The 72089-nt window shown below is 44.6% G+C and overlaps 1 protein-coding gene across 3 annotated transcripts; it reads right to left on the minus strand.

The window, feature by feature from the left end:
• Window positions 1–11125: 11125 nt before the first annotated feature.
• Window positions 11126–27370, minus strand: C1H19orf25 (chromosome 1 C19orf25 homolog). 3 transcript variants are annotated; one of them, XM_077270876.1, is made up of 3 exons: window positions 27253–27370; window positions 12039–12197; window positions 11126–11959 (listed from the first exon to the last, which is right to left on the minus strand). In XM_077270876.1, the coding sequence occupies exons 2-3, from the start codon at window positions 12166–12168 to the stop codon at window positions 11769–11771; spliced, it is 321 nt and encodes a 106-aa protein (XP_077126991.1). In that variant the 5' UTR covers window positions 12169–12197; window positions 27253–27370; the 3' UTR covers window positions 11126–11768. The 3 variants fall into 3 exon arrangements, with proteins under 3 accessions (XP_077126991.1, XP_077127000.1, XP_077126983.1); XM_077270885.1 differs by lacking the exon at window positions 27253–27370 and adding an exon at window positions 26960–27093; XM_077270868.1 differs by lacking the exon at window positions 27253–27370 and adding an exon at window positions 26869–27016.
• Window positions 27371–72089: the final 44719 nt, after the last annotated feature.

The following is a 72089-nucleotide window of genomic DNA, read 5'->3' on the forward strand; positions in this document are numbered from 1 at the left end:
GTGCAGATAAAGTGGCGGATGCCCTGTTGGCCATCTTTTCACGAGTAGGATTTTCCAGGGAGATGCTTACTGACCACAGGACTCAATTCATGTCTCACCTAAAGGAGGCCCTCTGTAAGAAAATGCAGGTGAAGCATCTGGTATCGAGTGCGCATCACCCCCAGACCAATGGTTTGTGTGAGCGCTTCAACGGTACCCTCAAACAGACGCTAAAAATGCTGATTGAAACCCAGGGACGCGACTGGGAGCGGTACATCCCTCACCTATTTGCTTACCGAGAGCTTTCGCAGGCCTTGACTGGGTTTTCCCCCCTTCGAGCTCCTGTACGGCAGGGGAGTCCGGGGACCCCTTGGGTTGGTAAGGGAATCCTGGGAAGAGCCGAGCCCTTCAGAAGTGTCCATCGTGGAGAATGTCATGCACTTCCGTGACAAGGTGCAGACCTTGACACAGTTGGTACATGACAACATGGCGCAGGCCCAGGCTGACCAGAAGCACTGGTACAAGAATGCCTGGGAACCGACCTACCAGGTGGGTCAGAAGGTGTGGGTGCTGGTCCCCGTACCAAAGGATAAGCTTCAGGTGGCCTGGGAAGGCCCATACTTTATACACCAACAGCTCAACCCAGTCACCTATGTGGTCACTCTTGACCACGCTCGGGGTAGGCGCAAGGTCTTCCACGTCAATATGAGGGCTCATTAAGAACGTGGAGCCAGCGTCCTACAGGTCTGCAACCTGCCTGAGGATGGAGAGGACAACCCCATCCTAAACATGCTGGCTCAAGCTAAGGCTGGTGGGTCCATAGAGGATGTGGAGGTAAGTGCCTTGCTATCCACACACCAGCGGTCGCAGTTGCGAGCAATGCTGGAATCCTTCCGGTTTACCAACAGACCTGGAAGGACTGAGGTAGGACACCGGGAATCAAGCCCCAATCCGGCGGACATCCTATCGGATCTTGGATGAGGTGCAGCACGTCATGCGCCAGGAGATCGATGAGATGTTACAGTTGGGGATGATTAAACGGTCCAAGAGCGCATGAGCCTCACCTGTAGTCCTGGTACCAAATAAGAATCGGACCACCCGGTTCTGTGTGGATTACAGGGGGCTCAACGCCATAACAGCCTCAGATGCACACCCAGTGCCACGCATCAAGGAGCTGCTTAAGCGGTTAGCTGGCGCTCATTATCTATCTATTATTTATTTGAGCCGGGGATATTTGCAGATTCCCCTGAGCCCCGAGGCACAGAAGTCTGCCTTTATCACCCTCTTTGGACTGTAATAGTCCATGGTCATGGCATGAAGAATGCCCCTGCCACATTTCAGCGTATGGTCAACCACCTGCTCTAGGGACTGGAGAGGTGCGTGGTGGCATACTTGGATGACATTGCAGTCTTCAGTTCCACCTGGAAGGATCTCCTCGAACATCTCCAGGAGGTGCTCAGGCGCATCCACCAAGCAGGCCTGACCATCAAGTCGAGAAAGTGCCAGATGGACATGAGAGAGGTCCACTGCCTGGGGGGGTTCATAAGGCCAGAACCTGGGAAAGTGGACGCTATCGTGACCTGGCCCACCCCAGGACCAAAAAGCAGGTGATGTCCTTCTTGGGCACTGCACGGTACTATAGGCGCTTTGTACAAAACTATAGCCTTGTGATGCCCTTGATGGACCTCACCAAGGAATAGCTACCCCATACAGTCGATTCAACAAACCACTGTGAGGTGGCCTTTAGGGCTCTGAAAACAGCCCTGAGCTGCTCCCCAGTGCTAAGGGCAGTCGACAGTGGTCAGCTGTTCTTAGTACAGACCGAAGTCAGCGAGTTTGGCCTTGGTGCTGTGCTCAGCTAGGTCAACTGGGAGGACCAAGAGCACCCCGTGTTGTACCTGAGCTGGAAACTCCTGCCGAGGGAAGTGGCCTACTCCACCATAGAGAAGGAGTGCCTGGCCATGGTATGGGCCCTGCAATGTCTGGTACCAACAGAAGGTTGCTACGCTGGAGCCTTGCCCTCCAGCAGTACAACTTTACCATTAAACACAAAAAGGGCAGTGAGCATGGCAATGCAGATGGGTTATCTCAGTGGGGAGAGGCTGCAGAACTGCGCTTGGAGGAGTACCGAGAGGTCCTGCCTCCGAAGGGTAGTCCAAAAGAGGGAGGTGTCAGGAAAGAGTTATTGCCTAAATAACCGAAGCACCCAGCCAGAGCTTCCTGTTGCATTTCCTTGGTTTGTGACTGATATGCTTAACAAACTATCCCCCTCGCAGCTTCCCCCTTCCCTCTCTCTGCTCTATGAGACACTATCCCTCCCCCCTTCCCTTCAACACATGGTCATTTTATGACTCTGACTAGTTAAAAGCAGTTTGGATTTAAACTCTCCTTTGTCTATTCAAACTCAAACTTTATAACACACAATAATCCTAGAGGCAGGAAACCTATATTTTCAGAATCGGTATACTTAAAGCTACGCCCGACAGCCTTTTGCAACCCTTTTTCCAGGGTTACCAGAAACCGAGGAAAGGGTTTCTGCCCTCCAGTACCACACAGACGTCATGTTTGGTTTTAAATGACAGATATTTTCGTAAGAGAAAATATAATCCCCCTGCCGTCACTCTATGAGCTCCCCAGCCAGAGATATGGAAAGTAGAAGGTTTTTAATAACTCTTCAAAAAGGAGTGTACATTTTCTGACTCCGCCCCAAGTGAGGTCAGCAGGAGAAAAGCATAAAGCTGGGACGCTCGATTTGGAGGGTGTAATTTGCCCGGAGAACCAGCTAACACGAGGCTACGCCGATGTTACATTTCCCTTGGGACAATTCTCCCCTTTATCAAAAGTAAGGCTCTTATTTTAATCCCTTATATTTCTAAATGTTTATACATACTGTATTTTGTCTCCTTTTGTAACACCTTTTGTATTTTTCTGAACACTGTCTATATTTTTCTGGAGAAAACTTTGTTCTTTTGGCTCTCTGATCGAACCGACACATCCTCCGCGCCAAATTACGCTACCTATTGGGTTGGTTCCTGACCCGATAGTCTTTAGTATCAAACGAGGAACTGGTGGCAGCAAGCGTCCTGGTGGTATTGGTAAACCCTGGCAGTGACGGATCAGAGGTTTATGGGTGTATTTCTGGCCTGAGACTGGTGATACACACACCGCCCTCACTGCAGAGTACCCGATGGCCAGTACACGACAAGGCAGCCTTTCCGGCGACTATTTATCCTAGGTGCAGTTCCCTGACTGATCTGAGGTTAAGGTGGGCGCCAGAGAGTTGCAAGTTCCAAACCGGAACTGGTAGTGTGGCTAAAAGGTGTTGGGGATTTATATAGCACCCGCCCATAAACATAATATATAAATTCCTGACAACTGGGGAGCAAATTCCCCCCTCCCAATCCCTGACAATAATGCACTCCCATAGTAGGATAATGCACCCCTATAGCAGGATAATGTACCCCATAGTAATAAAATGCACCCTCATAATAGGATAATGCAGCCTCATAGTAGGATAATGTAGCCCCATAGTAAGATAATTCACCCCCATAGTATAATGCACCCTTATAGCAGTATAGTGCACCCCCATAATAGGATAATGCACCCCCATAGTAGGATAATGCAGCCCCATAATAGGATAATGCAGCCCCATAGTAGGATAATTCACCCCATAGCATAATGCACCATTATAGCAGTATAATGCACCCCATAATAGGATAATGCACCCTAATAGTAGGATAATGCAGCCCCATGAAAGTATAATGCTCCCCCATAATAGAATAATGCACCCCCCATAGGATAAAGCAGCCCCATGGTAGTAGGATAACGCAGCCCCATTGTAATAGGATAATGCACCCCCATAGCAGGAATAATGATCCCCCATAGTAGGATAATGCTCCCCCATAGCAGGATAATGCACTCCTATTGTTGGATAATGCACCCCCATAGTAGGATAATCCACCCCCATGGTAGTAGCATAACGCACCCACATAGTAGGGTAATGCAGCCCCATAGTAGGGTAATGAAGCCCCATAGTAGGATAATGCACCTCCCATAGTAGGACAATGCACCTCTATTGTAGGATAATGCACCCCCATAGTAGGATATTGCAGCCCCATAGTAGTATAATGCACCTGGAGAGGTCATAGATCCTGCCAGGGATTCAGCTGCCTCTAGTAACGTCACAACGACTGAGCAGAAGCATCATTCTGCTCCACTCTGTTGACATGGCAGGACTGCCGACGTCATTCTGATTGATAGCCGGATTCCTGCTGCCTAACTGGGGGAGCTGGCTGTGAAACAAAATAAGTTGGAAGGCACACCCCGTCATGTCAGCCTAGCTCCCCGCCAGGAGAGGTCTGTGACTACTCTGTGCCGAGGAACTGGAAGGACAGTGTCGAGCACAACAGGCAGGTAGTTAGAAACTACCTGTATACATGCAAGAATGGAGTAAAATAATCCACCAAAAGAAAATAAAAACGTAAAAAGTAATTTTATTCAACTAACTACACTGCTCAAAAAAATAAAGGGAACACAAACAACAGAATATAACTCCAAGTTAATCAAACTCCTGTGAAATCAAACTGTCCACTTAGGAAGCAACACTGTTTGACAATCCATTTCACATGCTGTTGTGCAAATGGCATAGACAACAGATGGAAATTATTGGCAATTATCAAGACACACTCAATAAAGGAGTGGTTCTGCAGGTGGGGACCACATCTCAGTACCAATGCTTTCTGGCTGATGTTTTGGTCACTTTTGAATGTTGGTCGTGCTTTCACACTCGTGGTAGCATGAGACGGACTCTACAACCCACACAAGTGGCTCAGGTAGTGCAGCTCATCCAGGATGGCACATCAATGCGAGCTGTGGCAAAAAGGTTTGCTGTGTCTGTCAGCGTAGTGTCCAGAGGCTGGAGGCGTTGCGCTACCAGGAGACAGGCCAGTACACCAGGAGACGTGGGGGGTAGCCGTAGGAGGGCAACAACCCAGCAGCAGGACCACTACCACAGCCTTTGTGCAAGGAGGAACAGGAGGAGCACTGCCAGAGCCCTGCAAAATGACCTCCAGCAGGCCACAAATGTGTCTGCACAAACGGTTAGAAACCAACTCCATGAGGATGGTCTGAGTGCCCGACGTCCACAGATGGGGGTTGTGCTCACAGCCCAACACCGTGCAGGACGCTTGGCATTTGCCACAGAACACCAGGATTGGCAAATTTGCCACTAGCGCCCTATGCTCTTCACAGTTGAAACCAGGTTCACACTGAGCACATGTGACAGACGTGACAGAGTGTGGAGACGCCGTGGAGAGTGATCTGCTGCCTGCAACATCCTTCAGCATGACCGGTTTGGCAGTGGGTCAGTAATGGTGTGGGGTGGCATTTCTTTGGAGGGCCGCACAGCACTCCATGTGCTCGCCAGAGGTAGCCTGCCATTAGGTACCGAGATGAGATCCTCAGACCATATGCTGGTGCGGTTGGCCCTGGGTTCCTTCTAATGTAGGACAATGCCAGACCTCATGTGGCTTGAGTGTGTCAGCAGTTCCTGCAAGATGAAGGCATTTAAGCTATGGACTGGCCCACCCGTTTTCCAGTCCTGAATCCGATTGAACACATCTGGGACATCATGTCTCGCACCATTCACCAACGTCACGTTGCACCAGACTGTCCGTCTAGTTGGCGGATGCTTTAGTCCAGGTCTGGGAGGAGATCCCTCAGGAGACCATGCACCGCCTCATCAGGAGCATGCCCAGGTGTTGTAGGGAGGTCATACAGGCACGTGGAGTCCAAACACACTACTGAGCATCATTTCCTTGTCTTGAGGCATTTCCACTGAAGCTGGATCAGCCTGTAACTTCATTTTCCACTTTGAGCATCATTCCAACTCCAGACCTCCGTGGGATATTAGTTGTGATTTATGTTGATCATTTTTAGGTTTTGCTGTTCTCAACACATTCCACTATGTAAAGAATAAAGATTTACAACTGGAATATTTCATTTAGTGATATCTAGGATGTGGGATTTTAGTGTTTCCTTTATTTTTTTGAGCAGTGTATAAAGAAGGCACCAAAAAATACAACATTAAAAGAACCATATCAGTAACAGAGATGTAGAAGACAAGTAATCAAGTGCAGCAAAAATCACGTGCAAGCACACAGGTACAGCATAGTAGAGTCTTGCAGTGAGACATATGGATTCAACATAATTAGTTGAATAAAATTACTTTGTTTTTACTTTCTTTTGGTGGACTATTTTACTCTATTCTTGCATGTATACAGATTGGTGGCAGTAATTTCCATGGCTATTGTCTTTGGTGGTCTGGTTACATAGGCATCGGGTCACCTATTATAGAATGTGTTCTGTCCTAAAGATTTTGTAATAGTTAGAAAATACCTGCCTGTTAGTGCTTAGGCACATTTGTTTGTTTTTCCATAACGTTCCAGATATATCATTTAAGACTGGCATACAAAATTATGTTCTTAATGAATTGGGGCTGTAATCTTGTGTAACGGTTTGTCAAGAAATAATGAAACTCCATACAGCAACACAATTCTCGCTGTCTCACTATAGACATGACTAGATCAGAGATGCTGCACTGAGGTTCATGATATTTAGAAACACAGCACTGTCTATAAGAACGTCTTCTGTACAGCAACTCCATTTTAGCTGTCTCACTACAGAGATTAATAGATCGAAGCTGATGCACTGAAGTCCATGATATTTAGCCACACAGTGCTGTCTATAAGGACGTCCTCTGTACAGCAAATTCATTTTAGCTGTCTCACTAGAGATGACTAAATAGGAGTTACTGCACAGCGGTTCATGATTTATGTGCACACAGTACGGCTTATAAGGATGTCCTCTGTACAGTGTAGTGCAACGGTACCACGCTAGGCAGTGACCCACAAAGTTCAAACACAAAACTCCTTTAATGTGTTTCTTCACAGCATTAAATGTCCCAATTCACACAAGTGCATATAATCTCAGTGCATAGTATTAGGGTATGTTCCCATGTTCAGTAAACGCTGTGGGTTGGACGCGGCGTACATCCGTTGCGTCCCACCCGCAGCGGCCAGATGTTACAGCATAGTGGATGGGATTTCAAGAAATTCCATCTCCACTATGCGTTCACATCAGAGACACCTCCGGCATCCCTGTGTAAACGGACATGCGGCGCGTCTTTCCAGACTGCAGCATGTCAATTTATGCTGCGGAGACGCTCAGTCTCCGCAGCGTAAATTTCCAGACTATCATTACATGCGGTAAAACCACATTAGCTTTACAGTCACATGCGTATTAAGTGTGAAAACGGAGCTTACTATGCATGTGATTAATTTAAATAATGTCTTACCTTGTGCCACAGCCAGAACTTCACGTCAACTGCAGTTCTCACAATGAGCTGAGCTGACCGTGAGAACTGCAGTGCACATGACCTCCGGGGTTATCTCTGGTCACTTGCCAAGTTCTCAAGGTCAACTGATCGTGAGAACTGCAGTGCAGATGACCGCCGAAGACCGAGTTATCTCCGGTGGTCATCTACAAGCTCCACTTTGTCTGGATGTCAGGCTGGATGGTGGAATAATGCCACCGTTCAGCCAAAGGCATCCAGATGTAGCACAGCTGGACTCGTCGTGGGACATTATGGATTACCTTCTCTGCGGACAGGTATGGTATATTGTTTTTTGTTTTTTTTTGTTTTTGTTTTTACAGGAGATCGAGGGCTTTGGGGAATTAGGCAAGGTCGTAAGTATGGTTTAATTTAGAATATTAAGAGAGTTGGTGTCATTATTTCAATTAAAGGACTTTATTTTGGCTGTGTTTTTATTTACCATACAACTATAGAATTAGTAATGGATAGGTGTCTTATAGACACCTCTCCATTACTAAGCCGAGGGCTTGATATTACCGGACAATACAAAGGTGACATCAACCCCACAAATATTACCCCGCTTGCCACTGCCACAGGGCAAGTGGGAAGAGCCAGGTAAAGTGCCACAATTGGCGCATCTTTGTATGTGTCAATTGTGGGACGGCTACAGGCTGCTATTTTTAGGCTGGTGAGGACCAAAATCCATAGGCCTTGCCAGCCTGAGAATACCAGGCCGCAGCAGTCTGCTTTTTCCTTGGCTGGTTAACAAATATAGGGGGACCCCACTCTATTTTTTTGGAGGGGACACTTCCTGTGTCATGTACTTCCGGCTGTGTCACAAGATACACCATTATGTAAATTAGTTCACATGCGTAGAAAGCTGCGTTCCCGCACTTAATACGCATGTGATTAGGAAGATAATGCGTTTTTACCGCATCTAATGAAAGTGTATGGGTAATTTACACAGTGGAGACTGAGCGTCTCTGCTACATAAATTGACATGCTGCGGTCTGGAAAGATGCACCGCATGTCTGTCTCTGCGGTTGAGCTGTGGGCATCGGTGCATGCATAGTGGGCATGAGATTTCTTGAAATCCCATCCACTATGCTGTAACATCTGGACGATACAGGTTGGATGCTGCAGATGTAAGCAGCGTCCAACCCACAGCATTTACTGACCGTGTGCACATACCCCAATATATCTGGAAACAGGAAATCACTTTTTTTTTCCTTCCCAGAAGCCAACTTTCAATTACCGTATATACTCGAGTATAAGCCGACCCGAGTATAAGCCGACCCCCCTAATTTTGCCACAAAAAACTGGAAAAACTTATTGACTCGAGTATAAGCCTAGGGTGGAAAATGCAGCAGGTACCGGTGAATTTCAAAATTAAAAATAGATACTCCATACCGTTCATTATGGCCCCATAGATGCTCCACATAAAGCTGTGCCACATATAATGCTCTGCACCGTTCATTATGGCCCCATAGATGCTCCACATAAAGCTGTGCCATATATACAACGCTCTGCACCATTGCCCCATAGATACTCCACATAAAGCTGTGCCTTATATATAGTGCTCTGCACCGTTGCCCCATAGCTGTGCCATATAGTGCTCTGCACCATTGCCCCATAGCTGTGCCATATAGTGCTCTGCACCGTTGCCCCATAGCTGTGCCATATAGTGCTCTGCATCGTTGCCCCATAGCTGTGCCATATATATAGTGCTCTGCACCATTGCCCCTTAGCTGTGCCATATAGTGCTCTGCACCATTGCCCCATAGCTGTGCCATATAGTGCTCTGCACCGTTATTGTCCCATAGCTGTGCCATATAGTGCTCTGCACCATTGCCCCATAGCTGTGCCATATAGTGCTCTGCACCATTGCCCCATAGCTGTGCCATATAGTGCTCTGCACCGTTGCCCCATAGCTGTGCCATATAGTGCTCTGCACCGTTGCCCCATAGCTGTGCCATATAGTGCTCTGCACCATTGCCCCATAGCTGTGCCATATAGTGCTCTGCACCGTTGCCCCATAGCTGTGCCATATATATAGTGCTCTGCACCGTTGCCCCATAGCTGTGCCATATAGTGCTCTGCACCGTTGCCCCGTAGCTGTGCCATATAGTGCTCTGCACCATTATTGCCCCATAGCTGTGCCATACAGTGCTCTGCACCGTTATTGCCCCATAGCTGTGCCATATAGTGCTCTGCACCATTATTGCCCCATAGCTGTGCTGCTGCTGCAATAAAATAATAAAACACATACTCACCTCTCTTGCTTGCAGCTCCTCGGCGCCATCTTCCCGGCGTCTCTCCGCACTGACTGATCAGGCAGAGGGCGGCGCGCACACTATATGCGTCATCGCGCCCTCTGCCTGAACAGTCAGAGCGGAGATATGCCGGGAAGATGGAGACAGCGCCCGGCGTGTGGAACGAGGACAGGTGACTATGCGATACTTACCTGCTCCCGGCGTCCCGCTCCTTCCCCCTGCCTGTCTTCGGTGCCGCAGCCTCTTCCTCTATCAGCGGTCACCGGCACCGCTGATTAGAGAAATGAATAGGCGGCTCCGCCCCTATGGGAGGTGGAGCAGCCTATTCATTTCTCTAATGAGCGGTCCCACGTGACCGCTCAGGGGAAGAGGCTGCGGCACCGAAGACCGTGTGACAGGCAGGGGGAGCGACAGGAACGCCGGGACTAGGTAAGTATATGACAGTGCTCACCTGCCGACCCCACCACCGATCATGACTCGAGTATAAGCCGAGAGGGGCACTTTCAGCCCAAAAATTTGGGCTGAAAATCTCGGCTTATACTCGAGTATATACGGTAGCTTTATTTCAAGTGACAAAAAAAACACATGCAATGAAATGATCAGCGCTGAACAGCATCTCTCAATGATAAGGCAAAGTTCTTAGTGGTTTGTCTTAGACTAAGAATCTAGCCCCCAACTGTGGGTCGGTTATTCTTTTTACCTTAAGACGCATTATGTCTTCAAGTAGGTGCACACGATCCAGAGTTGCTGCGGGTTTGACGTGTATTTATACAGCGTCAAACCTGTAGCGTCCAGATGTTACAGCAGAGTGGATGGGATTTCAAAACATCCCATATCCACTATGCGTCCAGAGACGCTGCGGCTCACCCGTGAAGACGGACATGCGGTCTGTCTTTCCAGACCGCAGTACGTCTATTTCTCTTGCAAAGGCGTGAGTCTCCGCAAGATAAATGTCACCCGTACAATGTATTGGATGCGGTGAATCTGCACGGTTCAGTGATCACATGCGGATTCACCTGAGTTCAACTGCTGGCAGTGCTTTGGATGCAGCGAACATGCTCCGCATCCAAAGCGCTGCTACTTCTGATCGTGGGCACCCGGCCTTACACTTCACCAACCACACATGATGGGAAAAGCTGCAAGTATATACTTTACAGTTGCCATAGTCCTCACCATTCACCAGAGTACAATTGTATATGACTACACAGAGTTTATCTGTACAGTAAAGCGCAGGTGACTTTGCTTTCCTATACTATGGGTCACTTCAAATAATAAAATGTACTATTTTTTTCTGCAGTGGTGGAAGGATGCCACAGCATCTATTCATCAAGAATGTGGCCAGTGTTGGATGTTTACTGAGTGTATACAAACAGCAGCAACCAAAATGCTGTGTGAACTTAGCCCTGATATAGTATAAAAAAGTCCTAAAAAACATAGGTCTCCTGTACTTAACTATTAATCAACACTTTGTCTTCACTTGGTGACAGCACAGACACGGAAATCTAGACTACATTACCAATTTATTTAGCTACAGAAAGTACAGTTCTGGGGAATTTCAATACCTTTTATTTAAAGAAAAACTAAAGCGTGAACTGTAGAAGTATGGTCAGCCACGGACTGTGGACTTCATAGTATTTAGAATTCGACGTTTAAAAAATCGGCTGTTATACTCCAGGCCTTGTACAAAGTTCAAAATATCTGGTTTCTGGGTATGTTGCAAATCAACATATATTGGCACTATCCTAGCGGTGTTGTTCTCAATAACATTTATCAGGCACCACTCAGATACCCAATTGTACCAAGTTTCCTTCAGAGAATGAGGGGAAAGAATAAGGAAAGATATTCCACTGGATTCAATTACCATTGAAGCTGAAGAAATTGCAAGTTCCCCAGCTGCTTTATCACGGTGCTCCACATAGCCATGGTAGCCATTCTCTTCCAGAATATCTACAATGTTCATGACCAGGTCGGTATCTTCTACGCTGTACCACATGGAGAACTGATAGGCGCACATACCTAATGAAGTGACACCATGCCCAGGTGCTATACATCTCTTGAAGATATTCCATACAAATCATCAGCATACTTCAGATAATTACTCCCAACAATGAAACATACATATTCAATAGCATGCAATGGTTGTATCACATGGCCGCCTCTCTCAGCTCTTCTATAACTTTTCCTAGCGTCTTTCCAGAATTTCTCAAAGACTCATATTTTTCTTTCAGCTCAACCTGGGCTTCTTTCAACTGGTTGTTCAACTGCACATAGGAGCGACTCTGCATGTACTGCCTGTCACCATCGCTGCAGGGGTCCTGGGAGGGGATCAGCGAATCTGACAATAGTACAGAAAGGAGTGTGAGTGAAAGGAAGGACAAATGTTACGTATAGTCAGCACTATGAATATTGCTTACCATCACTAAGGTCGCAAACAAACACGGGATCAGATGGTACTGCACCACAAACATCTTCTAGAATGTTATCTACACTGGGAGGCTCAGGACGAGAGGGAAGAACAATGCGCTTCTTTGCCCTTGATGTCATACTGACATTGGTTCATAGACAAATCTTTTCTGAAACAAAGAAATTTATGTGTTATTTTTTTCATATAGTAGTCCAAAAAAGGAAGCAGCACACCACTGTCTGTGAATAAGGAGCTATTTTATTGAGCCCATGATGGCGACGTTTTGGTTCGGTGTAGCGAAAATATACTGTACATTAAAAAAAAAAAAAAAAGTTTGTGAAGCTGGATTTTCTACCTTTTCCTACTCCAGAAAAAGATAAAGTCATGGATCTATGATAAAACACAGAGCACACATTGCCATCCATGTGCTGGATACTTAACCTGGCACTGGATAGGAGATAGTGATGAGCGAGCGTGCTCGAGTGTTCTCAGACGTTCTCGTATATTATATTTGAGTCTCTGCAGCTGCATGATTAGGCAACTGCAACACATGTGGGGATTGCCAAACAAAGAGCGCCAATCATGCAACTATGGGGACTGGAACATAATATACGAGCACGCCCGAGATACTCGGATAACACCAGAGCACGCTCGCTCATCACTAGGAGAAGCTTAGCAATTCAATTGTCATTTTCATATGAGGAAATCATGGATAGTAAAGTTTCAAACACTGGAGGAAAATCAAATCTAAAATACTAATTAATATTGGACTCTTTAAAATAAAAAAAACACACTACAATAAAAATCAAGACTTCCTAATGAGGCTGTGGGTTAGGCCTCTTTCACACTTCCGTCGGTATGGGTCCGTTGCAATGCGTACCGATGGACGTTGTGAAAGTTTTGCACGACGTGGGCAGCGGATGCAGTTTTTTGACGCATCCGTTGCCCATTCTGCAGTGCGGAGAGGAGGGGGCGGAGTTTCGGCCGAAACTGGCGGATGCGACGGACAAAAAAACGTTACATTGAACTTTTTTTGTGACGACGGTCCGCCAAAACACAACGGATCCGTCGCACAACGGACGCGACGTGTGGCCATCCGTCGCTAATACAAGTCTATGGGCAAAAAACGCATCCTGCGAGCACATTTGCAGGATCCGTTTTTTGCCCACAACGACGGATTGTGACGGATGCCAAACGACGGAAGTGTGAAAGTAGCTTTAGGAGGTCACATTCTCTGTAGGGCTATACTGACATGATGCAAAGGCGCTGTATTTTTTGCTGCGATTTTTGGAAAGTGCTGAAAAAAAAAATGCAGATGGATAGACACGTGTAAAGGTATAAAGTTCACATTTTCCACTTTCCTAGGTTAGGCAGTAAAGGTAAAAAATAACAGTAACCAGCTTTCCGGACATGCAGAACCAGAACAACTTTTCCCCCTGCTTCCCAATGAAATAGGGGAGCCTGGCATGATTTCATTCTGGGCTTTAACCTCTTAAAGACCAGGCAATTTTCTGTTTTTTCCTCCCTTTACTCCAAGAGCTATTCATTTTTTATTTTTCTGTCGATATATAGCTACATGAGGGCTTATTTTTTCAAGACGAGTTCTAGTTTCAAAAGACACCATTTATTTTATCATATAATGTATTGGAAAGCGGAAAAAAAAATCAAAGTGTGGCAAAATAGTACAATTCTACAATTTATGTTTTTTAATCTTTATTTATTTGCAGCGTTTAACAATAAAATTGGCCTGGAAATAGGAGTACGCAGACGCCAAACATGGATAGTTTTTGTTTTATTTAAGTGGTGAAAAAAAATGCAGCAATTTGTAAAAAAAAAAGTTTTACTTGTGTCGTCATTTTCCAAAAGCAGTAACATTTTCAGTTTTCGTGGTATTTGTTCTGTGAGGACCTGTGTTTTGCGCCCCGAGCCGATGTTTTTATTGATATAATTTGGGGGTAGATATGATTTTTTTAACTGCCCGTCATTAAATTTTTTTCTGTGTTTTTTTTCGTTAGGTTGTTTACTGATCAAATTAATGCATCTTATATTTTCATAGATTAGACTTTTTCTAACGTAATGATACTAAATGTGTGTATTTTCTTAACTTTTAAATACGAGAAAATGAGGGCGATTTGAACTTTTATATTTTTGTAATGTTTTTTTCTTTTTACTGTGTGTTAGTCCCTTTAAGAAACTTTAAGCTGCGATCGTCTGATCACTTGTACTATGCATTTCAGAGTGTTAGCACTGCTATGTATAGCTAAAATCCCGATCTCCTGTGCACACCAGTCACGGGCTGGCTTTCACAGGAGTACCATGATGACAAGCACTGGGGTCTTCAGCAGACCCCTGGCTGTCATGGCAACACAACAGCTTCCTGTAATCACGTCACTAGAGCGCTGATGAGGGGATAGAATGACGCCCTGTTAATGTTGCTGTCAAACATTGACAGCAGCATTTAACAGTAAGATCTGGGATTGTTCTTACTGGTTGCTGACTTTTGATAACTGTTATAAGCCAATAATTTGTAATTAGGACAGCACTAGGGCTGTGACTTTCTGCACACCCTCTTTATCATCCTTTTAGTCAGATTACATTTTTTTATTTTATGATTTTTATTTCTTTCATGGGTTGAGCTTAGGGTTTAAAAAAAATGATGATATGACAACCTAATGTTACCAAATTCTGTGAAGTACCTTTGGGTTCAAAATCCTCACTATATCCCTGGATACAAATCTTGAGGGGTGTAGTTTCCAAAATGGGGTCACTTGTGGGGGTTTCAGCTGTTTAGGCGTATCAGGGACTCAGCTAATGCAACATGGTGCCCGCCATCTATTTCAGCCAATTCGTGTTCCAAAACTCCAATATTGCTCCTTCCGTTCCAAGCCCTGCTCTGTCTCCAAACAGGTTTCTGACTACATGTGGGGCATCGCTGTGCTCGTAAGAAAGTGGGTAACAAAGTGTGGGGTTCACTTTTTGGTGCTACCTCTTATAATAGTAAAAAAAAAATGGGGCTAAAGCAAAATTTTAGAGGTAAAATGTAATTTATTTTGTTTCCATCCCACTTTGCATTAATTCCTGTGTAGCGCATGAAGGGTTGAAACATTTCCGGACAGCACTTTTGTAGTATTTGAGGGGTGCAGTTTTTAAAATAGTATCACTTGTGGGGAGTTTCCAATACATAGGTCCCTAAAGAAACAGGTTTTGGAAATTTGTTGAAAAAAAATGAGAAATTGCTGTTAAACTTATAACCCTTCCAACATCCTAACAAAAATAATTGTTTTAACCCCTTAACGACCGCCGATACGCCTTTTAACAACGGCAGTTAAGAGTACTTAAACCACAGCGCCATTAATTAACGGCGCTGTGGAAAAAGTAAATAGCGCCCCCCAGAGTCAGATTTTCTCTGGGGTCTCGGTTACCCAGGGTAGCCGAGACCCCAGAGAACATGATTCGGGGGTTTTTTACCGACCCCCGGGTTGCGATCGCCGGTAATTAACCGTTTACCGGCGCTCGCTATAAAAAAACAAAACGCGATTTCCCATTTAATTTCTCTGTCCTCCGATCTGATCGCACATCAGAGGACAGAGAAATGGGGTCCCCGATCGCCCCCCTGATACTCACCTGTCTTCCCCGGTGCTCCTCGTGGCTCCCCATGGGCGCCGCCATCTTGTTCCGGCCAAAGAATGGCGGGTGCATGCGCAGTGCGCCCGCCGGCCGGCACCCGGAAGATCTTTGGGGTCTCGGCTGCCGGGGACCCCAAAGAACATGATCGGGGTCGGTTTTTACCGACCCGTTTTGCGATCGCCGGTAAGGCCGGTTTCACATTTGCGGTTGTGTCTGCAGCGTTTCTTCCGCAAATATCCGCATGCGTTGTGTGTTCCTATATTGAACATTAGGAACGCATGCGTTTTTGGTTCTTCGCGTTTTGCCGCGTTTGACGACGCATGCGTCGTCTCGTCGTCTGCGGCTTGGCGCGGAAATGCAACATGTAGTAATTTTTAGAGGCGTCAATTTGCCGCCTGGAAACGTATGCGGTCGATTGCGTAAGTTTTGCGCCCAAAAAACGCATTGCTGTCTATGTAAACGCATGCGTTTTTCAGCACATGCGTTTGGTTGCGTTTTTGAACGCACGCGTTTCAATTGAGAAAAACATGTCTAGACACTGATAAGCCACCCCCCACATACAAGGTGATAAAGGGAGGTAGTGGACATTTGCAGGTCACTAGTCGGCAGACTGCCTTGCAGACGAGACGCCCCACAGCCCCTTGGAGCAGCAAACAAGCCTCTGAACAATGTGAGTATATCCTATCCAATGCCTTTCTTTTAAATTTTCTGTCTCTACATGCCCTAATTTCAGCCATTTCTTTCTTTCTGCACGCATCAGAATGTCTTCTTCTTCTCATGATGAGCAAACGCCTGGGCCTGCACAAGGGGAAAATGTCAGCGAAGTGAGTATCACCTCCTCAGATTGGTAAGTATTCAGTCACATCTACACATATGACAATGTATATTTTCCTTTTTTCAGAGCTCTCCTTCTACAGCGGAAGAGACTGGGCAGGAGACTGGGCAGGAGCAGCGGAGTCACGGTCGGGTGGCACGGCGGCAGCGTGTAAGTATACCTGGCTGACGGTTTATTGTATCCTCACTTTACAAATCTTGAATCTTCATTTCTTTTTACTTCTCTCTTTCTTTCCCTTTTGCTTCAGCACTAATTTTTTTTTTAATTTCAATATTCATGCCATTCCTCTGCTTCTGTTTTCTGTCTTCTTTATGTTAATGTCTCCAATATTAATGTCCTTTTTGTTTTTTAGGTTCCAGAACGGGATGAGGACCTCATAGAGAATGAGCACCTCATATCTCTGGTCCATGAGCGAGTCCCGTTGTGGGACACCCGGGATCCACTGCACGCCAACAACGTGACGATCCGGCGGCTTTGGAATGAGGTGGCCACAGCGTTGTGGGATGGCTGGGCCAATGCCCCGACTCGGGTCTGATCTGCATTTGGTAAGTATCGCAATGCAGTGTGATGCAGCCAAGACCTTGGCCATGCTCACACAACTGTGTATGATGATCATAAGTCATTACTTTTTCTCAGCACACACAGTTGTGTGACCACGGTCAAAAGACCATTGTCCTAACTATTATGTTTTGTTTTGTCAACAGTGTCAAAAGTCAAAACACGTTGGCGATCGATGAAGGACCGCTTCAACAAGGACCTGCGTCAAGAGAGCCGGCTTCCAAGTGGTTCTGGAGCAAGGATCCGAAAATACAAGTACCACCGCATCCTTGCGTTTTTGAGACCGGTCCTTGGCCGGAGAACGTAAGTATATTGGTTAAAAAAAAAAGAAATGTTTTGTAATGCTAGAATTTTTTGGTCACTATTTTGAATCAGTATTTGGAATCCAAAACCAGGAGTGATTGATACATGCAGAAGTGGGGCATGTGTTTTTTGAATACTTTTCCTCACATAGTTCCACTCCAGGTTTTGGCTTACCAATAGTGATGTGAAATACTGAGCAAATACAGTGTGACGGCAGCCTACACAACAGATCTACAGTCATCAAGTCAGGTGTCAGAAATAATGAATTCATGATGCACAAATTAATGGCTCCTGAATTCATTTTTCCTGACACTTGTCCTGGTGAGTATAGATGTGCCTTGTATGACCTCCACCGTCCATTCATATTTTCCATCAGTATTTGAAATCCAAAACCAGGAGTGATTGATACGTGCAGAAGTGGGGCACGTGTTTTTTGAATACTTTTCCTCACATAGTTCCACTCCAGGTTTTGGCTTACCAATAGTGATGTGAAATACTGAGCAAATACTGACAGTGTGACGGCAGCCTACACAACAGATCTATAGTCATCAAGTCAGGTGTCAGAAATAATGAATTCATGATGCACAAATTAATGGCTCCTGAATTCATTTTTCCTGACACTTGTCCTGGTGAGTATAGATATGGCTTGTATATAGCTATGGCTTGTATCGCCTCCATCGTCCCTTCATATTTTACATCAGTATTTGTAATCCAAAACATGCATGCAGAAGTGGAGCATATGGTTTTATTATACTTTTCTGCGTACTGTTGTACTCCTGATTTAGGCTTGCAAACTCTGATGTAAAACTCAGTCCAAATAGTGCTAGTGTGACCTCAGCCTTAATCTCAATGTTTATATTCCACAGGAGTTATCGTTTTGTAAATGTTTGGTATTAATTTTTTTTTTTTAATCTTTTTTCACAGCACTTGGGGCTCCACTGTTGGCCCAGGTTCTGGAGCGGTCCTTCATCAGTCAGCCACGGACCCGTCCCAGCCATCCTCCACCGCTGCAGCAAGTGGGCCTGCCACACTAACTGGAGACCAGGAAGCTGGTCCATCAGGTGATCCCCTTCCCCAGTCCTCTGCCTCTGCCCAATTTTTTTGGGGCTCCTCCTGGTAGCGGCAGAGGGCCGCGGACAGGTCACTCATGCCCGAGTTTTTGCACTTGAGCACGGTCTTCTACGAGGGACTCAAGGCGATGGGTGACCGACTGGATACTGCCATTAGTCATATGAGTACACGTATCCAGGAGGTTACCACAGCCCTTGCCCAAGTGAAAGCCGACCTCCAGAGGCCAGCACATAATTTTTTTAATCAAATAGAACAGGGCATGTCGGAACACCTTAGTCCCGATCTCCAGATTAGTGTTATGCAGGCCTGCAATGCTGCTTACGTGCAGGCTATGTGGGGCATTTCCACCAGTGCCCACACTGTCACACTTTACCTCTATGCCGACATCTGCTGCATACCACTGCACGGCCACCTCCATTCCAAACACTGCCGGACCTTATTATAGCACCACCACCATGCCGAGTGCAGTAGGACAGCCCACCGCCACCACCATGACAACTGCTGCTCCTGCTTGGAGCTCCTCCACTGCCACCACCATGCGGCAGCCGCAAGACCCTGGCCTGTCGTTTCCCGCCACCACAAGAATGCTGCTGCCGGCCCCAGGCCTGTTACCCGCCACCACCACAGGCATGCCGCTGCCGGACCCTGCCCTGGCGTTCCCTGCCACCACCACTAGTTCAAGAATGCCGCTGCCGGACCCTGCCCTGGCGTTCCCTGCCACCACCACTAGTTCAAGAATGCCGCTGCCGGACCCTGCCCTGGCGTTCCCCAGGCCAATACCAAGTAGCCCAACGAGGCTCCCCAGACGGCAGCGCCGATCCAAAAAAGGGAAAGGCAAAAAACAAAAGACAATAGCTATCCCTCCCCCCTCACCTCCCAATGTGTCTGTAATGTCTGGTTTGTCTCACCCTTCCAGTGTGTCTCAGCCCTCTCATGTGTCTAGCCCAATCCCCGAATTTCCTGACCCCAGTAGTTTTATAGCGCCTTCTCCTGCCACCCCTATGTCGGCGACAGTAAGCCAGACCTCACAGCTTGACACCTCACAATTTCGTCACTCAACCCCAAGCAGGCGCAGTTAATTTTTTTTTTCTTTTTTGTGTTTAAAAAAATAAACCTGTTTTTTGCCCCTATAAGGTTTGGTTAATTGTGTATTTCGCCGCCGGCAACACACACCATGCGCCAATTACAAAAAATGCGTTGAACACTTTTTTGGGGGCCACCTCCAACCTCCAGTACTTAGTTAGCAGAACACTGAAGCTTTGTGTGTGTTTGGTTTAAAGATATGAGGTTGACCCAAAAAATAACACTTGTATTTTCTCCAAAACCCCTTCTTTCTGTTTACTCTGTGACTTTTTGTCGCACACAGAATACAAAATGGTGGTAATACACAGCACAACTATACTCAACAGGTCGTGTCTTCACAAAATCATTATTTATGACACCTGACCTGCTGATTTGAGAAATGCCTTGTATTACCTCCATTTTATCTTCTTTGTACATTAAATATATTTCACACAAAGTGAAGGGACGATGTAGGTCATACAAGGCATATCTATACTCAGCAGGACAAGTGTCAGAAAAAATGAATTCAGGAGCTATTTATTTGTGCGTCATGAATTCATTATTTCTGACACCTGACTTGATGACTATAGATCTGTTGTGAAGCTGCCGTCACACTGTCAGTATTTTACATCACTATTTGTAAGCCAAAACCTGGAGTGGAACTATGTGAGGAAAAGTTCAATAAACACATATGCACCACTTCAGCATTTAACAACCACTCCTGGTTTTGGCTTACAAATACTGATGTTAAGTACTGAACAAATACTGCGAATGCAACGACACCAAACAGCCATCGTCTCTACAGTCTGCGGCAAATAGCTACTGGTGAACCGAGACAGGACGCAATGACGTCAACAACCTAAGCCCAAAAACCCAAAGTGGTTTCTAAAGGAAATAGGAGACATGGTGAAGAAAATAAAACACAATTATTTTATTAGAAAAAACATTAATAACATTTAAAACATAACAATTACAGAGCCGAAGCCATCAGGACATTTTACACCATATTGTCCTACCATGACACACGTCCAATGTCAGAATCAAAAAAGGCAGCAAATTAGTCCCGCATGTGGCCTACTTCAACTGATGACCGCAGCGGGTGATGACGGTAATCAGGCAAAGGGTTTGCAACAGGTTCATCAAGTTCAATGGTGGGTCGCTCCTTAGCCAGAATGAAATTGTGGAGAACCACACAGGCTTTTACCACCTCATCCACTGTCTCCATTTTTAGATTTATGGCAGTTGCTAGAATGCGCCATTTGGACACCATAATCCCAAAGGCACACTCTACTGTTCTGCGGGCCCTGGTTAGTCTGTAGTTATAGATCCGTTTTGTGCGGTTCAAGTCACGACTTGAATAGGGCTTCAGGAGATTTTCACTCATCTGAAAGGCCTCATCCCCAACCATTACAAATGGCATCGGTGGGCCTTGAGTGTTGGGGAGAGGTCGTGGCTGTGGAAAATTAAAATTTTTACCATAAACACGTCGGCCCATATCCGAGTTTTTAAAAGTCTGTGAATTGTTGCCACGGCCAAAAGCACCAATGTCCACGGCAATGAAGCGACAGTCCGCATCGGCTATTGCCATGAGAACTACTGAAAAATATTTCTTGTAGTTGAAGAACTGTGATCCCGTTCTGGCTGGTTTGATAATCCGGATATGCTTCCCATCCACCGCACCCAAACAGTTGGGGAAATCACACAGTCCAAAATTTATCAGCAATTTCCATCCACATGTCCTCGGTGGGTATGGGTATAAATTCTTCACGGAGAACGTTCCACAAATCCCGGCAGGTGTCAAAAACTATTCCGGACAAGGTGGAAATTCCAAGGCGGTACTGGAAATGGAGGGATGACAAGCTCTCTCCAGTTGCAAGAAATCTGTAATACAGAAAAAATAATTTACAAAAATGCAAAGAATACACGTCAGACCAGCAATAATTATGACTAGCATTTGTTTAGAATTATTACGTACCTTAAGGTAACCAGGGGACGTTCCTCTGGTGGAATCGCTCTACGGAGCTGGGTGTCCTGTCTCCGGATGGCTCCTTGGACACGAGCAAGCAAATCCTGGAAAGAGTCTTGTGACATCCTGGTATATTCCGGGAATTTTTCCGGGTTCTCATTGAGCTCTACATACAGGGTGTGATATGCACCACGGTTCTCCCGCAGTTCTATAATGGGGTGTTGCCAAAAACGCCTACGCCGTGTCCTTCTCTGTCTTTCACGGTTTCGGTGTTGCTCCCAAGCAAACGCACACGCAAGAAAAATCTTGATGCTTAGATCCAGATTGAAGTAAAAGCTATCCATGTGAATATCCATCATGTCACAGGATACAGGAGCAAAATCTGAAGATTTCAGCAGTCCTAGGGTCTATATATAGATATCCCATAATACACGCCCTCTGTAGTCCCATTGGCTGTTTCTGGTAATCTAGATTTTTCTCCTGTACATTTTTTCAACATGCGCACAAAAAACGCAAACGCATGAAAAACGCATTAAAAAGCATGTAAACGCAGCGTTTTAAAGCCGCATGCGTTAACCGCATGCGCTTTAAAACCGCTGCGTTTACATGTGTTTTCCTACGTTTTTCTTGTCCTTGCGTTTGCGGATTAAACGCTGCAGATTAAACCGCAAATGTGAAAGTAGCCTAATTAACTGTTTACCGGCGACCGGAAAAAAAAAAAAAAAGTGATGTGTAATTCTGTTCTCTGATGTGATCGCACATCAGAGGACAGAGAAATAGGGGGATTTGGGGACCCTGTTATACTTACCGGTGTCCCTGGGTCCTCCTGTGTCCCCTCCTGGCCGCCGGCTTCTTCCTTCGGTAACAAAATGGCGGGTGCATGCCGGCTGGCAGCTAGAGGAGTTGGGGCTAAATTTAGGGTTAGGGTTGGGGCTAAAGTTAGGGTTGGGGCTAAATTTAGGGTTAGGGTTGGGGCTAAAGTTAGAGTTAGGGTTAAATTTAGGGTTAGGGTTGGGGCTAAATTTAGGGCTAGGGTTGGGGCTAAAGTTAGGACTAGGATTGCGGCTAAAGTTAGGGTTAGAGTTTGGATTAGGGTTACGTTTGGGATTAGGGTTAGGGGTGTATTGGGATTAGGGTTAGGTTTGAGGTTAGGGTTGAGATTAGGATTAGGGGTGTGTTGGATTTAGGGTTCTGATTAGGGTTATGGTTGTTTTGGGGTTAGGGTTGTGATTATCATTAGGGTTGCGATTAGGATTATGGATCGGGTTGGGATTAGGGTTAGGGGTGTGTTGGGGTTAGGGTTTGAGTTAGAATTGGGGGGTTTCCACTGTTTAGGTACATCAGGGGGTCTCTAAACGCCACAGCCAATTTTGTGCTTAAAAAGTCAAATGGTGCTCCCTCCCTTCTGAGCTCTGCCGCGCGCCCGAACAGTGGTTTACCCCCACATATGGGGCATCAGCGTACTCGGGATAAATTGGACAACAACTTTTGGGGTCCAATTTCTCCTGTTACCCTTGTGAAAATAAAAACTTGGGGGCTAAAAAATCTTTTTTGTGGAAAAAATGTTTTATTTTTTATTTTCACGACTCTGCATTATAAACTTCTGTGAAGCACTTGGGCATTCAAAGTTCTCACCACACATCTAGATAAGTTCCTTGGGGGGTCTAGTTTCCAAAATGGGGTCACTTGTGGGGGGTTTCTACTGTTTAGGTACATCAGGGGCTCTGCAAACGCAACATAACGCCCGCAGACCATTCTATCAAAGTCTGCATTCCAAAACGGCGCTCCTTCCCTTCCGAGCTCTGCCATGCACCAAACAGTGGTTTACCCTCATATATGGGGTATCAGCCTACTCAGCATAAATTGCGCAATAAATTTGGGGGTCCAATTTCTCCTGTTACCCTTGTGAAAGTAAAAATTTGGGGGTGAAAAGATCATTTTTGTGGAAAAAATATGATTTTTTTCATTTTCATGGCTCTAAATTATAAACTTCTGTGAAGCAGTTGGGGGTTCATAGTGCTCACCACACATCTACATAAGCTCTTTGGGGGGTCTAGTTTCCAAAATGGGGTCACTTGTGGGGGGTTTCTACTGTTTAGGTACATCTGGAGCTCTGCAAATGCAACATGACACCCGCAGACTATCCCATCAAAGTCTGCATTCCAAGCGGCGCTCCTTCCCTTACGAGCCAAACAGTGCCCCCCCCCCCACATATGGGGTATCAGCGTACTCAGGACAAACTGGTCAACAGATTTTGAGGTCCAATGTCTCCTGTTACCCTTTAGAAAATAAAAAATTGCAGGCTAAAAAATCATTTTTGAGGGAAAAAAAAGGATTTTTTATTTTCACGGCTCTACGTTATAAATTTCTGTGAAACACTGGGGGTTTAAAGTGCTCACCACACATCTAGATAAGTTCCTTAAAGGGAACCTGTCACCTGAATTTGGCGGGACCAGTTTTGGGTCATATGGGTGGGGTTTTCGGGTGGTCCCGCCAAATTCAGGTGACAGGTTCCCTTTAAGGGGTCTAGTTTCCAAAATGGTGTCACTTGTGGGGGGGTTCCACTGTTTAGGCACATCAGGGGCTCTCCAAACGTGACATGGCGTCCGATCTCAATTCCAGCCAATTCTACATTGAAAAAGTAAAACGGCACTCCTTCTCTTCCAAGCTCTGCGGTGCGCCCAAACAGTGGTTTACCCCCACATATGGGGTATCGACGTACTCAGGAGAAATTGCACAACAACTTTTGTGATCTAATTTCTCCTGTTACCCTTGTGAAAATAAGAATTTGTGGGCGAAAAGATCATTTTTGTGTAAACAAATGCGATTTTTTATTTTCACGGCTCTACTTTATAAACTTCTGTGAAGCACTTGGGGGCTCAAAGTGCTCACCACACATCTAGTTAAGTTCCTTAGGGGGTCTAGTTTCCAAAATGGTGTCACTTGTGGAGCGTTTCCACAGGGGCTCTCTAAACGTGACATGGCATCCGATCTCAATTCCAGCCAATTCTGCATTGAAAAAGTCAAACGGCGCTCCTTCTCTTCCAAGCTCTGCGGTGCGCCCAAACAGTGGTTTACCCCCACATATGGGGTATCGGCGTATTCAGGAGAAATTGCACAACAAAATTTATGGTTAAATTTCTGTTTTTACACTTGTGAAAATAAACAAAATGGTTCTGAAGTAAAATGTTTGCAAAAAAAGTTAAATGTTCATTTTTTCCTTCCACATTGTTTCAGTTCCTGTGAAGCACGTAAAGGGTTAATAAACTTCTTGAATGTGGTTTTGAGCACCTTGAGGGGTGCAGTTTTTAGAATGGTGTCACACTTAGTTATTTTCTATCATATAGACCCCTCAAAATGCCTCATATGTGATGTGGTCCCTAAACAAAAAAAAAATGGTGTTGTAAAAATGAGAAATTGCTGGTCAACTTTTAACCCTTATAACTCCCTAACAAAAAAAAAATTTGTTTCCAAAATTGTGCTGATGTAAAGTAGACATGTGAGAAATCTTATTTATTAACCATTTTTTGTGACATATCTCTCTGACTAAAGGGTATAAAAATACAAAGTTTGAAAATTGCAAAACTTTAAAAATTTTCGCCATATTTCCGTTTTTTTCATAAATAATCGCAAGTAATATCGAAGAAATGTTACCACTAACATGAAGTACAATATTTCATGAAAAAACTGTCTCAGAATCAGCAGGATCTGTTAAAGTGTTCCAGAGTTATAACCTCATAAAGTGACAGTGGTCAGAATTGTAAAAATTGGCTCTGTCACTAAGGGGTTCAAAAATGATGCGCAAATAAAGCAGACATTTGGGAAATATGTATTAATTATTTTGTACATTATGACTAACTGGTCTAAGGCTAAAAAGATAGAAAACTGCAATTTTAAATTTTTTTTTTAGCCAAAATTCCAATATTTTCACAAATAAACGAAAGTCATATTAAATTTACCACTAACATGAAGCACAACGTGTCATGAGAAAACAATTACCGAGATCCGCTGAAGTGTTCCTGAGTTATTACCACAAAGTGAGTGGTCAGAATTGTAAAATATGGCCTAGTCATGAAGGTCAAAATTGGCCCTGTCACAAAAGGGTTACATCTGAATAATATTTTGAAAAAAAAAAAAAAGTTATAACTAGGTCTCGATTTGAAGCTTTGTGCTTGCCAATGCAAAGTCTCTACGGCTATGTGCCCAGGATCAGGAACTAGCAGCGCTATGGATGCAGCATATTTTCATTGCATCCAAACTGCTGCCGTATATTGAACACAGGTGATTCCACAGGTGATCACTAAACCATGCGGAATCACCACATCCAATACATTGTACGGGTGAGGGTATGTGCACATGCATTTTGGAGCTCTGCGGATTTTTCTGCAGCGGATTTGTGAAATCCGCAGGTAAAAGGCACTGCGTTTTACCTGTGGAATTAGTGCAGATTCCACTGCGGTTTTACACCTGCGGATTCCTATTGAGGAGCAGGCGTAAATCGCAGCGGAATCCGCACAAAGAATTGACATGCTGCGGAATATAAACCGCAGCATTTCCGCCTGTTTTTTTCTGCAGCATGTGCACTGCGGATTGCGTTTCCCATAGGTTTACATTGTACTGTAAACGCATGGGAAACAGCTGCGGAACTGCAGCAAAATCCGCAGCGTGTGCACAGAGCCTGACATTTCTCCTGCGGAGACTGAGCGTCTGCGCAAGATAGACATGCTGCGGTCTGGAAAGACGCGCCGCATGTTCGTCTCCGCAGGGAAGCCGGTGCATGCATAGTGGGCGAGATTTCTACAAATCCCATCCACTACGCTGTAACATCTGGACGCTGCACAAGTACACAGCGCCAAACCCACAGCAATTCCTGAACACTATTATTATTTATTATAGCGCCATTTATTCCATGGCACTTTACATGTGAGGAGGGGTATACATGAACATGGGAATGTACCCTAATACTACTGGTGCTTCCATGTAAACCCCCACCCACCTCTAGGTCTCAGGGACCCTTTACCCCCCTTCTCTAGATCTCAGGGACCCTTTGCCACCACCCCTCTCCAGGCCTCAGGGCCATTTTGGGTGTGTCTCCCAGCAGCAGGCTCCAGGTATGACTGTAACCCCAGCAAACGCCATTAAACATTGAGGTTCAGCTATTCTCTACACCACTGCAATAAAGCCTGACCCGAGCTAGGGGACCCCCCTACTCCGATGTTATACTTGTTGCATCCACTACACCGGCGTCACCCATACAAGCAGTGTAAGTGAGCTGCCATTTTGCGCTCAGGCTACAGCTCCCGCCCTCCCACGGAGTACGAGTCCCATTGTAGCTGTGGTCACAGGCTACAGACATGAACGGAAGCCTTTGGCTCAGGACTGCATGTTGGAAAGCACAGAAATCTTGACATTTCCCACCTCCTCCTACTCCGACATGCTCTTCCCGTACGTCACTCAGCTGCTCTACTCTCCATTCACAACCTACTGGCACTAGAGCACTCCTCTATACCATTATGTGATTTCCGTGCTGCAGCCATTTTGGGGAAGACACATGCAAAAGCAAGGCGCTGTAAAGGCGGCCTCTTCTGTTACTGGAGCGCACGGTAGGGTAGACACTTTTCAGACAACAGCTAAACTAACAGTTTTCTCTAGCGCTCAGGTACCGCTAAACACGTCAGCCGAGGCCTGGCGATCTAGCCACGGACATGCGCATTAAGCTGTGCTGGAGTGCGCAAGGCAGGAACAAGAGTGACGTGGTTTAGGCAATAGGCTGGCAGTGGTAGCAAGTGCAGCGATACTTACCCCCACACACGGCTAGAGTGCCCCTATACATTTCACAGTAATTAGTGGCAGTAAGCAGGACAACTGTACAGAGCGGCCCCCTTATGGTCGGCCTGCTGCCCCTAATATCACACAACCCTAGTGTCCGGGGCAGGGCTGCCACTAGGAATTTCGGGGCCCCATACTGGGGACATTTTTGGGGCCCCCTTGAGAGTCCGTCCAGGCTCCAGCCCCGCCTCCACTCCTCGAACCGTCCACAGTCCAACCACCCTCTTGGAAAAACTCCACTTCTGCGCCATGTCCTCACCAATCACACATTAACCCCTTCACCCCCGAGGGTGGTTTGCACGTTAATGACCGGGCCAATTTTTACAATTCTGACCACTGTCCCTTTATGAGGTTATAACTCTGGAACACTTCAACGGATCTTGGCGATTCTGACATTGTTTTCTCGTGACATATTGTACTTCATGATAGTGGTAAAATTTCTTCGATATAACTTGCGTTTATTTGTGAAAAAAACGAATATTTGGCGAAAATTTTGAAAATTTCGCAATTTTCCAACTTTGAATTTTTATGCCCTTAAATCACAGACATATGTCACGCAAAATACTTAATAAGTAACATTTCCCACATGTCTACTTTACATCAGCACAATTTTGGAACCAAAATTTTTTTTTGTGACGGAGTTATAAGGGTTAAAAGTTGACCAGCAATTTCTCATTTTTACAACACCATTTTTTTTTAGGGACCACATCTCATTTGAAGTCTTTTTGAGGGGTCTATATGATAGAAAATACCCAAGTGTGACACCATTCTAAAAACTGCACCGCTCAAGGTACTCAAAACCACATTCAAGAAGTTTATTAAACCTTCAGGTGTTTCACAGGAATTTTTGGAATGTTTAAATAAAAATGAACATTTAACTTTTTTTCACACAAAATTTATTTCAGCTCCAATTTGTTTTATTTTACCAAGGGTAACAGGAGAAAATAGACCCCAAAATTTGTTGTACAATTTGTCCTGAGTACGCTGGTACCCCATATGTGGGGGTAAACCACTGCTTGGGCGCATGGCAGAGCTCGGAAGGAAAGGAGCGCCATTTGACTTTTCAATGCAAAATTGACTGGAATTGAGATGGGACGCCATGATGCGTTTGGAGAGCCCCTGATGTGCCTAAACATTGAAACCCCCCACAAGTGACACCATTTTGGAAAGTAGACCCCCTAAGGATCTTATCTAGATGTGTGGTGAGCACTTTGACCCAACAAGTGCTTCACAGAAGTTTATAATGCAGAGCCGTAAAAATAAAAAATCATATTTTTTCACAAAAATGATCTTTTCGCCCCCAATTTTTTATTTTCCCAAGGGTAAGAGAAGAAATTGGACCCCAAAAATTGTTGTGCAATTTGTCCTGAGTACGCTGATACCCCATATGTGGGTGTAAACCATTGTTTGGGCGCAGGGCAGAGCTCGGAAGGGAAGGAGTGCCATTTGACTTTTCAATGCAAAATTGACTGGAATTGAGATGGGACGCCATGTTGCATTTGGAGAGCCCCTGATGTGCCTAAACATTGAAACCCCCCACAAGTGACACCATTTTGGAAAGTAGACCCCCTAAGGATCTTATCTAGATGTGTGGTGAGCACTTTGACCCAACAAGTGCTTCACAGAAGTTTATAATGCAGAGCCGTAAAAATAAAAAATCATATTTTTTCACAAAAATGATCTTTTCGCCCCCAATTTTTTATTTTCCCAAGGGTAAGAGAAGAAATTGGACCCCAAAAATTGTTGTGCAATTTGTCCTGAGTACGACGATACCCCATATGTGGGTGTAAACCATTGTTTGGGCGCATAGCAGAGCTCGGAAGGGAAGGAGCGCTATTTTACATTTCAATGCAAAATTGACTGGAATTAAGATGGGATGCCATGTTGTGTTTGGAGAGCCCCTGATGTGCCTAAACATTGAAACCCCCCACAAGTGACACCATTTTGGAAAGTAGACCCCCTAAGGAACTTATCTAGATGTGTGTTGAGCACTTTGACCCAACAAGTGCTTCACAGAAGTTTATAATGCAGAGCCGTAAAAATAAAAAATCATATTTTTTCACAAAAATGATCTTTTCGCCCCCATTTTTTTATTTCCCCAAGGGTAAGAGAAGAAATTAGAACACAAAAGTTGTTGTGCAATTTGTCCTGAGTACGACGATACCCCATATGTGGGGGTAAACCACTGTTTGGGCGCATAGCAGAGCTCGGAAGGGAAGGAGCGCTATTTTACATTTCAATGCAAAATTGACTGGAATTAAGATGGGATGCCATGTTGCGTTTAGAGAGCCCCTGATGTGCCTAAACATTAAAACCCCCCACAAGTGACACCATTTTGGAAAGTAGACCCCCTAAGGAACTTATCTAGATGTGTTTTGATAGCTTTGAACCCCCAAGTGTTTCACTACAGTTTATAACGCAGAGCCGTGAAAATAAAAATTCTTTTTTTTTTTCACAAAAATGATTTTTAGCCCCCAGTTTTGTATTTTCACAAGGGTATCAGGATAAATTGGACCCCAAACGTTGTTGTCCAATTTGTCCTGAGTACGCTGATACCCCATATGTGGGGGGGAACCACTGTTTGGGCGCATGACAGAGCTCGGAAGGGAAGGAGCGCCATTTGGAATGCAGACTTAAATGGATTGGTCTGCAGGCGTCACGTTGCATTTGCAGAGCCCCTGATGTACCCAAACAGTACAAACCCCCCATAAGTGACCCCATATCGGAAACTAGACCCCCCAAGGAACTTATCTAGATGTGTTGTGAGAACTTTGAACCCCCAAGTGTTTCACTACAGTTTACAACGCAGAGCCGTGAAAATAAAAAATCTTTTTTTTCCCACAAAACTTATTTTTTGGCCCCCAGTTTTGTATTTTCCCAAGGGTAGCAGGAGAAATTGGACCCCAAAAGATGATGTCCAATTTGTCCTGAGTACGCTGATACCCCATATGTTGGGGTAAACCCCTGTTTGGGCACACGGGAGAGCTCTGAAGGGAAGGAGCACTGTTTTCCTTTTTCAACGCAGAATTGGCTGGAATTCAGATCGGATGCCATGTCCCGTTTGGAGAGCCCCTGATGTGCCTAAACAGTGGAAACCCCCCAATTATAACTGAAACCCTAATCCAAACACACCCCTTACCCTAATCCCAACAGTAACCCTAACCACTCCTCTAACCCAGACACACCCAACCCTATTCCCAACCGTAAATGTAATCAAAACCCTAACCCTATCTTTCGCCCCAACCCTAACTGTAGCCCCAACCCTAGCCCCAACCCTAGCCCTAACCCTAGCCCTATCACTAGCCCTAACACTAGCCGTAACACTAACCCTAACCCTAGCCCTAACCCTAGCCCCAACCCTAACCCTAACCCTAGCCCCAACCCTAGCCCTAACCCTAGCCCTAACCCTAGCCCCAACACTAGCCCTAACCCTTGCCCTAACCCTAACCCTAGCCCTAACTCTAGTCCTAACTCTAGTCCTAACTCTAGCCCTAACCCTAACCCTAATGGGAAAATGGAAATAAATACATTTTTTAATTTTTTTATTTTTCCCTAACTAAGGGGGTGATGAAGGGGGGTTTGATTTACTTTTATGGCGGGTTATTTAGCGGATTTTTATGATTGGCAGCTGTCACACACTGAAAGACGCTTTTCATTGCAAAAAATATTTTTTGCGTTACCACATTTTGAGAGCTAATAACAAAAGAAAAAAAGGTAGGCCTGACAAAACGGGAGTCACCACCAAATGAATACAAAATCACAGCTTTATTTGATAAATATATAAGCACAAAGGCAAACCACATTTAAAAACATTTAAAACAGGGAGATAACAAAAACTCCCACAATCACAAAAGCCCTGAATAAGGCAAAAGAACCCGCATAGAACCAAACAGGGTTAAATATACATGCCTAAATAAGCACAATAGCTAATACCACAATGTGGTGGCTACTACTGGCCAGCCCTAATGATCCCAAGAAATGGCTGAAATACACAGGCATATAATAAGCCAAACAATGTCCCGACTATCAAGCTATAATGATCCAATGTGGTGATGCACCATAGTACCTGTAAATGCCAAAAAATATTGATGATCCACACAGACATGGACATAAATTCAAAGATACAAGCTGTGCAACAGGACTATGATGAAAGGTGCTATACCCACCACATGATCTGTCTGTAGCCAAAGGCGTGTAAACAGCCAACCTCAAAAATATGAATAGCCCATGAGCCCCAGGATAAAGCTGGCCCTGAGTGGCATGTGTACCCTGCGGAAAGTATGCGGGCAGCAGGCACCCGATGCGTGTCGCCACACTAGAGTGGCTTCATGATGAAGCCACTCTAGTGTGGCGACACGCATCGGGTGCCTGCTGCCCGCATACTTTCCGCAGGGTACACATGCCACTCAGGGCCAGCTTTATCCTGGGGCTCATGGGCTATTCATATTTTTGAGGTTGGCTGTTTACACGCCTTTGGCTACAGACAGATCATGTGGTGGGTATAGCACCTTTCATCATAGTCCTGTTGCACAGCTTGTATCTTTGAATTTATGTCCATGTCTGTGTGGATCATCAATATTTTTTGGCATTTACAGGTACTATGGTGCATCACCACATTGGATCATTATAGCTTGATAGTCGGGACATTGTTTGGCTTATTATATGCCTGTGTATTTCAGCCATTTCTTGGGATCATTAGGGCTGGCCAGTAGTAGCCACCACATTGTGGTATTAGCTATTGTGCTTATTTAGGCATGTATATTTAACCCTGTTTGGTTCTATGCGGGTTCTTTTGCCTTATTCAGGGCTTTTGTGATTGTGGGAGTTTTTGTTATCTCCCTGTTTTAAATGTTTTTAAATGTGGTTTGCCTTTGTGCTTATATATTTATCAAATAAAGCTGTGATTTTGTATTCATTTGGTGGTGACTCCCGTTTTGTCAGGCCTACCTTTTTTTCTTTTGTTATTATCTTTGGTACTGTTTTAGGCCTAGGTTGAGTCCCATTTACCGTGGTGCCCCCATATGTGCTTTTTGTTACACATTTTGAGAGCTGTAATTTTTCCATATTTGAGTCCACAGAGTCATGTGAGATCTTGTTTTTTGCGGGACGAGTTGACGTTTTTATTGGTAACATTTTCGGACACGTGACATTTTTTGATCGCTTTTTATTCCGATTTTTGTGAGGCAGAGTGATCAAAAACCAGCTATTCATGAATTTCTTTTGGGGGAGGCGTTTATACCGTTCCGCGTTTGGTAAAATTGATAAAGCAGTTTTATTCGTCGGGTCAGTACGATTACAGCGATATCTCATATCATTTTTTTTATGTTTTGGCGCTTTTATACGATAAAAACTATTTTATAGAAAAAATAATTGTTTTGGTATCGCTTTATTCTCAGGACTATAACTTTTTAATTTTTTTGCTGATGATGCTGTATGGCGGCTCGTTTTTTGCGGGACAAGATGACGTTTTCAGCGGTACCATGGTTATTTATATCAGTCTTTTTGATCGCGTGTTATTCCACTTTTTGTTCGGCGGTATGATAATAAAGCGTTGTTTTTTGCCTCGTTTTTATTTTTTTTTTTTCTTACGGTGTTTACTGAAGGGGTTAACTAGTGGGGCAGTTTTATAGGTTGGGTCGTTACAGACGCGGCGATACTAAATATGTGTACTTTTATTGTTTTTTTTATTTTAGTTAGCTAAAGAAATGTATTTATGGGAATAATATATATATTTTTTTTCTTTATTTAGGATATTTTTTTTATTTTTTTTTTACACACATGTGGGGAATTTTTTTTTAACTTTTTTACTTTGTCCCAGGGGGGGACATCACAGATCATTGATCTGGCAGTGTGCACAGCACTCTGCCAGATCTGCGATCTGCTGTGCAGGGCTGCAGGCTTACCAAGTGTCTGCTCTGAGCAGACACTCGGTAAGCCACCTCCCTCCCTGCAGGACCCGGATGCCGCGGCCATCTTGGATCCGGGACCTGCGGCGAGGAGGGAGGTAGGAGACCTCAGGGGGTCTCAGGGAAGCCTGCAGGGAGCCCCCTCCCTGCGCGATGCTTCCCTATACCGCCGGTACACCGCGATCATGTTTGATCGCGGTGTGCCGGGGGCGGTCCGTGACCGCTCCTGGCACATAGTGCCGGATGTCAGCTGCGATATGCAGCTGACACCCGGCCGCGATCGGCCGCGCTCCCCCCGTGAGCGCGGCCGATCGCGTATGACGTACTATCCCGTCGGTGGTCATACGGGCCCACCCCACCTCGACGGGATAGTACGTCAGATGTCAGAAAGGGGTTAATAATAGTTAAAAAAACAGCAGCTTTTGTTTTGGCCAAAGGATTTTTTAGTCCACCACTACGACAAGGTAGACTATTTTCAATGGGCTCTACTGTAACTTATTGCATTCCTTCACAGCGACACCACAAAAACCCTAGTGCACGCCCTTATCATCTCCCGTCTTGACTACTGCAACCTCCTACTCTCTGGCCTCCCCTTTAGCAATCTAGCAACACTCCAATCTACACTCTGCTGCCCGACTAATCTACCTGTCTCACCGCTATTCCCCAGCCTCTCCCCTATGCCAAGCACTTCACTGGCTTCCTATCGCCCAGAGACTCCAGTTCAAACCCTTACAATGACATACAAAGCCATCCACAACCTGTCTCCTCCATACATCTGTGACATGGTCTCCCGGTACTTACCTGCACACAACCTTTGATCCTCACAAGATCTCCTTTTCTACTCCCCTCTCATCTCTTCTTCCCACAACCGCATCCAAGACTTCTCCCGTGCTTCCCCCATACTCTGGAACGCTCTACCCCAACACATCAGACTCTCGCCTACCATAGAAACCTTCAAAAGGAACCTGAAGACCCACCTCTTCCGACAAGCCTACAATATCAGTGATCATTAGTCTGCTGAACCGCCGCACAACCAGCTCTACCCTCTCCTAGTGTATCCTCACCCATCCCCTGCAGACTGTGAGCCCTCGCAGCAGGGTCTTCCCTCCTTATGTACCTGTGTGCCTTGTTTTTTGCTCATGTTTAATGTATTTGTCTATATCTGCCCCCTTTTTCACATGTAAAGGGCCATGGAATTAATGGCGCTATAAATATAATAATAATAATAATTTATTTTTCAGTTTTTAAAATTACCAGTAATATCACAAACAAGAAACAATGCCACACCATGACCAGACCACATATTACCACCATATAGTGATCAAATAATACCACATACAATTAACAAAAACTGCCACACCATGACCAGACCAAAAATTACCTCCATATGGTGACCGAAAAATGCTACATACAAGGAACAAATACCACCACACCATGTCCAGACCACATATTACCACCACATAGTGACCAAATAATAACCCATACAAGGAACAAATACCGCCATACCATGACCAGATCACATATTACCACAACATAGTGACTGAATGCTACAATACTGATCATTAATTAAAAAAAAAATATCACCATAAGTGCCATTATGCACAGGAGATCTGTACTTCCTAAACAGTGTCCGTGTACAGGTAATACAGTGATCACCGGTGACATTATATAAAGGAGCTCTGTATATAGTGTCAGTGTACAGGTAATACAATGATCACCAGTGACATTATACACAGGAGCTCTGTATATAATGTCTGTACAGGTAATACAGTGATCACTGGTGACACTATATAAAGGAGCTCTGTATATTGTGTCAGTGTACAGGTAATACAGTGATCACCGTTGACATACACAGGAGCTCTGTATATAGTGTATAGTGTACGTACAGGTAATACCATTGACATACATAGGAGCTCTGTATATAGTGTATAGTGTACAGGTAATACAGTGGTCACTGGTGACATACACAGGAGCTCTGTATATAGTGTCAGTGTACAGGTAATACAATAATCACCAGTGTCAGTATACACAAGATGGGGCTGCTTCTTAATACAATGGGTGCATTATCCTATGAGTGCATTATACTATGGTGCTGCTTCTTAATACAATGGGTGCATTATACTATGGGGTGCATTATACTGCTAAGGGGCTGCTGCATTATACTATGGGGTGCATTATACTATGGGGCTGCTGCATTATACTATGACACTGCTGCATTATACTTTGGGTGCATTACACTGCTATGGGGCTGCTGCATTATACTATGGGTGCATTAAACGGCTATGAGGTTGCTGTATTATACTGCTATGGGGCTGCTGCATTATACTGCAATGGGGCTGCTTCATTATACTGCTATGGGGCTGCTGCATTATACTGCTATTGGGCTGCTGCATTATACTCCTATGGGGCTGCTGCATTATACTGCTATGGGGCTGCTGCATTATACACCTATGGGGATGCTGCATTATACTCCTATGGGGCTGCTGCATAATACTCCTATGGGGCTGCTGCATTATACTCCTATGGGGCTGCTGCATTACACCCCTATGAGGCTGCTGCACTATACTCCTATGTGGGTGCATTATAGTATATATGACTATGGGGGCAATATGGAGAGACATGAGGCAGAATGGGAGGACATGTTGGGTCCAGAATTTGGGATATTATTACTGTAGGGGCTAATAAGGGCTAATTAAAGGATACTTTTTTGAAGATACTGTTTTCAGTGTGGGGGAGGAGATGTCCTGTCACTGTGCAGGGCGACACGAACGCTTTTTTTTCTTCATCTGGTGTAGTATAGAGGTTTGGGAAAAATTGAGGAATGTGCACTAGATAACTGTGTTATTTTCTGCAGAGACGAGTCCTGGCTGGAAGAAGTGATGGCGATGTGCACTGGATGAAGATGAAAATCGAAGATGAAGGAATTCAACTAGCGACATCACCGGTGAGTCAGTGTGTTTCCTGTACACTGACACTATACACTGTATACTATATACAGAGCTCCTGTGTATAATGTCACTGGCGATCACTGTATTACCTGTACACTGACACTCTATACAGAGCTCCTGTGTATAATATCACTGGTGATCACTGTATTACAGGTACTCTATACACTGTATACAGAGCGCCTGTGTATAATGTCACTGGCAATCACTGTATTGCCTGTACACTGACACTATATACAGAGCTCCTGTGTATAATGTCACTGCCGATTACGGTATTACCTGTACATTGACACTATATACAGAGCTCCAGTATATAATGTCATTGGTGATCACTGTATTACCTGTACAATGACACTGTATTCGAAGCACAGATCTCCTGTGTATAATGGCACTTTTTTTTATTAATGATCAGTATTGTAGTAATTGGTCACTATGTTGGAGTAATATGTGATTTGGTCATGATGTGGCGGTATTTGTTCCTTGTATGTGCTATTATTTGGTCACTATGGTGGTAATATGTGGTCTGGACATGATGTGACTGTTATTTGTTCCTTATGTAGTATTTTTCGGTTACCAGGTGGTGGTAACATGTGGTCTGGTCATGGTGTGGCGGTTTTATTACTTGTATGTGGTATTTGATCACTATATGGTGGTAAATTGTGATCTGGTCATGGTGTGGCGGTATTTGTTCCTTATTTGTGATATTATTGGTCATTTAAAATATTGAAAAATAAATAAAAATATACCTAAATTGTATTGGATATTTTAACAAATGTTTAGTAACTTACAGTAGAGTAGAGCCCGGCCAAAAGAGTCTACGACTACTTTCACACTAGCGTTTTTTTGCATACGTCGCAATGCGTCATTTTGGCGAAAAAACGCATCCTGCAAAGTCATCTGCAGGATGCGTTTTTTCCCCATAGACTAACATTAGCGACGCATTGCGACGTATTGCCGCACGTTGCATCCGTCGTGCGACAGTTGCGTCGTGTTGTGGCGGACCGCCGGCCGCAAAAAACGTTACATGTAACGTTTTTTTGTGCCGACGATCTGCCATTTCCGACCGCACATGCGCGGCCGGAACTCCGCCCCCACCTCCTCGCACCTCACAATGGGGCAGCGGATGCGTGGAAAAACAGCATCCGCTGCCCCCGTTGTGCGGCGCTTGCACAGTATGCGTCGGTACGTCGGGCCGACACAGCGCGACGGCCCCGTACTGACGCTAGTGTGAAAGTAGCCTACCTTGTCATAGTGGTGGATTAAAAAATCTTTTGGCCAAAGCAAAAGCTGCTGGTTACGTATGCGGTGATGGGAACTGTAAATGAGTGATTGGTGAGGACGTGATGCAGAAATGGAGTTTTTCCAAGAGAGGAAAGTGGGACTGTGGACTGTTCGAAGGGTGGAGGTGGGGCTGGGGTGGAGCCTGGGAGCGGACTCTCAAGGGGGCCCCCGAAAATGTTGCCAGTATGGGGCCCCATATTCGTAGTGGCAGCCCCTCCTTTAGGTGTGATTTTATTCAGCTTCCGCCATATTGACGGCTCAGGAGATTTGATGCTACTGAGAGATTCCCTTTGTCTTTTGTTGATGCATGGAATGAATTGTCCACTCTGATACATGTGCAGCTTCAAGTTGCCCTATCAGCCTATCCTGCATACAATCATTGATATGGGTTTGCTGAGCTTAATTGGTCAGGAACTTTGGTCACATCAAGAAAAAACAAGCATACGCACACCATGTACTGTGTTCATGTATTACTATTGTGCTTATTTTAGTGCAAGTCCTTTTCCTTTATGAAGTTTAGTGTTGGCCAATTGAAGAACACACTTTTACTGTCCTGCCAGCAAAATAAAAAAACTTTGGGGCCGACACATCAAAGTGTTTATGCCATAAAACTGACGTAAAACGCTCTGAATAGGTGCAAACATTTTGGCATACAGTGGAGCTGCACAAAAAGTTTATGAATTTTGGGATTTTCACTCGTTTCAAGCAGCTCCGCCAAATGGGTAGAGCTAGGGAGGAGCTGGCCTGTCCAATTCATGGAACGTGGCGGTATTCTATACACCAGAAATGTTACTTCAATCGCTGACTGGAGTAAGTTTTCTGGCAAGGCATATGGAAGTATTCCACTGATAACATGTGTAAAATTCATTAAATTGTGTTTGCCTCTTAATGAATTTGCCACTTCTTATTTCTACACGTCCCTCATTAAGGCTACGTTCACAGTAGCGTTGCGTCAGGCGCAGCCGCGGCGACGCATGCGTCATGCGCCCCTATATTTAACATGGGGGGCGCATGGACATGCGTTGCACTTGCGTTTTGTGACGCATGCGTCACCGTGGTACATGCGTCAGGGCGCAGAGGACGCTGCATGATGCAGTTTTTTCTGCGCCAAAAACCATGCAAAAGTGGACGCATGCGTCACAAAACGCTGCGTTGTGCATGCGTTTACATTTGCGTTGTGCGTTGCGTCGCCGACGCTGCACCGCACAACGCAAATGTGAACGTAGCCTAACACTGACGTATGAAATGCAAGTCTTAATGAATCAGCCTTTGGCTACAGCTTTTGTTTTTTACAATAATAATAATAATAAATAATTTTTATTAATATAACACCAACATATTCCTCAGCTCTTTACAATTAAGCGGGGACATGTACAGACAAGAAATTCAATACAAGTTAAGACAATTTAACCCCTTTCTGACATTAGACGTACTATCCCATCAAGGTGGGGTGGGCCCGTATGACCACTGACGGCATATGCGATCGGCCGTGCTCATGGCTGACATCCGGCACTATGTGCCAGGAGCGGTCACGGACCGCTCCTGGCGCACTAACCCCCGAAACACTGCGATCAAACATGATCACAGCGTTCCAGCAGCATAGGGAAGCATCGCACAGGGAGGGGGCTCCCTGCGTGCTTCACTGAGACCCTCGGAGCAACGCGATGTGATCGCGTTGCTCCGAGGGTCTCCTACCTCCTTCTCCCTGCAGTCCCCGGATCCAAAATGGCCCCGGGGCTGCTTCCGGGTCCTGCAGGGAGATGGCTTACCAGCGCCTGCTCAGAGCAGGCGCTGATAAGCCAGGAGCACTGCCTGTCAGATCGCTGATCTGACACAGTGCTCTGCAAAGTGTCAGATCAGCGATCTGACACTATAGTGTGATGTCCCCCCCTGGGGCAATGTAAAAAAGTAAAAAATATATATATATTTACATGTGTAAAAAAAAATTCCTAAATAAAAAATATATATATTGTTCCAATAAATACATTTCTTTATCTAAATTTAAAAAAACAATAAAAGTACACATATTTAGTATCGCCGCGTCCATAACGACCCGACCTATAAAACTGTCCCACTAGTTAACCCCTTCAGTTAACACGTCACAAAAAAAAACGAGGCAAAAAACAACGCTTTATTATCATACCGTCGAACGAAAAGTGGATATAAATATCCATGGTACTGCTGAAAACGTCATCTTCTCCCGCAAAAAACGAGCCGCCATACAGCATCATCAGCGAAAAAATAAAAAAGTTATAGTCCTCAGAATAAAGCGATGCAAAAATAATTAGTTTTTATATAAAATAGTTTTTATCGTATAAACTCGTCCCGCAAAAACAAGACCTCACATGACTCTGTACACCAAAATATGAAAAAATTATAGCTCTCAAAATGTGGAGACGGAAAAATTATTTTTTGCAATAAAAAGCGTCTTTTAGTGTGTGACAGCTGCCAATCATAAAAAAATCCGCTAAAAAACCCGCTATAAAAGTAAATCAACCCCTCCTTCATCACCCTCTTAGTTAGGGAAAAATAATAAAATTTAAAAAATGTATTTATTTCCATTTTCCCATTAGGGTTAGGGCTAGGGTTAGGGTTGGGGCTAAAGTTAGGGTTGGGGCTAGGGTTAGGGTTGGGGCTAGGGATGGGTTGGGGCTAGGGTTAGGGCTACAGTTACGGTTGGGGCTATAGTTAGGGTTAGGGTTGGGGCTAAAGTTAGGGTTAGGGTTTGGATTACATTTACGGTTGGGATTAGGGTTGGGGGGTGTCAGGGTTAGGGGTGTGGTTAGGGTTACCGTTGGGATTAGGGTAAGGGGTATGTTTGGATTAGGGTTTCAGCTATAATTGGGGGGTTTCCACTGTTTTTGCACATCAGGGGCTCTCCAAATGCGACATGGCGTCCGATCTCAATTCCAGCCAATTCTGCGTTGAAAAAGTAAAACAGGGCTCCTTCCCTTCCAAGCTCTCCCGTGCGCCCAAACAGGGGTTTACCCCAACATATGGAGTATCAGCGTACTCAGGACACATTGGACAACAGCTTTTGGGGTCCAATTTCTCATGTTACCCTTGGGAAAATACAAAACTGGGGGCTAAAATATAATTTTTGTGGAAAAAAAGGATTTTTTATTTTCACGGCTCTGCGTTATTAACTGTAGTGAAACATTTGGGGGTTTAAAGTTCTCACAACACATCTAGATAAGTTCCTTGGGGGTCTAGTTTCCAACACGGGGTCACTTGTGGGGGGTTTCTACTGTTTAGGTACATCAGGGGCTCTGCAAATGCAACGTGACGCCTGCAGACCAATCCATCTAAGTCTGCATTCCAAACGGCGCTCCTTCCCTTCCGAGGTCTGCATGCGCCCAAACGGTGGTTCCCCCCCCACATATCGGGTACCAGCGTACTCAGGACAAATTGGACAACAACTTTTGATGTCCAATTTCTCCTGTTACCCTTGGGAAAATACAAGACTGGGGGCTAAAAAATAATTTTTATAGAAAAAAAAAAAGAAATTTTATTTTCACGGCTCTACGTTATAAACTTCTGTGAAGCACTTGGTGGGTCAAAGTGCTTACCACACATCTAGATAATAAATCCAAAATGGTGTCATTTGTGGGGGGTGTCTATGTTTAGGCACATCAAGGGCTCTCCAAACACGACATGGCGTCCTATCTCAATTCCAGTCAATTTTGCATTGAAAAGTCAAATGGCGCTCCTTCCCTTCCTAGCTCTGCTGTGCGCCCAAACAGTGGTTTACCCCCACATATGGGGTATCTACGTACTCAGGACAAATTGGACAACAACTTTTGGGGTCCAATTTCTCCTGTTACCCTTGGTAAAATAAAACAAATTAGATCTGAAGTAAATTTTTTGTGAAAAAAAATTAAATGTTCATTTTTTTTAAACATTCCAAAAATTCCTGTGAAACACCTGAAGGGTTAATAATCTTCTTGAATGTGGTTTTGAGCACATTGAGAGGTGCAGTTTTTAGAATGGTGTCACACTTGGGTATTTTCAAAGTGACTTCAAATGAGATGTAGTCCCTAAAAAAAATGGTGTTGTAAAAATGAGAAATCGCTGGTCAACTTTTAACTCTTATAACTCCCTAACAAAAAAAAAATTTGGTTCCAAAATTGTGCTGATGTAAAGAAGACATGTGGGAAATGTTACTTATTAAGTATTTTGTGTGACATACAGTACAGACCAAAAGTTTGGACACACCTCATTTAAAGATTTTTCTGTATTTTCATGACTATGAAAATTGTAAATTCACACTGAAGGCATCAAAACTATGAATTAACACATGTGGAATAATATACTTAACAAAAAAGTGTGAAACAACTGAAAATATGTCTTATATTCTAGGTTCTTCAAAGTAGCTACCTTTTTCTTTGATGACTGCTTTGCACACTCTTGGCATTTTCTTGATGAGCTTCAAGAGGTAGTCACCGGAAATGGTTTTCCAACAATCTTGAAGTAGTTCCCAGAGATGCTTAGCACTTGTTGGCCCTTTTGTCTTCACTCTGCGGTCCAGCTCACCCCAAACCATCTCAATTGAGTTCAGGTCTAGTGACTGTGGAGGCCAGGTCATCTGGTGTAGCACCCCATCACTCTCCTTCTTGGTCAAATAGCCCTTACACAGCCTGGAGGTGTGTTTGGGGTCATTGTCCTGTTGAAAAATAAATGATGGTCCAACTAAACGCAAACCGGATGGAATAGCATGCCGCTGCAAGATGCTGTGGTAGCCATGCTGGTTCAGTATGCCTTCAGTTTTGAAGAAATCCCCAACAGTGTCACCAGCAAAGCACCCCCACACCATCACACCTCCTCTTCCATGCTTCACAGTGGGAACCAGGCATGTAGAGTCCATCCGTTCACCTTTTCTGCGTCGCACAAAGACACGGAGGTTGGAACCAAAGTTCTCAAATTTGGACTCATCAGACCAAAGCACAGATTTCCACTGGTCTAATGCCCATTCCTTGTGTTGTTTAGCCCAAACTTCTGCTTGTTGCCTGTCCTTAGCAGTGGTTTCCTATCAGCTATTTTACCATGAAAGCCTGCTGCACAAGGTCTCCTCTTAACAGTTGTTGTAGAGATGTGTCTGCTGCTGGAACTCTGTGTGGCATTGACCTGGTCTCTAATCTAAGATGCTGTTAACCTGTGATTTCTGAGGTTGGTAACTCGGATAAACTTATCCTCAGAAGCAGAGGTGATTCTTGGTCTTCCTTTCCTGGGGCGGTCCTCATGTGAGCCAGTTTCTTTGTAGCGCTTGATGGTTTTTGCAACTGCACTTGGGGACACTTTCAAAGTTTTCCCAATTTTTCGGACTGACTGACCTTCTTTTCTTAAAGTAATGATGGCCACTCGCTTTTCTTTACTTAGAATTTATATTATGGCAAGAAAAAAGCAGCTAACAGTCTATTCAGTAGGACTACCAGCTGTGTATTCACCAGACTTCTGCTCAACACACATGATGGTCCCAACCCCATTTATAAGGCAAGAAATCCCACTTATTAAACCTGACAGGGGCACACCTGTGAAGTGAAAACCATTCCCGGTGACTACCTCTTGAAGCTCATCAAGAGAATGCCAAGAGTGTGCAAAGCAGTCACCAAAGCAAAATGTGGCTACTTTGAAGAACCTAAAATTTAAGACATAATTTCAGTTGTTTCACACTTTTTTGTTAAGTATATAATTCCACCTGTGTTAATTCATAGTTTTGATGCCTTCAGTGTGAATTTACAATTTTCATAGTCATGAAAATACAGAAAATATCTTTAAATGAAAAGGTGTGTCCAAACTTTTGGTCTGTACTGTATCTCTGTGATTTAAGGGCATAAAAATTCAAAGTTGGAAAATTGCGAAATTTTAAAATTTTTCGCCAAATTTCCTTTTTTTTCACAAATAAACGCAGGTAATATCAAATAAATTTTACCACTATCATGAAGTACAATATGTCACGAGAAAACAATGTCAGAATCATCAAGAATCGTTGAAGCATTCCAGAGTTATAACCTCATAAAGGGACAGTGGTCAGAATTGTAAAAATTGGCCCTGTCATTAACGTGCAAACCACCCTTGGGGTAAAGGGGTTAAACAGTGACATTAGGAGTGATGTCCCTGCTTGCAAGCTTACAATCTACAAGGAAATGGGAGGGACACAATAGGTGAAAAGTGCTTGTTATTTCTGGTATGGCAATTATAATAAATAGGGATTTTCTTATAAAGCTGCATGATCCGGTCATCAGCCCGTGTGTTTAAGTGCAATAGTCAAGTATCAAGTGCAGTTATAGTGTGCATGGTGGGTGTGGAGACAGGTTAATAGTAGGGTGCAGATTCAGAGTAATATTTGGAAGGAGGGAACAGGGCAAAGTTAGTTTACTGAGTAGTTGATGTGGTAGGCTTGTTTAAAGAGATGGGTTTTCAAAGCGCGCTTGAATAGGTCGGGGCTAGGTATCAGCCTGATCGTCTGGGGAAGTGCATTCCAGAGAGCTGGCGCAGCACAAGAGAAGTCTTGGAGACGGAGGTACGAGGTTCGGATTACGAGGGATAGGCTATAACCCATTGCTGCTTTTCTTATCCTAAATAAATATTTTTTCTGTACTTGGCTCTATGGCAAAAGACATGACTCATCATAATGCACAATTCCACCTGCTTTTTAGGTGGATGTGGGCCCTCTTACTTCTTGGGGTCCCTATGGGACCGCACAGATTGCACGAATGGAATACTCGCCCCTGCTTGGAGGTAAAAATCTTGTACAAATTCAGTAGAAAGGTTCAAATTAGTAATTCTGGTCTGGTGAAACAAAACTATGTACTGAAAAACAAAGGACATTATTCTGGTCAATTATATTGGATGTTTACATACTCTTTTTGTGAATAATTAAGAAATGAACAGTAACAGACACCTGGCTCAGCAGGGGGACACAGCCTTCTCAGCTTCAGAGAAGAAATTCACACTCCCACCAGCTAGCAGTATCATACAGGAAGAACCCCTGTGGTACCATGCGGTCTAAAGGTACCGTCACATTAAGCGACGCTGCAGCGATAGCGACAGCGATGCTGATCGCTGCAGCGTCGCTGTTTGGTCGCTGGAGAGCTGTCACACAGACCGCTCTCCAGCGACCAACGATGCCGAGGTCCCCGGGTAACCAGGGTAAGCATCGGGTTGCTAAGCGCAGGGCCGCGCTTAGTAACCCGATGTTTACCCTGGTTACCAGCGTAAAAGTTAAAAAAACAAACAGCACATACTCACCAGCGCGTCCCCCGGCCTCTGCTTCCTGACACTGACTGAGCGCCGGCCCTAACAGCACAGCGGTGACGTCACCGCTGTGCTTTCACTTTCAGTTTAGGGCCGGAGCTCAGTCAGTGTCAGGAAGCAGAGGCTGGGGGACGCGCTGGTGAGTATGTGCTGTTTGTTTTTTTAACTTTTACGCTGGTAACCAGGGTAAACATCGGGTTACTAAGCGCGGCCCTGCGCTTAGTAACCCGATGTTTACCCTGGTTACCAGTGTAAAATATCGCTGGTATCCTTGCTTTTGCTGTCAAACACGGCGATACACGGCGACCTAGCGACCAAATAAAGTGCAGACCTTCTAGCAGCGACCAGCAATTTCACAGCGGGATCCAGATCGCTGCTGCGTGTCAAATACAGCGATATCACTATCCAGGTCGCTGCAACGTCACGGATCGCTGGCGATATCGCCTAGTGTGACGGTACCTTTAAGGTACCTTCACACGAAGTGACGCTGCAGCGATAGCGACAACGATGCCGATCGCTGCAGCGTCGCTGTTTGATCGCTGGGGAGCTGTCACACAGACCGCTCTCCAGCGACCAACGATGCCGAGGTCCCCGGGTAACCAGGGTAAACATCGGGTTGCTAAGCGCAGGGCCGCGCTTAGTAACCCGATGTTTACCCTGGTTACCAGCGTAAAAGTAAAAAAACCAAACAGTACATACTCACCGGCGCGTCCCCCAGCGTCTGCTTCCTGACACTGACTGAGCTCCGGCCCTAACAGCACAGCGGTGACGTCACCGCTGTGCTTTCACTTTCACTTTAGGGCCGGCGCTCAGTAAGTGTCAGGAAGCAGACGCTGGGGGACGCGCAGGTGAGTATGTACTGTTTGTTTTTTTTACTTTTACGCTGGTAACCAGGGTAAACATCGGGTTACTAAGCGCGGCCCTGCGCTTGGTTACCCGATGTTTACCCTGGTTACCAGTGTAAAACATCGCTGGTATCGTTGCTTTTGCTTTCAAACACAACGATACACGGCGATCGGACGACCAAATAAAGTTCTGGACTTTATTCAGCGACCAGCGACATCACAGCAGGATCCTGATCGCTGCTGCGTGTCAAACTAAACGATATCGCTAGCGAGGACGCTGCAACGTCACGGATCGCTAGCGATATCGTTACAAAGTCTTTTCGTGTGAAGGTACCTTAACTGCTTTGCTCAAACAGTTAGGATTTTATAAGGAGAATATGGGCTGATCATATGCCCTAGCCACACACCTATTACGGTAGATTTTCGAGATCTCTGGAACGAGTCGAATGCCTTCTAGGGTTTCGATCCGATCCATTCTAGCACCCCAGGGTGGGGAGTTATGTAGAATAGCCAGTAGGAGCCAGGTAGCAAAACTGTATTTGCTCTCAATGCATAGCTGAGGCCTGGCCGGATCCGATGGCACTAAAACCGCCTCCCTGGGACCATCCTCCAAGTAGTTATGACCCATTTTAGGTTTTGGAGTTTTTAGCTGCTAGATGCAAGGGGAGGGGCTTTAGGTACAGCCCAGGGGGGCAAGAGGGGGGTGGCCAACCAAGGGGATAAAGGCTTATGTAAGGCCATATGCTCATAATTTAACCTTGGGCTGCTTTTTTATCTCAATCCATGTACCCACACATCTGTTTCTCGTCTTAACTTTCCATGCTACCGGGGCTGATCTCTGGCCCAATATAATCCGATTAACGGATGAGGTTTATATCTGAAGAACTGTTGGCTGTCCCACCGGGCTGACCAGGCGCTGTTTCACTGGTGCTAGTGAAAGGGGCCCCTCGGCCTGTCAGGGTTGTGGGCGAGTGTGGTGCCACATCAGTGATTGCGTGGGTCACATCCTCTCACTCCACGTGTCTCCCTAGGACCATGTGGACAGGGGGTGCCTAGGCGAGGTGCGGGTTGATCACAGATATCTGTTGCCATTACCAACTTTCCTCTGAAATCAACAGTCACTGATCTTATGGGAAACAGCATAATAATAGTTGTGGAGTTGCAGCTATACAAAGCAATGCTGCAGTCCAAATTATCCACGTACTGCAAGTCTCTGTAGCAGAGACCTTTGACATACTGGAATTTTTGCAATATAGGTACATTTCATTATTACAGCCATCAGTGATAAGCGATCAGTCATTAAACCTGCCTGCTAGTTTTAACAGGAAGCAATGTGTATTCTGACCTGTCATTAAGATAAAACAATCTGGCATGACCTTTAACACGTAACCATTCTTGTATACATTGTGGAATATTAGCTGTAGTGCATAGAAAATTGGATCACTGCAGTCAGAGACAGTCACACAGAACAAAACATGGCTTAAACATGGCTTCTCCAATTTTTTATTCTGGGAACAAAAAAATTCAAAGCCTTTACATGCAGGTTCAAAACACAGATTAACCCATTTGTCTTAACAGGAACCTGTCAGCAGGATTGTGCTGCATAACCTACAGACAGTGTCAAGTTGGCACTGTTATACTGATTAAAATGATACGTGGGTTGATGAAATCAGTCTTGTGGTTGTTGTTTAATCTTTATTTGTAACTTTCAGTTAATGAGATTCCGTGCACCGGGGCAGATTGTGGGGGGTGGTCATTATGTGGTGCTCTGATTAGGTATTCATCAGTATGGCTTCTGATGAACCCATGACAGAACACCTGAGAGAGGGATCCGCCCAGCTAGGACAGGAAACCTACTGAAATAAAAGGGGGGCACCCCTCTCCCTCTTCAGTTGGGTTACAGAGCATGAGAGGACCTCCAGGTTAATTTATACCTATAACCAACACCACATCATAAAACACCCAAACTATAGTGCACACCCATATAGTGAGAAAAAAGGGGGGGGGGAAATATACGGGTGCTGTCACGAGTTCTGGAAAATCTGGCTACCGGTAAGTAACCTGAGAGATTTCTGAAGAATTTGAAACATCTTAGGGAGGGACCACTGCTTGCAGCAACCTTCTACCAAAGGTTAAGTCAGCAACTAGGAGGATAGATCCAATCTATAGTGCTTAAAGGGAATCTGTCACTCCATTTCAGGCCTATAAACTGCGGCCACCGCCATCAGGGGCTTATCTACAGCATTCTGTAATGCTGGAGATAAGCCCCCGAAGTAACCTGAAAGACAAGAAAAACAAGTTATATATTCACAGGCGCCGCGAAAGGTCAGAGAGGTCTGGCGCCTGCGCACTGCAGTACTTTGCTCTGCCCTCAACAGGGCAGACAAAGTACGCCTGCGCAGGAGCCGCGACAGGAAGCAAAGAAGAGGACAACATCGTATGAAGACGGGAGGCGCCGGACCGCGACGCCCACCAGACCGGACCGCAGCGGGACCACCCCTGGGTGAGTATAATCTAACTTGTTTTTGTGATCTGGGGTTGGGTGAGGGCTTATTTTTTGCGTGCCGAGCTGACATTTTTAATTATACCACTTTTGTGCAGATACAGTTTTTTGATCGCCCGTTATTGCATTTTAATGCAATGTCGCGGCGACCAAAAAAACATAATTTTGGCATTTTGATGTTTTTCTCGCTACGCCGTTTAGCGATCAGATTAATCCTTTTTTTTATTGATAGATCGGGCGATTCTGAACGCGGCGATACGAAATATGTGTAGGTTTGATTTTTTTTCTTGTTTTATTTTGATTGGGGAGAAAGGGGGGTGATTTGAACTTTTATATTTTTTTTTATTTTTTTATATTTTTAAACACATTTTTTTTTTGGCATGCTTCAATAGCCTCCATGGGAGGCTAGAAGCATGCACTACACGATCGCCTCTGCTACATAGAGGTGAAGCACAGATCACCTCTAGGCAGCAGAAATGCAGCATTGCTTTAAGCGCCGACCACAGGGTGGCGCTCACAGCAATCTGCCATCAACAACCATAGAGGTCTCAAGGAGACCTCAGATTGTTAACGCAATGCACCGCTGAACCCCCGATCATGTGACGGGGTCAGCGGTGCGAGCGCAGCTCTTGTTAAATGCCACTGTCAGAGTTTGACAGCGACTTTTAACTAGTTAATGGGCGCGGGCGGATTGCGATACCGCTCGTGCCCATTGCGGCCACATGTCAGCTGTTGATAACAGCTGACATGTTGCGGCTTTAAGGTGGGCTCACCGCCGGAGCCCACCTCGAAGCGGGGGAGTCTACCAGCTGACGTACTATCCCGTCAGCTGGCAGAAAGGGGTTAAAGAAGGTAGATGCTGAGGACCAGGAAGCGGCCTTACAAATTTGATCAATCGATACCTCTGCTTTCTTTGAGCAGGAGGTCGCCGCGTCTCTAATGGCCTTGATGCCGTCAGGGATCGGAGCACCACTAGCAGAGTAGGTTAAACTAATGGGCTCCCCAATCCATCTGGCAATGGTACCTTTTGTTACCCTGTAACCCTACCTTTTACTCTGGAATGCTACAAATAGGGACTGGGCTTTTCTTCCACTGGCTAGTAATGGATATACACTCACCGGCCACTTTATTAGGTACACCTGTCCAACTTCTTGTTAACACTTAATTTCTAATCAGCCAATCACATGGCGGCAACTCAGTGCATTTAGGCATGTAGACATGGTCAAGACAATCTCCTGCAGTTCAAACCGAGCATCAGTATGGGGAAGAAAGGTGATTTGAGTGCCTTTGAACGTGGCATGGTTGTTGGTGCCAGAAGGACTGGTCTGAGTATTTCAGAAACTGCTGATCTACTGGGATTTTCACGCACAACCATCTCTAGGGTTTACAGAGAATGGTCCGAAAAAGAAAAAAAATCCAGTGAGCGGCAGTTCTGTGGGCGGAAATGCCTTGTTGATGCCAGAGGTCAGAGGAGAATGGGCAGACTGGTTCGAGCTGATAGAAAGGCAACAGTGACTCAAATCGCCACCCGTTACAACCAAGGTAGGCCTAAGAGCATCTCTGAACGCACAGTGCGTCGAACTTTGAGGCAGATGGGCTACAGCAGCAGAAGACCACACCGGGTACCACTCCTTTCAGCTAAGAACAGGAAACTGAGGCTACAATTTGTACAAGCTCATCGAAATTGGACAGTAGAAGATTGGAAAAACGTTGCTTGGTCTGATGAGTCTCGATTTCTGCTGCGACATTCGGATGGTAGGGTCAGAATTTGGCGTAAACAACATGAAAGCATGGATCCATCCTGCCTTGTATGGAGCATCTTTGGGATGTGCAGCCGACAAATCTGCGGCAACTGTGTGATGCCATCATGTCAATATGGACCAAAATCTCTGAGGAATGCTTCCAGCACCTTGTTGAATCTATGCCACGAAGAATTGAGGCAGTTCTGAAGGCAAAAGGGGGTCCAACCCGTTACTAGCATGGTGTACCTAATAAAGTGGCCGGTGAGTGTATATTGTTCAGCAGCGTTCTAACGTCAAGATTATGAAACTTCTCCTCGCCTGAAATCTTAGGGTTTTTACAGAAGGAGTGTAGGATAATTTCTTGACTTTGATGAAATTTCAATGCTACTTTAGGAAGATAAGCCGGATCAGGTCTTAAAGGGCCACTGTCACCCCCTCCAGCCGTTATAAACTAAAAGAGCCACCTTGTGCAGCAGTAATGCTGCATTCTAACAAGGTGGCTCTTTTAGTTTTAGGTTCAAGTATACCCCAAATAAAGCATTTTTATACTTAGCCACAATTCCTGTCTCTAGCCAGGTAGGCGGGTCTTCACTCCCCAGCTTGGCCAGCTCCTCTGCCGTCACTCACATCTTCCTGCGCTTTCGGCGCCGCCCCCTCAGCGCTGTTACCGTTTCAAAACCGGCGCCTGCGCTGTGTACTGGTGTCCTGCGCAGACGCAGTGAGCTCTGGCCGTCTGATGTCCCAGCCAGGCTTGCACACTGCGCCTGCGCGGGCATTGCGGCCAGCCACCTTTGGAATCCCCGCCCCGCACTGTGTTCTGCATTATGCACAGTGCGGGGCGGGGATTCCAAAGGTTCCACCTATACAGAATATTCCGTGTAATGGCTGATACCAGAGAACAAAAGACATCCACAGAACACCAGGATGGATCGCTGTACAGCAAATAGCTGTAGGACCTGCGATGATGTCACTGCCATGTGATTTGGGCAATCACATGGCAGTGACGTCATCGCAGGTCCTACAGCTATTTGCTGTGCAGCGATCCATCCTGGTGTTCTGTGGATGTCTTTTGTTCTCTGGTATCTGCCAGGTACCATGGTCTTTTTGACCAGAAAGGGGCAATCATAATCACTCTCGCCTGATCCTCCCTGATCTTTTTCATGACTGCTGGAATCATCGCTATTGGAGGGAAGGTGTAAGCAATCCTGAAGTCCCAGGAAATATCAAGGGCATGTACTGCAAATGGGTTTTCCTTTGGGTCTAATGAACAGAACTTTCTACCTTTCTGTTGCGTCTGTCAGCAAACAACCCTATTTCCAGCAACCCCCATAGATGAACTATCTGCTGAAACACTCCAGGGTTTAGGGCCCATGTTGGCAGATATGCAACAGATACAGACTTATTTGTGTGCAGGAGGAGTTTACATTTTTCTGACAGTAGATGGCGATGTTGTCACTGCTATATGCTTAGTTGAATGTAATGCACATACTTGTTGTACTTTGGTTTCACTTTCTCTCTGGTAAAAGAGTCTTCAGACTTCCTGTTATACTGTATTAAATAGCTGATCCATGTACCTCATGTTCTGTGTAGATAAAAGTTGAACTACCCCATGTAATCTACTCTCACAAGTTTCTTCTGCGACCAAACTATGCAACAGCCCATTCCCCCTGTTTCAGCTTAAAACGTCTGCATTGGCATTTTCTGCTCCCCTTATGTGTGGTGCTGTAAAGGCCAAAATATGCTGTTCTGCAATCTGGAGGATGTTGTTTACTGCTTCCAATAGGGAGTAGGAACTTGTTCCCCCCTGGTGATTGATATACGCCACCGTGGCCCAGTTGTCCGGCATAATGCGAACATGGCGACCCAGGAGGAGAGGGAGAAAGCTTTCTAGAGCCCTTTCCACTGCCCACACTTCTTTTTGATTTGACAACCTTCCCTTCTTGGGGAGTGTCCAAGACCCCTGAATTGCATGACTCCTCAGGTGTGTCCCCCAACCTGACATGCTCGAATCTGTAGTAATTACTTAGTTTACTGGCATCACCCATGGGACCCCCGATGTTAAATTTGCCCTGTCTTTCCACCATCTGAAGGAGTTCATGACCTCTGAAGAAAGATCTATCTTGCCTTCCAAATGCCCTTTTAGCGATTTCTGGGCTGACAGGATTTCCCACTGCAGTTGCCTGGTGTGGAATTGGGCCCATCTGGCTGCTGGGATGTTGGACGTTAGAATTCCCAACAGGGACATCACTTTCCTTAGAGAAATCTTTGGAAGCTCTATGGCTGAGATCAGGTTCATGACATTTTCTACCTTGTCCTCGGGCAAGAAACAAGTCTGTAGTTTAGAGTTCAGGACAAGGCCCAGGAAGGTTTGTACTCTTAGGGGTTGTAGTCTTGATTTTGAGTGTTCACCATCCAGCCCAGATCTTGTAAGACTACTGTATCCTCTTTCAATTGCGTAGCACAGTGCTCCTCCGATCTTCCTACTATGAGAAAGTCGTTCAGACAAGGAATGATAACTGTGTTCCGGATGCGTAAGAAAGCTGTCATCTCTCTCAGCTTGGAGAACACTCTTGAAGCTACTGACAACCTAAAAGGAAGAGCTTGGAATTAAAAATTTTCCTCTAATGTATAGGGCCACTCTTAGGTATTTCTGATGATCCGGATGGATCAGGATGTGATAGTAAGCATCAAACAACTGTGGTGAAGAAGTTTTATGGCTGTATTCACCAACTTCATCTTGAAGGAGTGATTCTTTATCCAGCGATTGAGACCTATCAGATTTATGATGGTTCTGAATGAGCCATCTGGCTTTTTTTTTTTTTATCAAAAAGATGGTGGAATAAAATCCTCTTCCTTTTCATCCACCTAAAACCTCTCCTGGAACCTGCTTCTCCACTAGGCCCAAGATCTCAGTCTCCAGGGCAAGTTGTTCTCCTGCTGATCTTCTGATGGGGGTTATTAAAAAAAAACTGATGTGGCAGATGGTAGAATTCTATTCCCAGGCCTTCCCTTACTATATCCAGGACCCAGGTGCTGGAGGACATGTTCTTGCAGGCTTGAACAAAGAGGGAAAGCCTACCCCTTACTGCTGGTCTGGCGTCATTGCGAGGACTTCTAGGAAATGGAGGAGGGACCTCTGAACATGAATCCGGACTCCCTGTTGCTTCTGCCTTCCCACTTCTCTCTCCTGGAGGATGTCCTCTACTAAATTTTTAACTCCAAAAGGAGGACTTTCTCGACTCTCCTGGGAACCAGGGAAAGCTCTTTTTCCTATCACTTACTTTCTCCAGGATGTCATCCAGCTTTTTCCCAAACAAAAACTGTTCATCACATGGTATGGAACACAACTTGTTCTTTGATTGCAGATCACCCAATCAGTTCTTAATCCACAAGGCCCGTCTTGCTGTGTTCGACAAACCGGCAGACCTAGCTGCTAGCCTCACAGAGTCAGCAAATGTATCTGCCAAGAATGCTGAGGCTCCGTGTAATGGAGGCATGTTGGTCAATATCCTATGTCTTGGTGTTTTGGACTTAAGTGGTTCCACCAGCTGTTGTAGCCAAATCATATGGCAACGTGTGGTACACGTTCCGGCAATTGCCAGTTTCAGACCTCCTTCTGCTGCTTGTCATGTGTGCCTTAGATAAGTGTCCACCTTCTTATCTAATGGCTCCCTGAGTACCCCTGAATCTTCAAAGAGTAGTGTTGACCTCTTCGATGACTTAGATATGGCACCATCGATTCTAGGGATCTTATCCCATAACTCTGCATCCTTTTCCTCAAAAGGATATCTCCTTTTTGAGGATGAGGGCAAGGCACTAGCTTTCTCCAGTCTCCTCCTCTCTCTGCTAATGAGAGTCTTGATCTTAGCATTGACCGAGAAGGTGCATTTCTTCTCCTCCTCTAACCCTCCAAACATCAGGTCCTCCAGAGACTTAACTGCTTTCTCCTCTTTAAGGCCCATAGTTGATCTAGTGGCTTTAAGCAGTTTGTCCGTGTCTTCCACCGGAAAGCACGGTCTGCCCCCCCATGTCACTGAGGAGGATGAGGACTCAGTATGGCATTGGTCCTCCGACTTTGGAGAGGAGTCAGAGTTAGAAGAAACTTCTCTAAGCGTTTTCTTCCCTTTTTTTAATAGGGTTGTTAGGGAGCACTTCAGATCTAATAACAGACTGAAGGCTTGCTGCAAAGTCAGGGGTCTTCTCACTAATAGTCCTGTGGATGCAGTCGTAGCAGAAGCCTTTCTGCCAGTTCACTGCTAGCGGGTTTTTGCATAGTGCACACTCCCTGTTCCTCTTCTTAGCGCCAGCTTTCCTAGACCTCTTCTAGTGATTTAAACAAACAACAAGGGGCCTATTACAATGGTAACATTCACGAAGATCACTCACCACCCACTGTCACTTAAGGGTACTGGATTCGGAGGCTGTTGTGGGACACATAACACATCCTCTCTGGACACCGAGGAGTCTTGTGATGCTCCGCTCCTCTGGCTGGGATGGCTGCTGCTCCTGCCACTCAAATGGCTGCCTCCCTTGGCTGCTGCTGCTGTTGATTGCCTTGGTCCATGATACCAGGTACAATTTGCTGGAGCCTAAGCAGCGGACCAGTTCTGTTTGTTGCCCTGAAGAATAGGAAGTCAGTGCTATCCTGTGGATCCTCCCTTCCAGGCCAAACGATTGCCCTCCCCCTCCCTCGCAAAGGCCGACTGGGCACGCCGTCCTGAGCGTCCTGGCCGGCGCCGCGTAGGGCGCCGTCATTGTCTGCCGGTGCACCAACTGACGCAACAGGGGACGCATGTTCGGCAATTCCAAACACCTGAAGGTCGGAGTCCCAGGTACGCAGCCTATTCTTCCGACGCTGGGATAGGCCTGGAGTAATTCTTTCTCTTCACCACTGATTTCAACATGGGGATCCCATCAAGGACAGGAAACCAACTGAAGTGGGGGACAGGTACCACCCTTTTATTTCAGTAGGTTTCCTGTCCTAGCTGGGCGTATTCCTCGCTCAGGTTTGCTGTCACGGGTGAAGTGAACATTTTTATTTTTTCCACAAAAATGTTGTGTTAGCCCCAAATTTGTCATTTTCACAATGGATATTAGGTGAAAATGGACCCAATTTGTTTTTCAGTTTCTCCTGAATGCGATGATACCCCATATGTGGTCAAAAACTTCTGTTTGGGTACATGGCAGGGCGAGGAAAGGAAAAAGCGCTATTTGTCTGGAATAAATTGTGAATGCCATGTCGCATTTGGAGAGCACCTGACTTGCGGAAACAGCAGAAATCCCCCACAAGTGACCCCAATTCGGAAACTTGACTCCTCAAGGAATTCATCTGGGGGTGTACTGAGCATTTTTAGTCTACAGGTGATTCACAAAAGTTTATAACATTTAGATATGAGAACAAAAATGATTTTTTTCCACTAAAATACTGTTTTAGCACCAAATTTATAATTTACATGACGGGTAATGGGTAACACGTCTTGTTATGCCATTTCTCCCAAATGTGGCAGTACCCCATATGTGGTTGTAGTCTACTGTTTGACTACATGGTGTGGATCGGATGGGAAAGAGCGCTGCTTGGCTTTTAGAATGCAGATTTCGTTTGAATAGATTGAGAGCTCCTTTAGCTGAGTCCCTGAGGTACCAGAATAGCAGAAACCCCCCTAGGTGACCCCATATTGAAAACTTTGCACCCCTAGATTAATTCCTTAGGCAGTAGTGAGTATTTTGAACCCACAGGTGCCTCACAGAATTTTATAACATCGAGACGTGGAAATATGACATTTTAGTGGTAAAAATTTAATTATTGAATTTGCTGCAAACTTTACATGTACACAAGGGTTAATAGTTGAAACAGGACCCCATAATTTATTGGGCAATTTCTCCCGAACGTTGTGATGCCTATATGTGGCCAGAAATTACTGTTAGGCCACATGGCTGAGATGGAAGGTGCGCTATTTGACTTTTGGAGCACAGATTTTGCTAGAACAGTTTGTGGGCGACATTTGCACAGCCCCATAGGTGCCAGAACAGCAGAGAAACCCCAAAAGTGACCCAATTGTTGAAACTGCACCTTTCAATGAACTCATATAAGGCTGCAGTGACTATTTTGTAGCCATCACGAGAGGCTTTTTTTCTGGAGAATTGCAAACATGCCAGTTTAGTGCCCATACATTACGCCCCATATATTTGAGTGCCCCCATATTTTATGCCCAGCATGTGCTTCTGGAAGACAGGCACCCCATAAATTGTTAAGTATTCTCTCCCCACTACAATAATGCCAAACATGTGGCGATTTACTGCAGTTTAGTGGGGCCCTTTAACATATACCACGATTCATGATGCACAGATGTGGCAGAGAAATCTAGGTATAGTACAATGCCAAAGATTTCACTTCTTACATTACATGAGTGATATATTTTTTATATTCTACAATAGCTCAGAAACTGGCGAAAGCTTGCATCGCACTGTGCTTATGCTGGGGTGATTGAAAAGTCTGCAGTCACACAGAGTGACACACAGATTGACTGCAGACTTTTCATATTAGACCGGACAGTATAGTCTTCCATACAGTATTATGGGCACAACATAGTCTTCCATACAGTATTATGGGCACTACAGGGTCCTCCATACAGTATAATGGACCCCACATATTGTTCCATACAGAACAATAGACCCCTTCAAATGATCCATACAGAATAATGGACCCCATATAATGTTCCATACAGAATAATGGGCACCATATATTGCTCCATACAAAATATTGGACCTCATATAATGCTCCATACAGAAAAATGGATCCCGTATAATGCTTCATACAGAATGATGGACCCCATATATTGCTTAAAACAAAAAGGGCTCTATATAAAGCTATATAAACCATATAATGCTTCATACAGAATAAACAACATAAAATGTTTCATACAGAATGGGCCCCATGTAATGCTCTTTACAGAATGTGCCCCATATATTGCTCCATACTGTATAATGGGCCTCATATAATGCCCCATACAGAATAATGAACCCCATATATTGCTCCGTATAGAATGGGTCCCACATAATGCTCCATACAGAATAAAGCACCCCATATATTGCTCCATACAGAATAATAGACCTTTTAAAATGCTCAATACAGAATAATGGACCCTATATTGCTCCATACAGAAAAATGGACCCCGTATAATGCTTCATACAGAATTATGGACCCCATATATTGCTTAAAACAAAAAGGGCTCTATATAAAGTTCCATTCAGATTAATGGGCACCATATAATGCGTAATTCAAAATAATGGACCCTTATAATGGTCCATACAGAATATTGAACCCCATATAATGCTCCATACAGAATAAGCCCCATAAAATGCTCCAAACAGAATGGGCCCCATATAATGCTCCATAATGTATAATGGACCTTGTATTATACTCCATACAGAATAATCAACCCCATATATTGCTCCATACTGAGTAAGGGATGCCTTATAATGCTCCATACAGAACGAATCACAGAATGGTAGAGTTTAAAGGTTGTGGACTAAGAACACCGAGAGTGTTTGAAACACGTTCAGCTATTTCATGGATGTCCCTCTGTAAATATGTTTTTCGCTGATTTTGACATGCAGTGTTTCCATTTTTAATAATTTTTGGAATAAAGAATTTTTTATCTTTAAATACTTTCTGAGCTGGATCTTCTCTTCAGAGTTTAAAGGTACCTACTGGGTCATCTGGTCCAACCCCCTGCTCAAAGCAGGATTCACGAAATCATCCCAGACAGATGTCTGTCCAGCCTCTGTTTGAAGACATCCATTGAAGGAGAACTCACCACTTCTCGTGGCAGCCTGTTCCGCTCATTGATCACCCTAACTGGACACAGTATTCCAGATGAGGTCTGACCAAAGAGGAGTAGAGGGCAATAATGACTTCACGTGATCTAGACAGTATGCTTCTGTTAGTACATCCCAGAATTGTATTTGCCTTTTTTGCTGCTGCATCACACTGTTGACTCATGTTCAGTCTGTGAGCTATTAGTATGCCCAAGTCTTTTTCACCCGTGCTATTGCTTAGCCCTATTCCTCCCATTCTGTATGTTTTTTCATTTTTATTTCCCAGATGTAGTACTTTGCATTTTTCCCTGTTAAAAACTATTCTGTTAGTTGCTGCCCACTGCTCCAGTTCATTTATATATTTTTGAATACTCTCTTCTCTAGTATTAGCGATCCCTCCTAGCTTTGTGTCATCAGCAAATTTAATCAGTTTACCCTCAATTCCTTCATCTAAATCATTGATAAAGATGTTGAACAATACAGGGCCCAGAACAGAGCCCTGTGGTACCCCACTTGTGTGATAGAAATATATATATCATATAGATCTCACTTGCATGTATACTCCTTTAAATCATATATACTTACATAAAGACAAATATATATATATATATATATATATATATATATATATATATATATATATATATATATACTCAGCCAGTTTATAATCAATTGCTCAATTTAACCACATGAGCTAAGCCAGACAGATTGTATGGGGTTTTCCAGGCAAAAACAGGAACTTAGGCAGGATGTCCTGAAGTAATGTCTAGAATATCGCTAATTCTTGCTGAAATAGCAGGATAAGGGTGACAGCTACGTCCAAGAGTGCTAAATCAGCTTGTTGCCAGGTAGACTCTAGTCAGAATATGTTATGTACTCAGTTAAATACATTATGTACTCAGTCAGCCAATGAAATAATAGCTAGACAATATGGTAATTAACTAACCACCCCTGTTATGATCCTTAGTGGTTGAGGATCACAAATTACTCCAGCTAAGTAACAAACATAGGACAAGCTCTAGGGAGGTGGCAAACTGGACTGACCGCAAATCTGAACCTATCCAAACACACTAGAAGTAGCCGGTGCATAGGACAAGCTCTAGGGAGGTGGCAAACTGGACTGACCGCAAATCTGAACCTATCCAAACACACTAGAAGTAGCCGGTGAACGTGCCTAAAAATCCTAGACGTCTCGAGCCAGCCTGAGGAACTAACTACCCCTAGAGAGAAAGAAAGACCTCTCTTGCCAACAGAGAAATAATCCCCAAAGATATAGAAGCCCCCAACAAATAATAACGGTGAGGTAAGAGGAAGGCACATACACAGGGGTGAAAGCAGATTCAGCAAATGAGGCCCACTAATACTAGATAGCAGAAAATAGGAAAGGGAATCTATGCGGTCAGTAAAAAACCCTTACAAAATATCCACTCTGAGATTTCAAGAACTAACGGTGTGGGGGGAGAAACTCAGTCCCCTAGAGCAACCAGCAAGCAAGCTGGACAAGAAACATGATGAATGCTGATAATCAAAAAATGAACAAACAAAAACTTAGCTTGTCTTGGAGAGACTGGGAGCAAGGTAGTCACAAGGAATCTGAAGAGCATGGAATACATTGATAGCAGGCAAGGAACTGAGTATCCAGGTGAGCTAAATAGGAAACCAACCAAGGATAACGAACCAGCTGATGCTGCCAACCTGCAGAAAGACAACACTACACAGTACCGCTTGTGACCACTAGAGGGAGCCCAAAAATAGAGTTCACAACAGTACCCCCCCCTTGAGGAGGGGTCACCGAACCCTTATCAAGACCCCCAGGGCGATCAGGATGAGCCGCGTGGAAGGCACGAACCAAATCGGCCGCATGAACATCAGAGGCGACAACCCAGGAATTATCCTCCTGACCATAGCCCTTCCACTTAACCAAATACTGAAGCCTCCGTCTAGAGATACGAGAATCCAAAATCTTTTCCACCACGTACTCCAATTCGCCCTCGACCAGCACCGGAGCAGGAGGCTCAACAGAAGGAACCACAGGTACCACATACCTCCGCAACAAAGACCTATGGAGCACATTATGAATGGCAAATGATGCTGGGAGATCCAAACGAAAAGACACCGGGTTAAGGATTTCCAAGATCTTATAAGGACCGATGAAGTGAGGCTTAAATTTAGGAGAGGAGACCTTCATAGGAACATACCGAGAAGACAGCCACACCAAATCCCCAACACGAAGTCGGGGACCCACACCGCGGCGGCGGTTGGCAAAGCGCTGAGCCTTCTCCTGTGACAACCTCAAATTGTTCACCACATGGTTCCAAATCTGCTGCAACCTATCCACCACAGAATCCACCTCAGGACAGTCAGAAGGCTCAACCTGACCCGAGGAAAAACGAGGATGGAAACCAGAATTGCAGAAAAAAGGCGAAACCAAAGTAGCAGAACTAGCCCGATTATTAAGGGCAAACTCGGCCAATGGCAAAAAAATCACCCAATCATCCTGATCAGCAGAAACAAAACATCTCAAATAAGTTTCCAACGTCTGATTAGTTCGCTCGGTTTGGCCATTAGTCTGAGGATGGAAGGCCGACGAAAAAGACAAATCAATGCCCATCTTAGCACAAAAAGTCCGCCAAAACCTGGACACAAACTGGGATCCTCTATCAGACACATTATTTTCAGGAATGCCGTGCAAGCAAACCACATTCTGAAAAAATAGAGGAACCAAATCGGAGGAAGAAGGCAACTTAGGCAAGGGCACCAAATGGACCATCTTGGAAAAACGATCACACACCACCCAGGTGACAGACATTTTCTGAGATACTGGAAGATCCGAAATAAAATCCATGGAAATGTGCGTCCAAGGCCTTTTCGGAACAGGCAAAGGCAAAAGCAAACCGCTGGCACGAGAACAGCAAGGCTTAGCCCGAGCACAAATCCCACAAGACTGCACAAAGGAACGCACATCCCGCGACAAGGAAGGCCACCAGAAGGACCTAGCCACCAAATCTCTGGTACCAAAAATCCCGGGATGACCCGCCAACACCGAAGAATGAACCTCGGAAATAACTCTGCTGGTCCATCTATCCGGGACAAACAGTCTCTCTGGTGGACAACGGTCAGGTCTTTCCGCCTGAAATTTCTGCAGCACTCGTCGCAAATCTGGGGAAATGGCAGACAAAATCACTCCCTCTCTGAGAATACCAGCCGGCTCAGAAATTCCCGGAGAGTCAGGCACAAAACTCCTAGAAAGTGCATCAGCTTTCACGTTCTTCGAACCAGGCAGGTATGAGACCACGAAGTTGAAACGGGAGAAAAACAACGACCACAACAACTCCCGATTACCAACATCATAATTCCGCTCGGCAGGCGAAAACTTTCTTGAAAAGAAAGCACATGGCTTCATCACAGAGCCATCAGAGCTTCTCTGCGACAAAACAGCCCCTGCTCCAATCTCAGAAGCATCAACCTCGACCTGGAAGGGGAGAGAGACATCTGGCTGACATAAGACTGGAGCTGAAGAAAACCGGTGCTTCAGCTCCCGAAAGGCCTCCACGGCCGCAGGAGACCAATTAGTCACATCAGAACCCTTCTTGGTCAAATCCGTCAAAGGTTTAACCACGCTAGAAAAATTAGCTATGAAACGACGGTAAAAATTAGCAAAACCCAAGAACTTCTGAAGACTCTTAACAGACGTGGGCTGAGTCCAGTCATGAATAGCCTGGACCTTGACTGGGTCCATCTCCACAGTAGAAGGAGAAAAAATAAAACCCGAAAAAGGAGACCTTCTGTACTCCGAAGAGACATTTTGAGCCCTTCACAAATAAAGCATTAGCACGCAGGACCTGAAACACCATCCTGACCTGCTTCACATGGGACTCCCAATGATCAGAAAAGACCAAAATGTCATCCAGATAAACAATCATAAATTTATCCAGATATTCTCGGAAGATGTCATGCATGAAGGACTGAAACACAGAAGGGGCATTAGAGAGTCCAAAAGGCATCACCAAGTACTCAAAATGGCCTTCGGGCGTATTAAATGCTGTTTTCCATTCATCTCCCTGCTTAATGCGCACAAGGTTATACGCACCACGGAGATCTACCTTGGTGAACCAACTGGCACCCTTAATCCGAGCAAACAAATCAGACAATAGTGGCAAAGGATACTGAAATTTGACTGTGATTTTATTCAGAAGATGATAATCTATACAAGGTCTCAAAGAACCGTCCTTCTTGGCCACAAAAAAAAATCCTGCACCAAGAGGGGAAGAGGATGGGCGAATATGTCCCTTCTCCAAAGACTCCTTTATACAGTTAGGTCCATATATATTTGGACACAGACAACATTTTTCTAATTTTGGTTGTAGACATTACCACAATGAATTTTAAACAAAACAATTCCGATGCAGTTGAAGTTCAGACTTTCAGCTTTCATTTGGGGGTATCCACATTAAAATTGGATGAAGGGTTTAGGAGTTTCAACTCCTTAACATGTGCCTCCCTGTTTTTAAAGAGACCAAAAGTAATTGGACAGATTAAATAATTTTAAAGAAAATGTTCATTTCTAGTACTTGGTTGAAACCCCTTTGTTGGCAATGACTGCCTGAAGTCTTAAACTCATGGACATCACCAGAAGCTGTGTTTCCTCCTTTTTGATGCTCTGCCAGGCCTTCACTGCGGTGGTTTTCAGTTGCTGTTTGTTTGTGGGCCTTTCTGTCTGAAGTTTAGTCTTTAACAAGTGAAATGCATGCTCAATTGGGTTGAGATCAGGTGACTGACTTGGCCATTCAAGAATATTCCACTTCTTTGCTTTAATAAACTCCTGGGTTGCTTTGGCTTTATGTTTTGAGTCGTTGTCCATCTGTAGTATGAAATGACGACCAATCAGTTTGGCTGCATTTGGCTGGATCTGAGCACACAGTGTGGGTCTGAATACCTCAGAATTTATTTGGCTGCTTCTGTCCTGTGTGACATCATCAATAAACACTAGTGACCCAGTGCCACTGGCAGCCATGCATGCCCAAGCCATCACACTGCCTCCGCTGTGTTTTACAGATGATGTGGTATGCTTTGGATCATGAGCTGCACCACGCCTTCGCCATACTTTTCTCTTTCCATCATTCTGGTAGAGGATGATCTTGGTTTCATCTGTCCAAAGAATGTTCTTCCAGAACTGTGCTGGCTTTTTTAGATGTTTTTTTAGCAAAGTCCAGTCTAGCCTTTTTATTCTTGATGCTTATGAGTGGCTTGCACCGTGCAGTGAACCCTCTGTATTTACTTTCATGCAGTTTTCTCTTTATAGTAGATTTGGATATTAATACGCCGACCTCCTGGAGAGTGTTGTTCACTTGGTTGGCTGTTGTGAAGAAGTTTCTCTTCACCATGGAGATTATTCTGCGATCATCCCCCACTGTTGTCTTACGTGGGCGCTCAGGTCTTTTTGCATTGATGAGTTCACCAGTGCTTTCTTTCTTTCTCAGGATGCACCAAACTGTTGATTTTGCCACTCCTAATATTGTAGCAATTTCTCTGATGTTTTTTTTTTCTGTTTTCGCAGCTTAAGGATGGCTTGTTTCACCTGCATGGAGAGCTCCTTTGACCGCATGTTTACTTCACAGCAAAACCTTCCAAATGCAAGCACCACACCTCAAATCAACTCCAGGCCTTTTATCTGCTTAATTTAGAATGGCATAACGAAGGGACTGCCCACACCTGTCCATGAAATAGCCTTGGAGTCAATTGTCCAATTACTTTTGGTCCCTTTAAAAACAGGGTGGCACTTGTTAAAGAGCTGAAACTCCTAAACCCTTCATCCAATTTTAATGTGGATACCCTCAAATGAAAGCTGAAAGTCTGAACTTCAACTGCATCTGAATTGTTTTGCTTAAAATTCATTGTGGTAATGTCTATAACCAAAATTAGAAAAATGTCGTCTCTGTCCAAATATATATGGACCTAACTGTATAACTCCGCATCGCGGCATGCTCTGGTATAGACAAATTAAAAAGTCGTCCCTTAGGAAATTTACTACCAGGAATTAAATTTATAGCACAGTCACAATCCCTATGAGGGGGCAGGGCACTGGACCTGGGCTCATCAAATACATCCTGGTAGTCAGACAAAAACTCAGGGACCTCAGAAGGAGTGGAAGAAGCAATAGACACCAACGGAGTATCGCCATGAATTCCCTGACAACCCCAACTTGACACAGACATAGCTTTCCAATCTAAAACTGGATTATGAGCCTGCAACCATGGCAGACCCAAAACGACAACATCATGCAAGTTATGCAGAACAAGAAAGCGAATCACCTCCTGATGTACGGGAGTTATGCACATGGTCATTTGCGTCCATTACTGAGGCTTATTCTCAGCCAATGGCGTAGCATCAATTCCCCTCAGAGGAATAGGAAATTCCAAAGGCTCCAGGACAAAACCACAGCGCCTGGCAAATGACAAATCCATCAGATTCAGGGCAGCACCCGAATCCACAAAAGCCATAACCGGGTAGGACGACAAAGAACAAATCAAAGTAACAGACAAAATAAATTTAGGCTGTATAGTACCAATGGTGACAGGTTTAGCGAATTTTTTTAAGCGTTTAGAGCATGCTGAGATAACATGAGTAGAATCACCACAGTAAAAGCACAACCCATTTTGACGTCTATGACTTTGTCGCTCAATTCTGGTCAGAGTTCGGTCACATTGCATAGACTCAGGTCTCTGTTCAGAAAATACCGCCAAAGGATGAGCAGATTTGCGCTCCCGCAAACGCCGATCAACCTGAATGGCTAAAGCCATAGAATCACTCAGACTTGTAGGGGTGGGAAACCCCACCAAAACATTCTTAACGGCCTCAGAAAGACCTTCTCTGAAATTTGCAGCCAGGGCACACTCATTCCATTGAGTAAGCACCGACCATTTCTGAAATTTTTGACAATACACCTCTGCTTCATCCTGACCTTGAGAGATAGCCAGCAACGCTTTTTCTGCCTGATTCTCAAGATTAGGCTCCTCATAAAGCAGTCCAAGAGCCAGAAAAAATGCATCTACATTAAGCAATGCAGGATCTCCTGGCGCCAGAGAGAAGGCCCAATCTTGAGGGTCGCCACGCAACAAGGAGATAACAATTTTAACTTGCTGAGCGGAATCACCAGAGGAACGAGGTCTCAGAGATAGAAATAACTTACAATTATTTTTAAAATTTTGAAACCTAGATCTATCTCCAGAAAACAACTCAGGAATGGGTATCTTTGGTTCTGACATAGGGCTATGAATAACAAAATCCTGAATACTTTGCACCCGTGCCATAAGATGATCCACACTAGAAGTCAGAGTCTGAATATTCATGTCTGCAGCTGAGCTCAAAACCACCCAGAGTTCAAGGGGATGAAAGAAGCTAAACAGACTGCAGCAAAGGAAAAGCGGGAGGAAAAAAAAAAAAATGTACTCAGGTCTTCTTTTTATCCCACTTCTGCAATGCATTAAACACTTTTTTGGCCTGCTATACTGTTATGATCCTTAGTGATTGAGGATCACAAATTACTCCAGCTAAGTAACAAACATAGGACAAGCTCTAGGGAGGTGGCAAACTGGACTGACCGCAAATCTGAACCTATCCAAACACACTAGAAGTAGCCGGTGAACGTGCCTAAAAATCCTAGATGTCTCGAGCCAGCCTGAGGAACTAACTACCCCTAGAGAGAAAGAAAGACCTCTCTTGCCTCCAGAGAAATAATCCCCAAAGATATAGAAGCCCCCAACAAATAATAACGGTGAGGTAAGAGGAAGGCACATACACAGGGGTGAAAGCAGATTCAGCAAATGAGGCCCACTAATACTAGATAGCAGAAAATAGGAAAGGGAATCTATGCGGTCAGCAAAAAACCCTTACAAAATATCCACTCTGAGATTTCAAGAACCCCCACACCAACTAACGGTGTGGGGGGAGAAACTCAGTCCCCTAGAGCAACCAGCAAGCGAGGAAATCACATTTTAGCAAGCTGGACAAGAAACATGATGAATGCTGATAATCAAAAAATGAACAAACAAAAACTTAGCTTGTCTTGGAGAGACTGGGAGCAAGGTAGTCACAAGGAATCTGAAGAGCACTGAATACATTGATAGCAGGCAAGGAACTGAGTATCCAGGTGAGCTAAATAGGAAACCAACCAAGGATAACGAACCAGCTGATGCTGCCAACCTGCAGAAAGACAACACTACACAGTACCGCTTGTGACCACTAGAGGGAGCCCAAAAATAGAGTTCACAACACACCCCTAACAACCCCTAACCACTCCTTTCTATATGCAATTATAAAACTATGTATGTACAATAAAGTATCAGTATTGATGGAATGCTTTTCTGACACAATGGTGTGCAGTCTCATTCCTTGAGCGCTCAAAATACTCAGTCTTATTGGGAACGGCCAAAGCACACACAGGGATAGATTTATCCAATCCAAATTTCCATATCACTTGAGACATTCTTCCAACTGGATGTGCAGCCATTTACGATCACTCTTTGGGTCAGATCACAAAGTCAGTTATGAATCCACCTAACAATTGCCTTGTCCTATCCATGCTTAGTCATTTTTTCAATAAGGATTGAATGAGTCCCATGTAATGCTCCATACAAAATGGGCCCAATTTAATGCTCCATACAGAATAATGGGCAGTATATAATGCTCCATACAGAATAATGGACCACATATATTGCTCCATACAGAATAATAGACCCTTTATAATGCCCAAACAGAATAATGAACCCCTTACAGTGCTCCATACATAATAATGGACCCCATATAAAGCTCCATATAGAGTAATTTACCCCATATAATGCTCTATATAGAATAATAGGCCCCTTATAATGCTACATACAAAATAATGGACCCCATATAATGCTCCATCCAGAACGGGCCCCATATAATGCTCAATACAGAATGGGCCCCATATAGTGCTTCATACAGGATAATGGGCCCCATATAATTCTCCGTACAGAATAATGGAGCTGTAGCACCTTACGCAGTGAAACGGCAGTGACCCAAGCAGGTTCGTTCAAAACAAAATGTTCCTTTAATGTGTTACTTCACACAGTCCATTAGAATACGTAGTACATGGCTTTAGTTTGAAGTCCCTGAACAGGCTGGACTTCCCTTTGTCCAGTTTCCCTGGGCGACCGCATGCCGGGACCAAGTCTCTTTACTCACACAGTGCACAGCACGCTGTATCCTCCGGATCGCAGCCAGATAAACAAAAGACAGCCCGAGATGCAGGGTGTCAGTCTCTTTGGTTCCTCTTGCCCCTGTGTTGCCTCACACAGGGAGTGCTCTGCAGACAACTGCTCTGTCTTCTTCCAAGACCAACACTGACACACCTCCCCCTATACTACAGGGCTTTTAATTAGCCACTGCTTCACCATTCTAATCACAGCTACACCTGTGACCGCAATATGCCCTCATGTCCTCACTACGCCTCCATACACATTCTGGAAAGCAACAACAGTGCCCCCTAGTTGTAACAGGGGTCACTGCCTCACAATACAGAATAATGGACCCCTTATAATGCTCCATACAAAATAATGGGCCTCATATAATGCTCCATACAGAATAATGGGCCTTATATAAGGCGCCATACAGAATAATGTACCCCATATATTGCGCCATACAGAATAATGTACCCCATATATTGCTCCATACAGTATAATGAGCCCCATATATTGCTCCATACAGTATAATGAGCCCCATATATTGCTCCATACAGTATAATGGGCCTTATATAATGCGCCATACAGAATAATGTACCCCATATATTGCTCCATACAGAATAATGGACCCCTTATAATGGTTGCATACAGAATAACAGACTCCATATATTGCTCTACACAGAACAGGCCCTATATAATACTCCATACAGAATAATGGACCTCATATATTGCTCCATACAGAATAATGGGCCTCATAATGCTCCACACGGAATAAGCCCCATATAATGCTCTATACAGAATAAATGGGCAGTATATAATGCTCCATGCAAAATAATGGACCCCATATATTGCTCCATACAAAATAATAGACTCCTTATAATGTTCCATACAGAAAAATGGATCCCATACAATGCTCCGTAAAGAATAATGGGCCCCATATAATGCTCTATACAGAATAATGGGCCCTGTATAATGCTCCATACAGAATTATGGACCCCATATATTGCTCCGTACAGAATAATGAACCCCTCATAATGCTGCATACAGAATAATGGACTCCTTATAATGACTCCATACAGAATGACGGGCCTCATATATTGCGAGATACAGAACAGGCCCCATATAATACTCCATAAAGTATAATGGGTTCCATATAATGTTCTATACAGAAAGGGTCCCATATGATGCTATATACAGAATGGGTCCCATATATTGCTCCATACAGAATAATGGGCCTCATATAATGCTCTCTACAGAATGATGGACCCAATATAATGCTCCATACAGAATAATGGACCCCATATAATGCTCCTTACAGAATGGGCCCCATGTAATGCTCTATACAAAATGGGTCCCATATATTTCTCCATACAGAATAATGGCCCCAATATAATGCTCCATACAGAATGTGCTCTATATTATGCTCCATACAGAAAAGGCCGTATATAATGTTCTATAGAGGATGGGCTCTATATAATGCTGCATACAGAATGAGCCCCATATAATGCTTCATCGAGAATAAGCTCCATATAATGCTCCATGCAGAATGAGTTGCATATAATTCTCCATAGAGAGTGGGCCCCTGTTTTATACAGAATGGACCCCATATAAGGCTCCATACATAAATAAATAATCAAATACCCTCACCTTGTTCTCCGCTGGCCGGAGGTCCGGACCCTTCAGCGTCTTTTGACTCTCTACAGTGCTTAGCACAGAGGGCGCGTTGTAGTGACATCATCGCGTCCTCTGCCCTGAGACATCACAGAATCAGAAGACACAGAAGAGACAGGACCTGCGGCCAGCGTGGAACGACAAGTATTTCAAACCATTTAAATCACGGGGATGTGGGTGGGCCGTGACAGTGCTGATACCGACAGTGAGTGGACCCCCCACCCCCGCATGCTTATGGACCCGGCACTTGATGCCAGCCCTGACAAAAATAGTTTTTATTTTTGCGCAGTTCACTGTGTGGTATAAGTGATAAGGCGAATTTATTCTTTGGGTCGGTGCGATTACAGCGATATCAGGTTTATATCGTGATTTTTCTAGATTTTGTTGCTATCACACAGTAAAAATGCTTGTGTACAGTATAAAATGTATATTTTCTTTGTCGCCATATTCTGAGAGCTGTAACTTTTTTATTTTTTGGTGAACAGAGCTGTATGAGGACTTATTTTTTGCGGGACAAGTTGCAGATTTTTTTTGGCACCATGTTGGGGCACATAATATTTTTTGATAGCTTTTTATTCAGATTTTTCAGATACAAAATGAACAAAAACCAGCAATCCAGTTATTGTTTTTATTTTTTATGCCGTTCGCCAAGCGGTAAAAGTGGTAATACCTATTTGTTCGTCCGGTCAGTACGATTACAGCGATAAAAGATTTATATTGCTTTTCTTTATGCTTTGCTATTTTAATCCCTTTCTGACATCGAGCGTAATAGTACGCCGATGTCGGAATCCCTCCCTTTGATGTGGGCTCCGTCGCTGAGCCCACATCTTTCCCTGCATATGTCAGCTGTTTTGAACAGCTGACATGTGCGTGGAACAGCCGCTGGTGGAATTGCGATCCACCCGCTGCTATTAACCCATTAAATGTCGCTGTCAAACGCTAACAGCGGCATTTAACATGCACTTCCGGCAATCACGCCGGAAATCCGCCCGTCACATGATCGCGGGTCACTGATGGGTTGGCTTGACAACCAGAGGTCTCCTGGAGACCTCTATGGTTGTTACTGCCGAATTGCTATGAGCGCCACCTGGTGGACAGTGCTCATAGCAAGTGAGGTATTCTCCTACATAGAGGCGATCTGATCATTGCCTGTATGTAGCAGAGCTGATTGGGTAATGGCAGCTTCTAGTCTCATGAAGAATACTTAAGCATGCTAAAAGTAAAAAAAAAATGTTTTTAACCCCTTCCCGACATGTGACGTAATAGTACGTCACATGTCGGGACCCCCGCTTTGATGTGCGCTCCGGCGGTGAGCGCACATCAAAGTCGCGACATGTCAGCTGTTTTTTACAGCTGACATGTGCGCGCAATAGCGGCGGGTGAAATCGCGATCACCCGCCGCTATTAACTAGTTAAATGCCGCTGTCAAACTCAGACAGCGGCATTTAACTACCGCATCCGGCCGTGCGGCCGGATATGAGCGCATCGCCGACCCCTGTCACATGATCGGGGGTCGGCGATGCTTGTGCATTGTAACCATAGAGGTCCTGGAGACCTCTATGGTTACTGATTGCTGGTGGCTGTGAGCGCCCCCCTGTGGTCGGCGCTCACAGCACACCTGCATTTTAGCTACATAACAGCGATCTGATGATCGCTGTTATGTAGCAGAGCCGATCGGGCTGTGCCTGCTTCTAGCCTCCCATGGAGGCTATAGAAGCATGGTAAAAGTTAAAAAAAAAAGTAAAAAAAAATGTGAAAAAAATAAAAAAAATATAAAAGTTTAAATCACCCCCCTTTCGCCCCAATCAAAATAAATCAATAAAAAAAAAGCCCAACCTACACATATTTGGTATCGCCGTGTTCAGAATCGCCCGATCTATCAATAAAAAAAAAGCATTAACCTGATCGCTAAACGGCGTAATGAAAAAAAAAATCGAAACGCCAGATTTACGTTTTTTTGGTCGCCACGACATTGCATTAAAATGCAATAACGGGCGATCAAAAGAACGTATCTGCACCGAAATGCTATCATTAAAAATGCCAGCTCGGCTCGCAAAAAATAAGCCCTCACCCGACCCCAGATCACGAAAAATGGAGACGCTACGGGTATCGGAAAATGGCGCAATTTTATTTATTTATTTTTTTGCAAAGTTTGGAATTTTTTTTCACCACTTAGGTAAAAAAGAACCTAGTCATGTTTGGTGTCTATGAACTCGTACTGACCTGGAAAATCATAATGGCAGGTCAGTTTTAGCATTTAGTGAACCTAGCAAAATAGGCAAGCAAAAAACAAGTGTGGGATTGCACTTTTTTTGCAATTTCACTGCACTTGGAATTTTTTTCCCGTTTTCTAGTACACGACATGGTAAAACCAATGATGTCGTTCAAAAGTACAACTCGTCCCGCAAAAAATGAGCCCTCACATGGCCAAATTGACAGAAAAATAAAAAAGTTATGGCTCTGGGAAGGAGGGGAGCGAAAAACGAAAACGGAAAAACGGAAAAAGCTCCGGGGGTGAAGGGGTTAAAAATATAAAAGTTCAAATCACTCGCCTTTCGCCCCATTCAAAATAAAACAATAAAAAAAAATCAAACATACACACATTTGGTATCATCGTGTTCAGAATCGCCCAGTATATCAAGAAAAATAATGATTAACCTGATCTCTAAACGGCGTAGCAAGAAAAAAGTCAAAACACCAGAATTACGTTTTTTTGGTCGCCGCGACATTGCGATCAAAAGATTTCATCTGCACCAAAATGCTATCACTAAAAACATCAGCTCATCATTCAAAAATAAGCCCACACCCTAACCGAGATCACGAAAAATGGAGACGCTACGGGTATCGGAAAATGGCACAATTTTTTTTTTTTGTTTAACAAACTTTGGAATATTTTTCACCACTTAGATAAAAAAGAACCTAGACATGTTTGGTGTCTATGAACTCGTAATGACCTGGAGAATCATAATGGCAGGTCAATTTTAGCATTTAGCGAACATAGTAAAAAAGTAAAACAAAAAACAACTGTGGGATTGCACTTGATTGCAATTTCACCGCACTTGGAATTTTTTTCCCGTTTTCCAGTACATGATATGTTAATACCAATGGTGTCCTTCAAAAGTACAACTCGTCCTGCAAAAAAACAAGCCCTCACATAGCCATATGGACGGAAAAATAAAAAAGTTATGGCTCTGGGAAGAAGAGCAGCAAAAAACGAAAACACAAAACCGAAAATACCACCGGTCATGAAGAGGTTAACACACTAAAAACATGAATGAATTTGTTTTTGCATCGTCATATTCTGAGAGCTGTAACTTTTTAATTTTTTTGCCGAATAAGTCATATTATAGCTTGTTTTTTGCGAGACTTTTTGGCGTATTAATTTATACCATATGACTTTTAGATCATATTTAATTCACTTTTTTTGTGAGTCAGTTTGATCACATATTTTATTTTACTTTTTTCACTTCATTACACTTTTTCACTGAGGGTCATGTATAATTTTTATTTTGATCACTGGTCTCTTACACTGCAGTTACTCATGAACTGCAGTGCATGAGACGGTCATTGAGTCGCTGACTCAGCCTGTGAGACCCAGCTTAAGGCCAGGGTCCACTTGCGAGTTCAATGCGAGAAACTTGC

The sequence above is a fragment of the Ranitomeya variabilis genome, chromosome 1 (genome assembly GCF_051348905.1).
Source record: "Ranitomeya variabilis isolate aRanVar5 chromosome 1, aRanVar5.hap1, whole genome shotgun sequence".
In the NCBI taxonomy this organism is placed as follows: Eukaryota; Metazoa; Chordata; class Amphibia; order Anura; family Dendrobatidae; genus Ranitomeya; species Ranitomeya variabilis.

Bases quoted from the DNA above. Each gene is read 5' to 3' on its own strand.
- C1H19orf25 (XM_077270876.1), bottom strand. From the start codon at position 12,168: ATGACATCAAGGGCAAAGAAGCGCATTGTTCTTCCCTCTCGTCCTGAG. The intron at 11,960-12,038 runs GTAAGCAATATT...TACTATTGTCAG, and splicing joins TGTTTGCGACCTTAGTGATG to ATTCGCTGATCCCCTCCCAG.